The 72,089-nt window shown below is 37.6% G+C and overlaps 6 protein-coding genes across 6 annotated transcripts; 1 reads left to right on the plus strand and 5 right to left on the minus strand.

Moving 5' to 3' along the window:
- Window positions 1-31,460: 31,460 nt before the first annotated feature.
- Window positions 31,461-32,447, minus strand: LOC110702353 (protein FAR-RED ELONGATED HYPOCOTYL 3-like). Its single transcript, XM_021880059.1, has 2 exons — window positions 32,223-32,447; window positions 31,461-32,135 (listed from the first exon to the last, which is right to left on the minus strand). The coding sequence occupies exons 1-2, from the start codon at window positions 32,445-32,447 to the stop codon at window positions 31,461-31,463; spliced, it is 900 nt and encodes a 299-aa protein (XP_021735751.1).
- Window positions 32,448-37,556: 5,109 nt separating this feature from the next.
- LOC110702671 (DNA cross-link repair protein SNM1-like) lies at window positions 37,557-43,509 on the plus strand. The gene is made up of 9 exons (XM_021880424.1): window positions 37,557-38,784; window positions 39,929-40,109; window positions 40,242-40,481; window positions 40,552-40,696; window positions 42,130-42,264; window positions 42,373-42,439; window positions 42,528-42,605; window positions 42,694-42,746; window positions 42,839-43,509. Exons 1-9 carry the CDS (start codon window positions 38,178-38,180, stop codon window positions 42,935-42,937), a joined length of 1,605 nt encoding a protein of 534 aa, XP_021736116.1. The 5' UTR covers window positions 37,557-38,177; the 3' UTR covers window positions 42,938-43,509.
- Window positions 43,510-44,583: 1,074 nt separating this feature from the next.
- On the minus strand, window positions 44,584-50,791 carry LOC110702672. Its single transcript, XM_021880426.1, has 2 exons — window positions 49,493-50,791; window positions 44,584-44,998 (listed from the first exon to the last, which is right to left on the minus strand). The coding sequence occupies exon 1, from the start codon at window positions 50,417-50,419 to the stop codon at window positions 49,511-49,513; it is 909 nt and encodes a 302-aa protein (XP_021736118.1). The 5' UTR covers window positions 50,420-50,791; the 3' UTR covers window positions 44,584-44,998; window positions 49,493-49,510.
- A 343-nt stretch (window positions 50,792-51,134) lies between these two features.
- LOC110702354 (putative nuclease HARBI1) lies at window positions 51,135-52,481 on the minus strand. The gene has a single exon (XM_021880060.1). It carries the CDS (start codon window positions 52,479-52,481, stop codon window positions 51,135-51,137), a length of 1,347 nt encoding a protein of 448 aa, XP_021735752.1.
- Window positions 52,482-53,072: 591 nt separating this feature from the next.
- Window positions 53,073-55,451, minus strand: LOC110702673 (glutathione S-transferase T3-like). Its single transcript, XM_021880427.1, has 2 exons — window positions 54,918-55,451; window positions 53,073-54,229 (listed from the first exon to the last, which is right to left on the minus strand). The coding sequence occupies exon 2, from the start codon at window positions 54,218-54,220 to the stop codon at window positions 53,075-53,077; it is 1,146 nt and encodes a 381-aa protein (XP_021736119.1). The 5' UTR covers window positions 54,221-54,229; window positions 54,918-55,451; the 3' UTR covers window positions 53,073-53,074.
- Window positions 55,452-70,843: 15,392 nt separating this feature from the next.
- Window positions 70,844-71,653, minus strand: LOC110702397 (syntaxin-22-like). The gene is made up of 2 exons (XM_021880095.1): window positions 71,425-71,653; window positions 70,844-71,212 (listed from the first exon to the last, which is right to left on the minus strand). Exons 1-2 carry the CDS (start codon window positions 71,586-71,588, stop codon window positions 71,056-71,058), a joined length of 321 nt encoding a protein of 106 aa, XP_021735787.1. The 5' UTR covers window positions 71,589-71,653; the 3' UTR covers window positions 70,844-71,055.
- Window positions 71,654-72,089: the final 436 nt, after the last annotated feature.

Raw genomic sequence — 72,089 nt, forward strand, 5'->3', positions numbered from 1 at the left:
ATCATTTTATTGTTATCAAAATTTGCTTATGAAATTAGCTTGTCTCATTTTCTTTTGTAATTTTTCTAAAAACTCCAAAATTCCCTTTATCTCACGAACCCGAAGACAACATGAATGTGAGGCGCAAAATTTTCTGGTTTTGGGATGTGATGACTACTCCACGGAAGAAAATGGTTTTCGCAAAGCTGATAACTCCACTCCGCAGGTTGTACATCATGTGGGGGCCACAATCAATGAAGATAAGGCAAAGATGGTGGTAATGTACGTGTAGGGAATATTTCAAGCATTATCCCTAACTTAAACCCCACTGTGATCATACACTAAAGTACGGTGACGTCCAAAGGGAAAGAAGATAGAGAAAAAGAGTCCCCAACAAGTTTTAGGAACTTGTAAACCGTTCACGAGGTGAAGGTTACACCCCTTAACAATCCAGGAGATCGTTAACTCCAATAGGTCTGGAACCATGACTGGTAGTTCGGTGATGAGGTACAAACCCAACCTAAAAGAGATTGAACCTGCCCTAATAATAGGCCTCTACTTTATTCTGATCGTATTCATGTGTGCTTTCTGACTAACATGCAATCAATAGGTTTACCTTAAACCTGTTTATCTATGTTGGTTGAATATTAATGCACAAATAAATCTATTATTGGCGATCACTTGAATTATAATCATATTAACCCTATCAAGATTATTAATTATCTTATGAAGCGTGATTACAAATACCATTTCCCTTTAAACATGCATAAAAGACATGATCAAGCAATAACAATAAATATAATCAAGCAACATAATAACAACAAATAATAATAATCATAATCATCAAAATAATCATAATCATGATAAAGCATAATAATAATAACAAGATCTTAGGCATGATTTAACAAGATTAATAACAAACCCTCGCATGTCACTAAACAATAAAAATCAAATATTTAACCCTAACATGATACTAACATGAATATTAGGAAAGAAAATAGGAAGCATCACAGGAATCACAATTATTATATTTGATATTAAAAATTTTATTTGTTACCATAAATATGATACTAGGAACATCAAAACCCCCTAATATGACGCTAGGAAATACAATAGCAACCTAGACATGATTTCTATATCATAATATCACTAAATCAGTTAAAGCACTTACTTGGATGCCTCGTATCTCTTTCTAATAACAAAATAAACGTGTTAGTAACTTCAAGCAAAATATTAAAACAAACCATTAAATTAAATAATTGAAATAGAGATTTGGGACCAAACCCTCAGAAATATTAAACCTTTCACGTCTAGGGTGAAGACAACTTCGAACTATGCTAGGTGTGTCTAGTGCTAATGTATGAGGAATTGTGTTTGTAAAAGGGTTGATTTAGAAAGAGAGAGAGAATCAAGAAATTCATGATGAGAGTTGATGGGAAGAAAGAATTAGAAAGAATAAGAATTGATGATTGAAAACAGAATTTTAAGAGGCTATTTATAGAGAAAAACAGTCGGGTGGATAAAAAAAAGAATCAGAGTTTCAACGAGAATAAAACACGATTAGCGCCAGACGCTGGTTATTAGCGCCAGGCGCTGAAGGTTAGCACCAGGTGCCAAACCTTAGCGCCAAGCGCTAATGCTTGTCATCAGGCGCTAATAATCAGTTTCACGCGTTTTTGTTTTTATCATATATTTTGATACGGAATTTGAAATAAGGCATATAATATGTCGTTGGAAAGCTCTTGAAGTCTACTTTCACTCCCAATTAAAATCAGATTAAAATCATTTGTAGATAAAAAGATATGGCCGAAATAGTGAAAGGGTGTCAGTTTTGGATAGTGTTTTGTATTCCATTCATATCTTTTTCATTGTAGCTCGGATTTAATATTATAATATATAATTGGAAAGATAATTTCAAATCTTTCAAACCATATAAAATTGGATAAAGATTATGAGACACAAAAATATAATCTGAATATATTCCACTTCGTACAAAACAAGGATTCTAAAAAGGAGTAGTTTTATTCAATTTCAAATTCTTTGAAACATAATTATCAATCCTAACTCCATTAAGATTTAAAAGAACCTTATAGAGTATTCTAGAAGACTATAATCAATCCTAATAGCTTTAGAAATGATAATTAATAATAGGCCCTCCCCTAGATCATTGGGCCATACATAAAAACCAAATCGGGCCCAGTTTAGTATTTTGGCCATAACTTTCTCATTATTCATCGGAATTGGCCTTATAATATATCGTTGGAAAGGTCTTTTCAAGCCCTATTCAACTATACTATTATTGGACCCTTATCATTGACCAAACTAAACTGGAATGCACATTTTTCATAAATAAGGTAAGAAAATAAATATTTTCAAAAACAGAAAGAAGAGATATTTTAATAAAAACATCCTCATCACTAGACTTTTCACACTTTTTCTTTGTTCGATAATCAAATGACATGAAAGGTATTCATCACTGGGTTTGGTTTTAGGGAGACACAAATGGGTGTCTACAGAAGCCCCCACTTTGACTGAGTTTGGAGAAACGCAAGTTTCTAAAACAAAATTCAAAGTAGCTTTAGGGACGGAGAATGATTCAGAACGTTCTGCGATCCTAAATCACTCTTGTAACGCCAATACCTGCAAACTAGCATTAGTTAAACAGATAAAAGAGTTAAGAAACGCGTATCTTGCACCGTTGAGCACACGTCTCTAGAGGTAACCAATTTGTTGTGATGATCTTCCGCAAGCTAGAGAATACCGCCTGAAGACTGCTACGCCTGTAACTGCCTCCAATTTCCGCTGTGATAGTCTTTGAAAAGATCACTGCTTGTTGATCCTTAATACTGCTATGCCAGTACGTCGACGCTTTACTGCTTTTGAACCAGTATGTCGGTGCTTTTACTGTGATGACAATCCTCTTTTCTTTGGGAATAGTTTCCAACACAACTCTTGTATGATGTATGACAATCCGATTTAGAGAAAGTTGTCAATGCTTCGTAACAATCCATCCTTGGAAATGTTTCCACGATGAAGCGAGAATCCGTATCTCGGAAAATTTGCCAAAATCCAATTTTTGGGAAAAGTTGCCAATGCTTCGTAACAATATGTCATAAGAATTTTGCTACGATCGACAATCCACATCTTGGAATATAAATCTTGAAAGCAATCCACCTTGGAAATTTGCCAACGCTATGCGACAATCCTTTTAGGAAAATATTGCCACAATTGACAATCCGCGTCTTTGAACATTTGTAAAAAAAGAGTCGACCGACAATCCACTTCGGGAAAATTTGCCACTTATTGAAATGAATGACAATCCACGTTGAGGAACCTTTGTCTAAATTTATGATGAATAGAGACCTACGACAATCCTTTGGGAAATTTTGCCATAGGGAACTAGGTGTATGACAATCCGATCTCGGAAAACCTGCCAGCGATGACAATCCTATCTTGGAAAAAATTGCCAAACAGAGAAGGAGCACGACAATCCACGCTTGGAAACTTTTCCAGAGATGACAATCCAATCTTGGAAAAATTGTCGTTGAAGAAGATGCACGACAATCCATATTTGAAAATATTGTCAGTTGGGGATGACAATCCAATTTTTGGAAAAATTTTCGTTTAAGAAGAATGCGCGACAATCTATATTTGGAAATATTGTCGTTTAAGTGCTTGTTTTTAAACCGATATGTTGGTGCTTGTAATGAGCCAGTGTTTTAGGCGCTTAAGCTAAGTGAGACGATTTTTTCAGGTCAATCACTTACTAAGATTGTAATCGAGCCGTCTACTTATCATGTCAATTTGCTTATAGGGGCTAACTGGCGTACCAAGGAACCCAAAATTTTTGTATGAGATCGAAATAGCCATTCTGAGAGGCTTTGAGCTCTGTCGCTGCTGAAATATTTATGGCGTCAAGAATTGGCTCTGTCGCCAAATGCTGGGATCTAGAGCCAGGCACTGAACTCTATTGCCAGACGCTAGATGTTGTTGCCAGACGACAACCTTGTCGTCTGTTGCTAGAGTCGAGTCTTCCCTATTCTGCTTTTGCTGCCGCTGTTGCTTGGTTTTGCTCTGAACTTTGAGCTTGGTCGTTTCCTTTCAACCAAATCCGCTCAAATCTCTTGTAAATTAAAGCTCTTCATCTCTAATTTACTGACCCATGTAATTTTTCTCAAACTCCTCTCATCTTGGAAGAATCTCATTCGGTCATATTCGCGATTTTTTCGAAAAAAAGATTCGGGAGCGTCCTTGCTTGCTGGGATGTACCTGCATCTATATCTTTGACTGTAGGACTTTGCTTATCTTTCTTTAGGGTTGACCTAAGACTTAGCGTTGCATGACTCATTGACTTGATATGACTCAAGGTATAAACTTGACTTAATGATGACTCACTCGAGGTGAATGACACGTGTGACTCATGACCCGTGTATGCATTGTATTGTGATCGTGCGACTCAAAAATGCAAAAAAAAAGCAAAAAATTTCCGTCATTTTTGTGGAGGGTACCGACTTTCTCCCGAAAAAGAAAGACGCGAAAAAGAATCGAAGTTTTTGAAGGTGCATGTTGAATGAGCTTAATCCATTAATGTTGTCTCTCACAGTACAAGGATTGTAACATCTTAAACTATCCTTTGACTCGATAATGAAAGTATTTAGGTAACTTAGGTACGGAGGCTAAGCACTTCGTACTTTGTTATGCGATGATGGTTATGATTGATGAGTGTAGGCGTCGTTTGAAGTGCGCCTACGTTAAAAGCATGTGGTGAACATGCTTGGCACTCATAGGAAGTGGGAATTGACATTACGATTAGGGACAAATAAAGTAGGGATCCGCCAACAAGTTTTAAGGAACTTGTAAACCGTTCACGGATCATAAAAGACAACCACGATAAGGGACAACGAAGGCAACAACGATTGACCCTTGAAGGTTACACCCCATTCATAATCCATGAGATTACTAACTCCATATGGTTCGGAACCACGAAAGGAGGATCGGGGATGATGGTACGAAGTGAGTCATGGAGTCACATTCGCCCGTATTGACCTCTACTCGATTCTTATATTGAAAAGCATTCCTGTGATCTCAAAGGCATACAAACAATAATTCAATTCGCTCCAAACTATTATTTAACTAAATTGGTTTAAAATTAATGCACACATAATTCTAAAACTTGGTGATCACTTCAATTAATAATAAGATTAAAAGGATCCTAAACCGGTTGTCCAAATTATCTTATTAGGCGTGATTTTCAATTACATATTCCCTTTAAACATGCAATATTGTGATCAATAATAACAACAATAATAGAATCAACATTAATATTAAAACCAATTTAATCACAATCCCAACAACATAAAATTGTTAGAAAAATAATAATAATAATAATAAAAGAGCATGATCCTTACTTTGAATCTATTTGTTTGCAACTACAAAACAATAAACGAGTTAGTAACTTCAAGGAAATAATAAAACAATAACTAAATTAAATTAAATAAAATAAGGTTGATTTTGCGGCCAAACCCTCAAACGATTCTACCTTTCACGCCTTGGCTTAAGGACAGAACCTCGAGTGAAATATGGACTCCTTTGAGTGCTTGAAGAAGGAATTTTGAAGTGAAAAGGGTAGGCTAGTGTTTAAGTTAATAGCATAGAAGAGAGAAAATAAGAATCATAGAATTCTCGTTGCCCCGTACATCAGAAATGAGGGGGTATTTATAAAGAAAATGTGCTGAGGGAGCACACGGAACCCTAAAATGATAAAAACCCTAAAAAAGTATCCCGTGACACGGTCAGACTGTACCGTGACACGGTTAGACTGTACCGTCAGACGGTACAAGTTCCCGTGACACGGTCAGTTTTGGAGTGACGCGGGAAATTTTCAGAAAACGGGACGGAAAACGCGTTAAGGGTTTACGCGGAAAGGACACGGAACTTCCCGTGTCACGGCAGACCTCCCGTGTCACGGGAAGTCCCACCGTCAGACGGGAACAGTTCCCGTGACACGGTCAAGATGTACCGTGACACGGTCAGCTCCAGTCCATTTTTCCGTCTAAATTCATTTTTAACCCTAATTTCTTTCGGCTTTTAAAGTGCCGATTGATAATTTCGGGCTTTTTCCTGACTTTTATTATTCGGGCTAAAATAAGAAAATAATAAAATATTTGGGCCAAAAATAATAAATAATAAAATAAAAAGGTTTGGGCTTAAAATTAATTAACAAGTTTGGGCTAAAATTAAAACTATGCTTTTACCAAACATCAAGACTAATCCATAGACCTTTCAAAAATATGAATTTAATAAAATACGATTTTTTAAGCACTCTCGGGATTAAATACTAAACCCGACCAATAGTGGCGGTGAAAGGTTATTTATCATCGGATTTGGTTTTGGGGAGACATTTTTAGGTGTCTACAGAAGCCCCCACTTTGACTGAGTTTGTAGAAAAGTCAGTTTCGAAAACGATAGTCAAAGTAGTCGATAGGGACGGAGAATGATTTAAGACGTTCTGCGATCCTAAATCATTCTGTATACGCCGATATACCTGCAGAAAAATGTTAATTCCACAGATAAAAGAGTAAAAGGATAGAATACATATCTGGCACCAGTGTGTCGGTGACAAACGAGTTTGGCAGCTTCCTAAGCTTGAAGGAATCCACCGAGTGACATTTGTTGAAACGCTTTCCATGGTTGAGGAAAGCCGACTGAAGAGTTTGGCAGTTTTCTAAGCCTGAAAAAAGCTACCGGATAATACCTTCCATGCCTGAGGAAAGTCGACGAACGAATTTGGTGTCATTCTATGCTTGAAGAATTCCTCCGATAATGCCTTCCATACTTAAGGAAAGCCGACAAAGGAATTTCGTGGTTTTCTATACTTGAAGAAAAATCCACTGATGATGCCTTCCATGCCTGAGGAAAGCCGACTTGGCGGTTTTCTATACTTGAAGAAAAATCCACCGATAACGCTTTCTAAGCCTGAGGAAAGCCGACTTGGCGATTTTCTATACTTGAAGAAAAATCCACCGATAACGCTTTCCAAGCTTGAGGAAAGCCGACGATTGCTGAAAATTGATAAGTGTATGGTGGTTCGATTATCCCCGAACGTGGGTCGCAGATGATTCACAATTTTAAGCCGATTATCCGACCATATTAAATGTTTAAAATGCCGAAAAATAGGCTTTGACGCTTGCCAGGGGTAAAATGGTAATTTTAGCCCCCCCTTAAATATCAGTTGGGATTTTCTGCGTAACCGTAGCGAAAAATAATCGCTCAATAAACTCGGAAAGTCAGCCAAACTGGTCAAAAAGCTAAGAATATTCCCTGACCAGGCTCAGATTTGTCGCGCCACGTCAGAAGGTTCCCGTGACACGGTCAGGGATTCCCGTCTGACGGGACTAATATCCCGTGTCACGGGACACATATTTTTCTTTTTCTTTTTTTTTTTTTACTTTTTTTCTTTTCGCTGTTTGAATCAGTCAACATCGGTTACTTTTGCTCTTTTTTTTGTCCGTTTCTGCCTTTAAATCCGTGTGCACCATTTCACATTTCACATTTCTTCTTGCCTTCACACTTGCTTTCACCATTCACCACTTTAGCTTCTCTCTCCCCAAAAGCTACCGCGCCACGCCTGAGGTTAACCGCCGGCCGTTTGAAACTCGCCATGACACGGTAACAGCAACCGTAACACGGTTAGTCTTTTTTTTTTTTCCTTTTTGCTTTGCTGCGGTTGTTTGGCTACTCTTCTGCGCTGCTGCTGTTTCGTTGCTGCTTCTGTTTCTATTCCTGTACTGCCGCCCAGTTCACCGAAGCTCCGTCAGCCTTGAAGGTTTGCCGTGACACGGTTGCTCTTGACCGTGACACGGTTAGTCTTGCCCGTGTCGCGGCAGCTGCGCTGGTGACCGGAACATATTTTCGAGTTTTGGAGTTCGAATTTCACCAATTTTGTTGTAATTTCTCGATCTTCTCCTCATTTTCGACCTTTTACATACATCCATGTAAGTTTCCTTTGATTTTTGCTTTGAATTTGCTTCACATAAACAATTTCATGACAAACCCTGAAAAATCAATTTGGGGGTTTTTGATTTTGACGCTTTATGTTGAAATTCTTGCCATGATTTTACTTATATGCATACATGTGTGTTTGTGAGAAATTTGAGACAAAAATTGCATGATTTGATGGAGAATTGAGCAAATCACCATTTTTGGGTGCTACTTTGTGAAATAATGTTCATGTTTTGAAATGGTGAAAAAAATGGTGGTGAATCTTGTGAAATGATGTGTTGATTCATATTTTGCATATGTACTATATTGTCATGGAGAACATAGTATCATGCGGCTAGGAGAACTGTAGTATTAGTTTGTCGTGGAGAAACTAAATACCATAATTTTGCCAATTTTTAGCCTTGAGGTAAAAATTTAGCATATAATTCAATAAACAACTAAATAACTTAGGAAATGATGCTAAGTATTCAGATTGTTATAGTAAATGTGAGACTTGAATTAAATGTTTAGGAAATGATGCTAAACATTTAAATATGCAACTTGAATTAAATGTTTAGGAAATGATGCTAAACATTTAGATAAAATTTAGCATATAATTCAATAAACAACTAAATAGCTTAGGAAAGGATGCTAAGTATTTAGATATTTATTTTTTTTATTATAAATATGCACCTTAAAAAAATATTTAGGAAATGATGCTAAACATTTAGATTTTTATAATAGCATGCCTAGACGACGAGATTGCGACCTTTCTACCCGCGGCCGGCGTCGGGCTTTTCGGGAGGACACTCCCACTATCCTTGAGGGCGTGGACGACGACGCCTTGGAGTCCAAGCCTCGGACTTCTACGAGTAGGGGTAGGTGGGTTCCACCTCCGTGGACCCCAGACCAGTTGGTTTTCTGCCGTGAAAACCACATCTCTCACCGCGCACTCTCCGCCATAGTCGATGGCACACTTTGCCAGCATGGTTCCGGGGCCGGTGATTTGATCCCTTGACTTTACCAAGTCATTACGGGGGATCCTGCTACGAGCGCCCTATGGGAGTCGTCTGGCTTGGTTGATTTCTACGCGGCGGTTGTAGTATTTCTGGGATACTACCAACACGTTTCACTTTGCTTGGGGGGAGATGACGATGACCCCCCTGGACTTCAGCATGATCAGCGGGCTGCGCTTTACTGACCGGGCATTAGGCCAGATGTCTGATCTATCTTGGACATCGGCTGAGGTAGCTGATTTGTTGGGTCCGGTCGTTCAGCACATCAGGACCCAACCAGTGTCTCGAGGTGGTCCTAGGAGTGGACGATCGGAGTCGGCTTCAATTCTTGCTCGCGACTTCGATATGGAGGATACGACGGCCGAGCAGCGGGTGCGGATCTTCATCTTGATCCTGATATCTATGACCCTCTCTCCCGACAGGAGTTCACGCGTGCTCCTCTGCTACCTCCCTTCTTTGGCTAGGATTCCCGAGATAGGATCCTACAGCTGGGCCAGTCTTGGATACGTGGATCTTCTTCTATCTCTACGTCATGGCTGCCGTCAGCTGAATGACGAGTCCCCTATCACCGTTTACGGCCTGCGGAGAGTCGTAGAGGTGATGATCTTTTCCCTTCTTGTTTCATTTTGGCTTGTTCGATTCGTGTGCTGAATGTTATTTTTGTTACAGTTATGGTTCTACGAGTACTTCCCAGGCTTGGCTCCTCGCCGGCGTCGAGGAGTGGTCCATGACTTCCCCGTCGGAGCCAGCTGGCGTGACCGAGGAGAGTCACGGGAGGAGTCTGTTCCGGCGCTTCGTGGGCTACTACGCCGAGGCACCTCTTCCGTTGGCGTAAGGATTAGCTTTGTTGCGTTTTTTCCTTCTGATGTTGTTTCTGTCGTTTCACGCCTAACTTTTTATGGTTTCCAGGTTCCCATCGATGTCCAGTATCGTCCTTGGGCCGGGTTGACTGATCTACCCGAGGCCCTACCTCTTTCAGTGTATCGTTCCATTTTGGTTGGTACTGGGCGCTTCGTCTGGTACTTGGGGAAGCGAGTCGTCCGTCAGCATAGCGGCGATCGTTTCGTGGTGCCTTCATCCCCGTCAGAGTCGATGATGGACTCCCGCTTGATCAGAGGGTTGATCAACAGGGGAGAGCGCTACACTCTTCCGTGGCAGGAGCTCGTTCACATGGAGAGCGACTATGCGCGGGATCTGCTTCCCTCTCTGGCTCCTTCACCCCGTCTTCCCGAGGTATGATTTCTTTCGAGAATATTCTTTGCTAGTCTATGTTTTAAATAGTCGAATAACTTGATTATTCGATCATATTTTTAGACGACCATCCACCCTGTGGGGAGGATTCAGATTCCTCCTTAGTCTGTCCGCTACCCTAGGCCGATCGGTATCACGGAGGACCATATTGCTGACGCGCCGGAGGATTATAGTTAGGCGCAGGAGTCAGTGCCCGAGGTTTTTGAGCCGGTGAGTTTTATTCGACGCATTATCCACTCTTTTAATGCTGCTTATTACTAATTTTTCTTTGTTTTATCCTCAGCCTAACCGCCCGGAGGTGATGGGAATTATGAAGCTGGTGGACGCGCTGAAGTATTGCATCATCAAGCTTCGGCGTGGTGCGAGTTGTCGGAGCTCTAGCGACGTCCTTGAGGTATCACTTATTATTTTTTCATTTCTACCATTTGTTTTATTTTGCATCGTTGACACCTTTTGATTTTGTGTTTTTCAGGAGCGACGGAGGTCCCGCTCGCGCTCGAGGCCCAGAGGCTTGGACGAGGAGGAGCTTGGTCGTGGTAGACGATTTCCTGAGGCTCACCGGCGTTCTCAGCGAGAGCCGCAGACTACTCAGCCGTTCCAGGAGGCTCAGTGGCAGCAGGGTCAGTCTTCTCAGCGTCCGTCATTTTCACAGCCTCCAGTTCCTGAGTTTGGGTCTCCTTTGGATCCTAGTTCATTCTCGGCCCCATTATCCGGGATTCCTCCACCACTGTCGGGCTTGTTCTCGGTTCCAGTATCTTTGGTCCAGTCTACTCCATTCTCCGGCTGGACGGGTCCTGCTTTGAGCTTGGCTACTACTGGGCCTACGGGGACTAGTAGGGACGCTACTCCCCGTACTCGGATGGTCGAGGGACTCTTCGGTTTGCGGTTCCCATACACACAGGGAGGTCCACAGGCACAGGGTCAAGATGAGACTGATTCTGATTCTAGAGATTTTTGACCGAGGGTTTTTGTGCATACTGTGATGACACTTGACACATTTATGTATTACGACTCTTTGTACATTATTTACAGTTTATACGTGTGTTAGTGTGTGTTTGAGACTCTTTGTGTGTGATTGTGTACTTATTAATGACGCAACGAAGAACATAAGTGGAGTAATGGAGGGTACCGACCTTCCCCAAAAGAAAAGAAATAAATAAAATAAAAAAATAAAAAAAAATACTTAAAATAAAATTTCCCCAAAAGAAAAGAAAAGAAATAAAATGATGAGTAAATAAATATAAAAAATATTTTCATAAAAAACAAAACAAATATAAAGAAATAAAAAGGCGAGGATTTTATTAGAAATAAAACTCTCGGAAATAAAATTTTAAAATAAAGATAAGAAAATATTTTAAAAAAAATCCGGATAGATACGGAAAAGATGAAAAAAAAAGACGCGTAAAGTGCCGTGACACGACACTGTTCACCGTGTCACGGCAAGAACCTGCCGTGTCATGGCAAAGGTTCCCGTGACACGGTGGAATTTCCCGTGTCACGGGAAGTGTATTATTCAGCGGTTTGTTTCACGCGTGCGAAAAGATAAATTTTGGGCAGTTTCGAGCGCTTTTGCTATAAAATAAGACCAGATTATTCATGATGGGAATAATTACGAAACACAAAATTATTTAGAATTTCATATTTCAATAATCATGTCTCAGAATTTTGATAATACATTGCGCGACTGGTCTTATTCTTTGACCAATGCTGAAAAAAGAGAGTTAGAATTATTTCATGTCAGGGGTTTGCTAGCCCTGCGACACGTAGCTATTGAACATGATTTTCTTAGAGCAGCATTAGACTATTGGAGTCCAGAAACACACTGTTTCAAATTTGATTATGATGAAATCTGTCCTCTGCCGGAGGAATTTGGTGCAATCTTTGGATTTCCTACTAGAAATCTTATTGCCATGCCTACCTTACGTGAATATTATTACCAAGACTTTGAACGCCATCTGAATCTAACAGATCCAGATTTAAATAGAATTGTTTGTGGTAATGAAGTAGACTTAGAAAAACTTGCTAACTTATATTTTAATCGCCCTATCTCTAAGTCTTATCATGTATATCGTAGAAGGGCATATATTTTTTGCATGTTTAGCAAGCTACTATTTGCAAATGGTAGGGTAGGACATGCTTGTCTAGCGTCTGTACTTGAGCATGTGGAATCCGGAAGATCTCCTATGCCAACGTGCCTTGGAGAAACATTTCGTGGCCTTGACGAGGCAAAAGCTGACCGGAAAGCCATCAGGAAGGGCTCTCTGGTACTATTACAGGTAAAAATACGCTCCAAATAGCCCCCGTGACACAAAACAGTCCCCGTGTCACAGTTAGAGTCTACCGTGACACGGTCAAAACTGCCGTGTCACGGGAATCTGCAATTTTTTTTTTGACTAATTTTTTTTTTTTCCAGATATGGTTGATGGAGCGTTTGGAATTATTTGAAGCCCCTGACGATATTGAAAAATATGGCCCCAACGACTTAGTCCGTAGGAAGAAGAATTACTCTGCGAATATGTCGTATGAAGATTGAAAAAATTTCTTTGCAAAGAGGGAATTTTCCATTCGTTGGGTGGTGCCTTGGTGGAGGCTTACTAGGATGGTTGGCATGAATGAAACTCCATATTGTCGAGTTCCTAGTATCTCCAAATTGACCTTTTACTGTCCCTCTCGACTGATGCGGCAGTATGGACTTGAACAAGTAATTCCACGCTATAACGATAGTCCTCGTGAAGTATCGTTGCATGAAAGTAACGTTCAAAAGTACGAGGCTTATTGGATTGGAAGACCTTTGTGGACCGTTTCTGCAAGTGACCAAGCTCCTCCTCCCTTATCTAGTGCATACAAGGCATGGTCGAACCCTAGAAGCAGGAGGGAACGATTCGGATCACGCAAGTCTGATGTAAAGAGTCGTCTTGGAGATAAGAAAGCTCCTCTTAAAGATCGCCTAGGTCCGAGAACACAAGGAATTGAGTTTAAGACTCCTAAGATGCCAAGAAAGAAGACCTGTGTGAAAGGAAAGGATAAAGAAAAGATGGTGTATAGGGAGAAGCAACCGAAAAAGTTCAAGAAAGGTGAAAGGGGTGAAAGTTCGACTAAGGGTGTGACGGTTCGGGCTACAAAAGACACACTAATGGTGAAAGCCGACCTAATTGAGCAAGAGAAGGATGTTCCTAAAGAGAAGAGAGATTAGATCAATAGTGCTTTGCATTTTATTATTTATAATTTTTATTTAAAATAAGGCGTATGATGCCAATATTGTAGTCGCATTTATTTTAATAATAATAGCGCAATTATTTATTAAAATAAAAATTACAATGACTTTTATTGATTATCTGAGTCAAGGAGTCGGACGCAATGGAAGAACGAAAACAAAACTCGAACAGGAAATTCGCAACGAATGCGCCAATAAATAAAACGGGAAACTGAAAATCTGCCGTGTCACGGTCAGAGGGTCCCGTGACACGGTTCAAATTCCCGCGTCACGGAAATTTTTTTTTTTTTTTTTTGCCGTGACGCAATGTTGAACCGGGCACATACTAAATCAATAGAGGGAGGGTTTTTTTTTAAAGTGGTCGGGCCCCCTTGAGGGGTTGCCTACGTATACTAAAAAGGAATCAGGCCAAACGTAGCTCTATTGGGTCATGAACCCATGCAACTAGGCGTAGAATTTCTTGAGTTGATCCAAGTTGGTTAAATTATGGAAGCCGTTGCCGTCCATGTCTACCAATTGTGCCGCTCCGCCAGACAGGATGGCTTTAACAATGTACGGGCCTGACCAGTTCGGTCTGAATTTTCCTCTTGGATCTAACACATTTTTGCGAAGTGCCTTAAGCACTAGGTCACCCTCTTTGATATTCCTGGTCTTGACTTTTTTATTAAAATGTCGTGCCATACGCTGTTGGTAGGTTTGGATATGATGCAAAGCTGCCAAGCGTTTTTCATCAAGCAAGACCAGTTCGTTGTATCTTGCTCTAATCCAGTCGACTTCATCTAGTTGGCTTTCCAATGCGATTCGGAGAGAAGGTATCTCGAGCTCGATTGGTTGTACAACTTCGACGCCATAGACCAAGGAGAAGGGGGCAGCCCCTGTCGATGTACGAACAGAGGTTCGATAACCCCAAAGGGCGAAATGTAGCTTACTTGGCCAATCTTTATAATTTTTCGTCATCTTTTCGATGATGGTCTTCACGTTTTTGTTGGCCGATTCGACTGCTCCGTTCGTTTGTGGTCTGTAAGGTGATGATCGATGATGTTTGATATGATATTTCTGCAACAATTCCGTGCATTCGACTTGGAAATGTGTTCCATTGTCACTGATCATCTCATGTGGTACCCCATAGCGGCATATAATATTTTTCTCAATGAATTGAGCTACGTGTTTTGCCGTCAGCTTGGCATATGAGGCTGCCTCGACCCATTTGGTGAAGTAGTCTATTGCTACGAGAATGAATTCATGCCCTCCTTGTCCTGGTGGTGTGATTTTTCCAATGATGTCAATGCCCCAAGTGGAGAAAGGCCATGGCGAAGTATACGTGTAGAGAAGTGAAGGTGGAACATGCTGTAAGTTTGCGTAGATTTGACACTTCATACATTTCTTGACGTACTCGTGACAATCTCGCTCCATAGTAGTCCAATAGTAACCTTGTCGTTGAATCTTTTGGACTACCATCTTTGCATTCATGTGAGTTCCGCATATACCAGCATGAAGGTCTTCCATGGTTTTATGTGCTTTTTTCTTGGCTATACATAAGAGATTCCTTCCTGTTGCGGTTCTCTTGTGGAGTTCTCCCCTGATGAGCACATATTGTGAGGCCAGGAGCCTCAAAGCGCGGCGTGCCCTTTTATCAGTATTAGGAGGTTACTCTGCTTTTGTCACATAATCAAGGATGTTTCTATACCATGACTCTTCATCTTCCTCCTGTGGTTCTTGTTCATCATCAAGTGCATGAACATAAGCTGGTTCATATCGTCTCTCTATGGTCTGTGGAATTCTGATTGTGTCAGCTGGAATTCGCACCATTGATGCTAACTTAGCTAGTGCGTCGACGAACTGGTTTTCTTCTCTTGGCAAATACGTATATTCCACTTCATCTAGTTGCTCCGTGAGAGTTTCTAAATGAGCTTGATACGTAGCGAGACTTTCACTCCTCACTTTCCATCTCTTAGAGATTTAGTTAATGATTAGTGAAGAGTCACCGTAGATTCTGAGTTTCTTGATTCCCAAGGCGACATCTGTTTCTAATCCCAAAATGCATGCTTCATATTCTGCGGCATTATTGGTGACATCAAAGTCAAGCTTCATGGAAATTGGGATGTGTTCTTCATTGGGCGATACGAGCAAGACTCCTACGCCACATCCTTTTTGGTTTGAAGCTCCATCGAAGTAGAGCGTCCAACTATCGTCTTCGGTCATGAGTAAATCTTCATCAGGGAAATCGTACTCATCTTCTTCTTTTTCAGCTTCTTCTAGCGGAAAGTCTGCTAAGAAGTCAGAAACTGCAGAACCTTTGATGGCCTTTTGTGGCACAAATCTCAAGTCAAATTGAGCTAGAATTGACTATCCATCTTGATAATCTGCCGTTGAGTGTTGCTTTCTCGAACAGGTATTTGAGAGGATCCATTTTAGACACGGCATGGACTGTATGAGTGAGCATGTAATGTCTTAGTTTCTGTGCGGCCCATACAAGTGCGAGACACAACTTCTCGAGAGGCGTGTATCGCGTCTCATATCCTTGTAGTTTCTTGCTCAGGTAATAAATTGCATTTTCCTTGTTTTCGATCTCTTGTGCTAGCATTGCCCCCATCGTTTCTCTTGTGACCGTAAGGTAGAGTCGAAGAGGAAAGTCAGGTATTGCTGGCGCTAGCACGGGTGGGTTTGCCAAATACTCTTTGATTTTGTCGAAAGCCTTTTGGCAGTCATCATCATATGTGACTGGGACATTCTTCTTGAGCTTCTTGAATATAGGTTCACATATCGTTGTGAGCTTTGATATGAACCTACTTGTATACTGCAACCTTCCAATGAAGCCTCGAATCTCCTTCTCATTTTTGGGTGGAGGCATGGCCATGATCGCTTTTACTTTTGAAGGATCTATTTCAATCCCTCGGGAACTGATCACATATCCAAGTAATTTGCCTGACGTGACTTCGAATGCACATTTTGCTGGATTTAATCTCATGTTGTACTTACGGAGTCTTTCAAAAAACTTGCGAAGTGCGACGATATGGCCTGGGCGATCCTTAGACTTGACAATCATATCATCGACATAGACCTCCACCTCTATGTGCATCATATCATGTAACAATGCTGTAGCTGCTCTTTGGTAGGTGGCACCCGCGTTTTTCAACCCGAATGGCATTACCGTATATCAATATGTACCCCACTGTGTGATGAATGTGGTTTTCTCCATGTCTTCTTCGGCCATCAATACCTGATTATATCCGGCGTAACCATCCATGAATGACAGGAGTGCATGGTTTGCTGTATTATCGACCAGAATGCCAATGTGAGGTAGAGGGAACCCATCTTTTGGGCTTGCTTTATTGAGATCCCTGTAATCAACACACATTCTGACCCTTCCATCCTTCTTTGGAACTGGAACCACATTTTCTATCCATTCCGGATACTTGGATACTCTGATGAAACCTGCGGCCAATTGCTTCCTGATTTCTTCTTTGATTTTGAGATCCACATCTGGTTTCATTCGGCGCAGCTTTTGTTTGACAGGCTTCATACCTGGAATGAGTGGTATCATATGTTAAGCTATATCCCTGTCAATTCATGGCATATCTTGATATGATCGAGCAAATACATCAACAAATTCACTAAGCACTTTGCGTTCATCTTGACTTAGTGTTAATCTAATTTTTACTTCTTTAACAGTCTTATCATTGGAAATGTTAATTGTTTCTGTATTTTCAATAACTGCTGTTTTATTTTCATGTTCTTCCATTGCTTTTATTATTTCTTTGTCATTTTTATCATTAGCAAAGCAATATTGATCAGGGCTAGGGGGATGGCACGCATCGTAAGCAAAGGCATTCATTTCATTGAATTTATTGGCTAATACATCAAGAGAGGCAAGGTCGGCTGCGACCTCACCAGAATTATTAGGACTAGAAGGATAGGACTCAACAAGAGACTCAGGGTTGAACTCTATAGCAGAAAGAGGGTCAGCCTCAGACTCTAAGGACTCATCTACAGACTTAGACTCAGACTCGGACTCAGACCCGGACGATTCAGACTCATCAAACATAGGACCCTCGCCAGCGGTTATTTCCAACTTCTCTCCACTCGGCGTAGTGATCCTCAATGTCTTGCGCCATCCCCTTGAAATGTTGTCAGCTTGGACGATTAACTCGGAGGGGTCGAAATCCTTGTTTGCTATGACGGCTTGAACGAGCTCGGAGTTATCATTGCAGATCGGCTTGGATTCATTCTTCTCCATTCCAAAAAGAAGGTTGATTCACAGATCATCAGAGTTCAGGCTAGCTGACTTCTCGACTGTGGAGAGCTCTTCATCGATGAAGTCACAATCGAGGAATACCTCGAATCCCGGTTAACGGATCCCATTATGGACAAATGGTTCAGGGAATTCATAGCATGGGAAGTCTTCCCCTTCTTTGATGTACTGGCCATTGAGGGTGAACGGATATGGATCCATGGCCATTTCCGTCTTTGTGATTCGAGCGTTGTTGCGAGCTTTCATTTTCAATGCAGCTTGTTTGAGATCTTCTTTTGTTGGCTCGAATCCCAAGCCGAAAGTATCCTTCTTGAGCACACCAGGATGGCCCCAATATTTAGCCATTTTCTTCTTGAGCCCAAGGGTCATTCCAGGGAAGTGACCTTGCTTCTTCAGAATGGCGTTGATACTGGTATTTGAGTAGGGATCGAAGTCGAGATGGCACCTTTCCTCTTCTTCGATCACAAGAACATCATCTAGTGAAAACCCCCACAGATCTTCATCTTCCTCGTCGTGTTCAACATGGACGATAGGAGTATCAATAACTTGAATGCGCATAGGAGAAGCGTCGATTGTAATCAGGACCCCTCCAACTATGGCTTTCACTTTCTGGTGAAGCGATGACGGAATCACCTTTAGCTCATGAAGCCAAGGGCGTCCTAATAACAGATTGAAAGAGGCCTTAATGTCCACCACCTGAAATTTGGTGCGACGTTCAATGGCCCCAGTAGTTATATTCAGTACGATAGTACCCACGACTTGACGGCGGGTATTATCGTAAGCTCGAATCCCTTGAGTGGAGGGAATCAACTCTTCATTCTTTATACCCAACTTCCTTGCAGTACGGAGTGGGCACACATTGATTGCAGAGCCATTATCAACTAGGCTCATAGGAACATTCATCTGCCTACACACTACAGTGAGGTGTAAGGCCTTATTATGTTGGTCCCCTTCCGGGGGTAGATCCTTATCAGAAAAGGAGATCAGATTGCTAGTACTCGGCAGCTCAGTAGTGAGAAAGTTGACCAATCCTTGAGGAGTCATGTCATCATCAACTCCTATCTTCACCAGAGCATTCATTACAGCCTTTCGATGCTCGTGGGAAGTGGCCAAAAGTTTCCATACATTCATCTCCATCTTGGTCTTTTGCAGCTGTTTGACCACATCGCTATTCACCGGGTCGATGGGATCAACTATCGGGTTTGATTGTGGTGGAGGTGGGTTAGGTTGTTGCAACCGTCCACTTCTAGTGAGAACCTTGACCTCAAGGTCCCCCCAAACATCTTTACTGGTGCCGAGAGATGAACAGGCTATATCTTTGAGATAGACATCTTCATCATCACTATCCCAAATCCCATTCACTTCTTCAGTGCTTGAGATAAATACAACTTCCGGCAGAAGTTCATTCATGGGTTGAATGAGTTTTGACGGATCAAAGGAGACTTCATCTCCCATGATATCCAAAGCATCAGAAAAGAGGACCTGTTTGAATGTTAGGCTTCTTGCCCCCTGGAGGGACGGGAAGTTGGTTAGCATCTATCAGGTCTTGGATTGCGTCTTTCAGCCTCCAACACTTCTCAGTGTTATGACCCTTGCCTTGATGATACTTGCAATAAGCATTGGGGTCATAGTTGGCGGTCCTATTCTCAGGTCGAGGTTCTGGAAATGGTCCAATTGGCATAATCAGTCCCTGACCATGAAGACGGTCATAAGCAGCATCATAAGTCATTCCTAAAGGCGTATAAATCCTCCTTTGCCTTTGGAATCTTTGAGGAGGAGCATTAAGGGCCAGCACATCATTGATGATATTGTTGGTAGCATTATTGGGCTTAGAAGACGAAGAAGAAGGAGTGTCGTTCTTCTTGTTTTTCCAAGTACTGTTGTTATTGTTGCTACCAACAGATTTCATCAGTTCGTCTTCGATATTGATTCCAATATCGTATACATCATCAAAGGTACTTAGGGGTAGAAACTTCAGGTGTTGCTTGTACTTATGAGTCAGGTTGGCAATGAACAAGCGAACCATTTCCTTCTCCTTGGGAGGATCCACCAAGAGCGCAGCTGTTTCTCTCCACCTGCTTAGGTAAGTGGTGAAGCCTTCATTCTCTTTCTATTTGAGAATGGAGAGTTCACGTTCAGAAGTCTTGGTCTGGATGTTACACTTGTACCGATTCATAAAGCTTTCAGTAACATCCTCCCAGGTCGCGACATGCTTGGATTCCAAAGAATAGAACCACTGTTGACAAGCATGCTCTAAGGAAAGAGGAAACACCGTAGGGAAGAGTGTCACATCTACTCCCTTAAGAGCCATAGTTGCAGAAAAAGCCTTCAAATGGAAAAGCGGGTTATCAGTAGGCTTGAACTTGGGAATATCAGTAGTGGAAAACTTCTCAGGAGCTTCTCCCTTATGGACGAGGAGGTGATAGGCTGTTCCACATAAGTGAACTCTTCAGAAATCTTGCTCATCTGTTCCTTGATCTTATCCATTGCAGCAGTAGTGACACTGTTTTGCTTGTCTTGCTCTACAGTGCTGACTCTAGTAGTGAGTATCTGCATCATGTCAGACAATCTTTCGATTGTCTTGTTGAGGTTCTCGATGTCTTCCTTAGTGGCCATTGGTTGAAAGTAGACTGGAGACGGATCTTGTGGAGATGATTGAGGTGGTTTCCTTGTACGCCTCTTTGGTATAAGAGGTTGTTGAGGTATGGACTCAAACCGTAACAATCTACCCTTGCTTATTGCCCAAGTGTTGTGACACCGAAACAAACACACCTTTAATGACCCAAACTTGACCTTAACCTATCCGGATTAAAAAAGAAAAAAAAATTTATTGAAGCTCTACTTATTAAAAAAGAAAACATGGGAGGATACCATCCGACTTACTCCGAAAAAAAACGACACAAAAAAAAACGAAACTTCCCTAAAATACGGTCAAAAGTGGTGCATGACGAAAAAAAAGTGAGTGGACATAATATGTGAGTGATTAGGTGAGGTTATAGACACGTGTTTTGACCGTATAGCTAGACACGACTCAATACTGGACACAAAAATCGAGAAAAAGACTGACGGGACACTTTCCTGGGCAGCGTGTCACGGTGCAGACTGGCGTGACACAGTTAAGCCTACCGTCAGACGGTAGACTCTCCCGTGTCACGGCACTGTTCACCGTGACACGGCAGACAATGTCGTGACACGGTGCGCAGTTCCAAGTAGTTTTGTGATTTTTTTTCAGATTTTAATCGATTTTAAGTCCGCACTAATTACTATGTGAGAATAAAAACACTCGGTCATGGGTCAAACAAAAAGAGCAAACACATTAGGGTTAGCACCGAACAAACACATAGAATTTAGGCACGATGATGTAAAAAAAAAGTTCGAAACCTAAAGTCAAGATCTATGTTCAACTATTGGTCAAGCTTTGGGTGTCAAAAAGGTACCATGGTTAAGAGTTTGGACGCGTTAGCAAGGCAGCCTCCCTTGAGGGTGTATGCCAACGGGCGGCTCCGCGAGTTCGTGATGAAATCGAACTCGACTCCATGGTTTGGGTGGATTTAATGACTCGGATGAACCCTTATTGCCATGAGCGTTTTTGGGTTGATAGAGCTTAAATCCCCCAGGGCTAAGACGCATGTAGAACACATACTTTTTTCCAGAAAAATTGAAGGAAGTCGACTGTGAGAAAAGAAAATAGGCCACCAGACAGATTTTAGGACTGCCGTGACACGGCAGAAATTCCTGTGTCACGGTACAATATACCGTCAGACGGTACACTGTACCGTGACACGGCAGACTCTGCCATGACACGGCAGTCAGAAAATCTGACTGGTGCCCTATTTGCTTTTGCGCGCAACCGAGTTATCCAATTTTTCCTACAGGACAGACCTGAATGCGACGTTAAAACGTCTATGCAGATGCAAAAATGCCAAATTGATCACAGGAATATTTTTTTCAAGAATCTTTCAAGTCTCATCCACTCATCTTAATTAAATACCAATCATTCAAATCGATAAATAATTAAGAATCCTCCCCATTGGAGTCGCCAAATTGTAGGCGTCGTTCGAAGTGCGCCTGCTTTAAAAGCATGTGGTGAACATGCTTGGCACTCATAGGAAGTGGGAATTGACATTACGATTAGGGACAAATAAAGTAGGGAGCCGCCAACAAGTTTTAAGGAACTTGTAAACCGTTCACGGATCATAAAAGGCAACCACGATAAGGGACAACGAAGGCAACAACGATTGACCCTTGAAGGTTACACCCCATTCATAATCCATGAGATTACTAACTCCATATGGTTCGGAACCACGAAAGGAGGATCGGGGATGATGGTACGAAGTGAGTCATGGAGTCACATTCGCCCGTATTGACCTCTACTCGATTCTTATATTGAAAAGCATTCCTGTGATCTCAAAGGCATACAAACAATAATTCAATTCGCTCCAAACTATTATTTAACTAAATTGGATTAAAATTAATGCACACATAACTCTAAAACTTGGTGATCACTTAAATTAATAATAAGATTAAAAGGATCCTAAACCGGTTGTCCAAATTATCTTATTAGGCGTGATTTTCAATTACATATTCCCTTTAAACATGCAATATTGTGATCAATAATAACAACAATAATAGAATCAACATTAATATTAAAACCAATTTAATCACAATCCCAACGACATAAAATTGTTAGAAAAATAATAATAATAATAAAAGAGCATGATCCTTACTTTGAATCTGTTTGTTTGCAACTACAAAACAATAAACGAGTTAGTAACTTCAAGGAAATAATAAAACAATAACTAAATTAAATTAAATAAAATAAGGTTGATTTTGGGGCCAAACCCTCAAACGATTCTACCTTTCACGCCTTGGCTTAAGGACAGAACCTCGAGTGAAATATGGACTCCTTTGAGTGCTTGAAGAAGGAATTTTGAAGTGAAAAGGAAGGCTAATGTTTAGTTCAATAGCATAGAAGAGAGAAAATAAGAATCATAGAATTTTCGTTGCCCCGTACATCAGAAATGAGGGGGTATTTATAGGGAAAATGTGCTGAGGGAGCACACGGAACCCTAAAATGATAAAAACACTAAAAAAGTATCCCGTGACACGGTCAGACTGTACCGTGACACGGTTAGACTGTACCGTCAGACGGTACAAGTTCCCGTGACACGGTCAGTTTTGGAGTGACGCGGGAAATTTTCAGAAAACGGGACGGAAAACGCGTTAAGGGTTTACGCGGAAAGGACACGGAACTTCCCGTGTCACGGGAAGTCCCACCGTCAGACGGGAACAGTTCCCGTGACACGGTCAGCTCCAGTCCATTTTTTCGTCTAAATTCATTTTTAACCCTAATTTCTTTCGGCTTTTAAAGTGCCGATTGATAATTTCGGGCTTTTTCCTGACTTTTATTATTCGGGCTAAAATAAGAAAATAATAAAATATTTGGGCCAAAAATAATAAATAATAAAATAATAAAATAAAAAGGTTTGGGCTTAAAATTAATTAACAAGTTTGGGCTAAAATTAAAACTATGCTTTTACCAAACATCAAGACTAATCCATGGACCTTTCAAAAATATGAATTTAATAAAATACGATTTTTTAAGCACTCTCGGGATTAAATACTAAACCCGACCAATAGTGGCGGTGAAAGGTTATTTATTATCGGATTTGATTTTGGGGAGACATTTTTAGGTGTCTACAATGAGTGATTTTGACATGACAAGGCATGCTTCAGCGTTATGTTAAGATTTCATGACAAAGGGTTCCTAAGGGAAGTATATTTGGTCATGTATCTGTGTTGTGTGTGATAGTGACACTAAAGTTAGGCCGCAAGGGCTAAGTGTGTGGGAAAATATATTGAAAAGAGTCAAATGGTGGTGACTCTTAGGCTACGTAAGCTAATAATGTAGGGATCAAGCCCCCAAGTCTAGATCTAAGTAAATAGGGATGAGCATAGGAGATCCCTTGATATGATCATGGTGTGTGAATGTGAATATGAATGCATGTTTATTACAGCCGCACCTCGATGTGAGGTTGCCTACGTATCCGTTAGGAATCAGGCCGAACGTAGCTCTAGCCGAACCTCACACAAGTGTGTATACCTCAAAAAGGTCTTTTGGAGGGTTGTAACAATGTTAGGCTAAAGGTTATAGAATAAGGGGATAAAAGCTAAAAACCCTCGATAAGCCCCCAAGGCGTGCAACTTTGCTATTGAATATTTGTATTTTCATGCTTGAGGTTTTCTACTCTTTTTTAGCTCTTTCTTTTTCTTTAGAATTTATTTCATTTTTATAAGTGTTGGCAATCCCAATCATGCGGTCTATCACTCACTTGGCATTCATGTTTCTCAGGCACGGTACCGAGCACTCGATAAGAGACGCAATCTAAGACGTATTCATATCAAAGACGTGTTCATGTCAAAGACATTGGAACACTTGCCCTTTTGTACACTTTATTTATTTTTTATTGCTTATTTTTTGCTATTTTAATCTTTTGAAATTACTCAAGCTCTTTTTTTTCTTTTTTAAATTCATAAAGTACACACCATCCCATCTCAAGATTAGGTAGATATGGGTTAAAAAATGAAAGGCCTATCGTTAGACGAGGCTCAAAATGGTTTATGAAGAAAGGATTGTAAATTAGAAGGGTGAAAAGCAATATGATGTGGCTACAAGGGGTTCCTCAAATCATTGGTATACCTTGTGTTTAGTTCGACAATTTTTTTTTTAAATAATTTTTTTTAATGCAAAGCAACGCAATGATCATATGCAAGGAAATAAATGCTCATTTTATTAAAAGGGAAAAGAAAGAATCTACAAATTTAATCTAAGGGAAAAGAAAGGTGCCTATGCTAAACTTATTGGGGAAAGGATAAATAAAAAGAAATAGAAAAAGAGGTCATGAAATCTCGTCGTTCAAGCTAGCCTTTGTCTTGTGTCATTTGCTTCATCATCACCCAGTCTTCTCGTTAGCTAAAGGCAATGGGATCTTATTTGCTTATATGAGATCTTGAATGAGATTTTGAAACCTGTATCATTCATCAGTAGTATGACCGCGTCCTCGATGGTACTTGCAATAAGAGTTGGGACCATCTCGAAGATCGATTTTCTGGTGTTGGATCCTCGGTAGGGCCAATAAGTTTGATTAACTCTCGATCATAGAGACGATCGAAAGTTGCATCGTAGGTCATTCCAATAGGTGTGAACTCTCTCCTGGGTTTCCTTATAGATCCTTGATTTCCATGGCTAAGACACCATTATGGTCAAAGGTACTAACATTACTACTAGAGTGGGCGTTTTCGGAAGAAGAAGGATTGTCGTTCTTCTTTCCTTTCCAGCCATTGGGGTTACTATTGTTAGTAGCTTTTTGTTTTGCGAGGTCATCTTCGATTTCAATTCCGATGTCATAAACGGCTTTGAAAGTATCCAAATTATGTTGATATTTTAAATGCTTCGAATACTTATCTTGGAGTTTCTTGATAAACATCCTCACAGATTCTTTTTCGGAGGGCACCTCAATCATCTTAGCAGAAGTTTCCCTCCACTTATTGAAGAAAGAAGTAAAGCCTTCATTCTCTTTTTGTCTTAGCATTTCAAGTTGTCTATAATCTGTTTCGACTTGAATGTTACACTTGTATCTATCAATGAAAGCATTTACTATCGATTCCCAGGTAGAGGTTTTCTCTTAGTCAAGAGAAAAGAACCATTGTTGACAAACAGTTTCAAGTGATAAAGAAAACAAGGAATGAAAGACTTTTTTTTATCAATCCCCTTAATGTTCATTATAGTTTCAAAGGCTCTTAAGTGAAGATAAGGATTATCTGTTGCCTTGAATTTAGGGATGTCAGTAGTATTGAACTTATGCGGAAGAAGTTCCTTGTCCAGCGAGACACCTTGTGAACTAATGCCTTGGAATTTGTAGTCACTAGATAGCTTGCTCAAGCTCTCTTTCATGAGCTCCATTTGTTGTTGCTTCATAGGGTCATTGATTTTGAGGGTTAAAGCCATCAACGCCTCGGTCACATCAGTTAATTGGTTCCTGAGTTCGTTGACTTCTTCTTGAGTTGCCATTATCTTCTTAGCTTTCCTCTTTTGACGAATCGGTTTATCAAAAAGTAAGACTTGAACAAAGGTGTTGTCCTTGATTAATCGCCCTTCTCTCCTTGACCAAGTATTGTGGAAAGGGAAATTAGGGATATTCATTGTTAATTATTTGACTCAACTCTATTCAACATGCATATATGAAAGAAGGTAGGAAGAATGAAGGTTGTGATGTGAAGAAAAATGATGTAGATTGAGAGATATGAAGAAACTAGGAATAGAATGTACCCCCAACTCAAATGACGGAAAAAAAAAAAAAAAAAAAAAAAAAAAAAAAAAAAAACCGACTCATGCATGAACCTAAGACATGGTCATAGTGACATATACTCAAAGTGTGTGCTAAGACTAGTGAGTGTAGGTGACATGTTAAGACTCGTGTCATGACCATGTGGCTAGACTATGTGACTAGACTCGAACAAAGACTAAGTTAAGACCTCGCGTATATGCATTAAACTGGACAGGCTGTGGTATTTTAGTCATAACTTTTGATCTGTGACTCTAATTGGGATCAAACCAACGCCAAATTAAAGATAAAACTCGGGGCTACAGATCCATAGGTTGTAAGACTCGTAGTTCTTCCTAGAACTCCGGCTATGACCAAAATAAGTTGACGCTTGTGCAGTATACGGGAATAAAAATCCGGGTTGACTTAAAGGAACTATAACTCGATTTTAGACATATTTATTAGCTCAAATTAATGAATTAATTAAGCAAAGTCCTTTAGTCATTAATTAGTTTATTAAGTCTTATTTACAAACACAAGTCACACCAAACGGTTAGGAAATACACATAAAGTATGCACAAGTAGTCAAGTAGTCACAATATGATGCAATGAGTTTGCAACCTAACCATGGCTCTATTTCTCTAAAGTTCGGGATATGGGTTAGTCAAAGAGGGTCCATGGTTACTTGTCCGGATGCACCGTGCGGAAGCCTAACCGTGAAGGGTTGGCGCGAGTGGATGGGACACCGCGAGTTAAGAACTCGCTTCCATGGTTTGGTGAATTCAACATTCTCGGATGTACCCTTTGTTGCAAAGAGTATTCAATCAGGTAGATAGAGCATGAATTCCCAGAGGTTATGTCCATATGTAGAATACATATGGGTTTTAGAAAAGTGAGAAAAACTCAATCAGGAAGTAGGATCGAGCAAACAGTGCTAAAAACTGGTCGAAATTAGAACGCATATTTTTGGCTCGGTATTGGAAGAACTTGGCGCCAGCAAACCGAGGTCGGCGCCACAATTTGGCTTTAGCGCCTGACGACAGAAGTTGTCTCCTAGCGCTAAAGTCAAATAAGTGGCGCTAGACTTTGTTTCCTTACGCTAGTTCCTACATGCCTCAGCAGCTTTCTGTGCTCGATAAAATTTTCCAGTTTCGTGCAGCATTATTTCGATCCTAGTTGTGAAAGATATTCCTCAAATTTCCTACGTGTAAAAATCCTATGTTTTAACTCATTACGAATGGTCTTTCCAATGAGATCTTTTTTATGCATATGACAATAATGTTAATCAAAATTACGCACATGAAATACTTAGAACTTTTCGAGTCTCATCCACTCATTCTAAATCATTGCCGAAATAAATTTCAGGAACTAAAATAGAAATCCTCCCTAGTGGAGTCGCCAAAAACTGTAGGGAATATTTCAAGCATTACCCCTAACTTGAACCCCACTGTGATCATACATTAAAGTACGGTGGCGTCCAAAGGGAAAGAAGATAGAGCAAAAGAGTCGCCAACAAGTTTTAGGAACTTGTAAATCGTTCACGAGGTGAAGGTTACACCCCTTAACGATCCAGGAGATCGTTAACTCCAATAGATCTGGAACCATGACTGGTAGTTCGGGGATGAAGGTACAAATCCAACCTAAAAGAGATTGAACCTGTCCTAATAATAGGCCTCTACTTTATTCTGATCGTATTCATGTGCGCTTTCTGACTAACATACAATCAATAGGTTTACCTTAAACCTGTTTATCTATGTTGGTTGAATATTATTGCACAAATAAATCTATTATTGGTGATCACTTGAATTATAATTATATTAACCCTAACAAGATTATTAATTATCTTATTAAGCGTGATTACAAGTACCAATTCCCTTTAAACATGCATAAAAGGCATGATCAAGCAATAACAATAAATATAATCAAGCAACATAATAATAACAAATAATAATAATCATAATCATCATAATAATCATAATAATAATAATAATAATAATAATAATAATACTAATAATAATAATAATAATAATAATAATAATAATAGTAAGATCCTAGGCATGATACTAACAAGATTAATAACAAACCCTAGCATGTTTAAACAATAAAAATCAAATATTTAGCCCTAACATGATACTAACATGAATATTAGGAAAGAAAATAGGAAGCATCACAGGAATCACAATTATTATATTTGATATTAGAAATTTTAGTTGTTACCCTAAACATGATACTAGGAAGATCAAAACACCCTAATATGACGCTAGGAATCATAATAGCAACCTAGACATGATTTCTATATCATAATATCAATAAATCAATTAAAGCACTTACTTGGATGTCTCATATCTCTTTCTAATAACAAAATAAACGCGTTAGTAACTTCAAGGAAAATATTTAAACAATTAAATTAAATAATTGAAATAAAGATATGGGACCAAACCCTCATAAATATTAAACCTTTCACGTCTAGGGTGAAGACAACTTCGAACAATGCTAGGTGTGTCTAGTGCTAATGTATGAGGAATTGTGTTTGTAAAATGGTTGGTTTAGAAAGAGAGAGAGAATCAAGAAATTCATGATGAGAGTTGATGGGAAGAAAGAATTAGAAATAATAAGAATTGATGATTGAAAACAGAATTTTAAGAGGCTATTTATAGAGAAAATCAGTCGGATGGATAAAAAACAAATCAGAGTTTCAACGAAAATAAAACACGATTAGCGCCAGACACTGGTTATTAGCGCTAGGCGCTGAAGGTTAGCGCCAGGCGCCAAGCCTTAGCGCCAGGCGCTAATGCTTGTCGTCAGGCGCTAATAATCAGTTTCACGCATTTTTGTTTTTATCATATCTTTTGATCCAGAAGTCCAAATAAGGCATATAATATATCGTTGAAAAGCTCTTGAAGTCTAATTTCCAATCCAATTGGAATATATTAAAATATTTTGTAGATAAAAAGATATTGCCGAAATAGTGGAAGGGTGTCAGTTTTGGATAGAGTTTTGTATTCCATTCACATCTTTTTCGTAATAGCTCGGATTTAATATTATAATATATCATTGGAAAGATAATTTCAAATCTATCTAACCATATAAAATTTGGATAAATATTATGAGGCACGATAATAAAATCTGAAAATATTCCACTTCGTACAAAACAAGGATTCTAAAAAGGAGTAGTTTTATTCAATTTCAAACTCTTTGAAACATAATTATCAATTCTAACTCCATTAGGATTTAAAAGAACCTTCTAAAATATTCTAGAAGACTATACTCAATCCTAATAGTTTTAGGAATGATAATTAATAATAGGCCCTCCCCTACATCATTGGGCGGCATATAAAAAACAAATCGGGCCCAATTTAGTATTTTGGCCATAAATTCCTCATTATTCATCGGAATTGGGCTTATAATATATCGTTGGAAAGGTCTTTTCAAGCCCTATCCAACTATACTATTATTGGACCCTTATCATGGACCAAACTAAACTGGAATGCACGTTTTTTATAAATAAGGTAAGAAAAGAAATATTTTCAAAAACAGAAAGAAGAGATATTTTAATAAAAACATCCTCATCACTAGACTTTTCACACTTTCTCTTTGTTCGATAATCAAATGACATGAAAGGTATTCATCACTGGGTTTGGTTTTGGGGAGACACAAATGGGTGTCTACAGTACGAGATCGAGGTTCTTACCAGAATTCAAATAGTGGGACAAGCAAAGATCAAGAACAAATATGAGGTTTTTGCACTGCCAGTCTCAGTTGTGAGCAAGGACTTCTAAGGAAAATATACATGTTTTTTGTGTTAGTGGCTTCCTTTTGATGATGTGTCGTCATTCATGTATGATTTTGCTTAAGCCACTAGTTGTTAAGAATGTTTGATGCATCTTTTCCCTTTCGTTTACTTCATTATTTAAATATATATTATTTTGATGGACTTTTTACAAAATTGAAATATCCTCACGAAGGGCGTGATAGATTGGGCAAGGCATGTACTCAATGTAGTAAAATACAACCATGTCAAATTTCCTTTTGTGGCATTTGAGCCAAACCATGTAATATATTATTAAAATTAGTAATGGTTATTAAGTTGTTTATTAAACATGTTACAATTTAAGTTCAGATTGGATTTTACCTATTAGACAGGTTTGAATTCATCTTAAGATTGAATGTCACCTATAAAGATTGCATGTTAACTATGAAACATGTTAAATTCATGGTATTATTCAATTTTCAATACCAAAGTCCAATATTCAATACACAATGCAAAGGTTTGGTTATTGGTATTATTATTGAAAGCCAGTATCATTATCCGGTGGGCCATATGGTTAAATCTATTATATGGGCCTTTTGCTTAAATATATTATATGGCCATATGGTTAAATATGTTATATGGGCCTTTTGCTTAAAAATATTATATGGGTCAAATGGCTAAATCTATTATATGGGCCTTTTACTTAATAGATCATCTAAATGTACTTGTACTTGTCATCTTTTAATAGATCATCTAAATTGATACTACCATTAACAAAACTAGAACAATGTTGACATAACTAGAAGCCATAATAGATAACCCCTAATTGATAATTCCATTAACAAGACTAGTACAATGTAAACACAAGTTAAACATAGTACATTGATATTAGTGAGAACAAACGAAGTTCAGTTATAAGTATTCCTAATAATATCTGTAGTAAGGACTTAATTGGTGGCAACACTTCAGCAAAAGGGATATGTGTGGAGCGATTCCATTAGAACTCTATTGACTTGCTCGATGCTCCAGTTTCAATATTGGCACCATTTTGCTGCTACTCTAAAGTCAAAGGGATCGTTCTTGTTAGCAATATTAGACCGTAAGCATCTTCTTTTAGACTGCAACAGAGGAAGCCAATTATCTTAGTTAAGTAAAAAAAGTTTCGAGCAATTAAACAAAGGTTGCTATAAAGCTTACCATGGATGAACCATTGAATGAGGATGGGTAGAATGTGTCCAGTATGTACTGAGTGGAAGGTTGTACACACCATTTCAAGGGCATATCAGTAAGATGGTTGACAGTAAAAGTATACATAAAATTGAATTTTACACTTACGTCGTTACGTTATTGGCCGGGTACGTCCTTGTACCCTTTCTTCGCTAATGTTTTGTTGTGCCCACCCTTTGGCCTTCCCCTGTGCCTTTTAGGTTTAATTGGGTCTAAAATGGTACCTGTGGTAGCAACACAATGGTTAGTTTCAATGGTGTGCAATTGAGACACTGCCTTTGCTGGGTGTCCCTTGCGCTTCTGTGTTATTTTACTAGGATCATGAACTGGTGGGGGGTAGGCTGGGGAAAGGATTCAATCGCAGCAGACTTAGGAGGTCGTCCCCTGCGCTTCTTCACTTCACGGGGTTGTTCTAGATGGCCAACTGTGGTATTGTTCTTGTCAGTAGCAAAGGTTGTGCCTGCATCTAGATCTCTAAGTTTGTTTGCATCATCATTAGCTGAGATATCAACTGTTGGTTGTTCATTAACATCCAACAAGTACTGACCCCCCCCCCATCACCATCACCCTCCCCTACAGCGGGGTCATCGTAATACATAACTTCATCATTAACTAAATTATGTACAGAAGACATAGTCACAACTACATCTACTGACTTGGGTTGGGAAGGACCAGGCCCACTAGGGAAGGCAACAACTTCTGGAAGTGGATTGAGTTCATCTTTCTTCTGTTTAAGCTTCTGGACTTGAGCCTTCAATTTAGCAATACCCTGTAGAACAACCTGAATAGCTGCATCATCAGCTGTCGAAGCCACTTCAGAAAATGGCTCAAAAGCATTAAGCATCTTGTTACACCTCTTAATTGTCACCGAAAGTGAGGGGTCATGATAGGGTACTTTAACCCTCGTGTGCCTAGGCATAACGTCCTTGTGCCATTGAGTGAGGATATATTTCTCAGGGATCTCAAAAACCAGATTCTGATCAAGAATGCGCATACTGTGCTTACACATTATGCCAAATGTCTCAAACTTACGACAGTCACACTCTTCTTTCGTAATAGTGTCAAAGGTAACGCGATAAAACCTCCTCCTATCAGTTATTTCCTCATGACTATGCCCCAGTGGAACAATCCACACCCGATCCTCTAGCAAGTATTAAACAACGTTATCTGATAACCACTGTTCATCTAGGTAATGGAAATACATCAGCCTAGATAATTCAGTATGAACCTCTTGAAATTTTGTGTCAGTGTACAGCCTTTGAACCACCTTCTCCAACTTAAAACCACTCATCAACCTTCTAAGGTATTTTGAGCAGTTATCATCAACATCCACCTCGTCTTTCACGTGCTTCATCATAGCTCGGGTGTATTGCCTTGGGAACTCAAACAACTTGGTTTTTTGATTTACAAAGCCATCGAAAAAGCTGTTTGTACTCTCCACTCTCTGCGTCATTTTCATGCCCGCCCAAAAAAACTCCTTCATGAATGCAGGCACCCACATGTGCCTTTCTTCATATAAACCACACAACCATTCATTACTTTCAAGGTTGTACTGATTGATTGTAGCAGTCCAACTCCTTTCAAACTCATCAATCGTAAAACTCTCTTATACAACAGATTTAAGCTTGTTCTTAAACTCATTATACCTGTACCAAATGATGCCAGTAGGATTCAAACAAAAATATTTCAACAACTAAACAATAGACAATTATAACCTATAAATCACATCATAATTCAGACTCAGAATAAGCTGCCAGTAGGGTAAATTATCTGATTTCAAAGCAAAGGTTGGAAAAGTGATCAAATAAGAGATAGGGCACTTCCAAAGGTAATTTCCCTTTGCACCAAAAACAAAGGAAATTTCCCTAGCTTATCTATAAATTTGGACAGTATATGCCAAATACACCACCTATGTCTTGTATTAGGCATCAGTTCAGCCAATGGTTTACGCATCGCGACAGCTTGATCAGTTAGAAAACCTAAAGGTGCTTTGCCACCCATGCAAGTCAACCATTGCTGGAAAACCCAACGGAATGCTTCTGAATCCTCGTGAGAATCAAGTGCACATCCAAGCAATAGAGATTGTCCGTGGTGGTTCACCCTAACAAAATTAAGAAAGGGAAATTCATACTCGTTAGTAAGGTAGGTTGCGTCAAATTAGACTATATCACCAAAGCATTCGTACGCAGCCCGACTTCGGGCAACAGTCCATAAAACATCTATCAACCCGCCATCAGCATCAACCCTATTTGCATGGAAAAAATTCTGATTATCGACCATCATATACTCAAAATAAGCCATCATAGCAGCCGAGTCACCGCCTTGCATCTTAGATTTCCGCTTCTTATAAACTTCATGCTGAAAATCTTTCACAGTCATAGTCAAATTTTCTTCCATTTCAGTCCCAAGATAACTGTGAATTTTACCAACTAGAACACCCTCCTCATAATAATTCATTAACTTCTTCCTAACATTAGATGAGTAATTCTTCATTCTGTACTCCTTAACCAGTTTTGCTTTGCCTGGGCTTGTTAAGTGTTTATGTTTTAACTCTGCAGTCTTAATCTCCCTCACACCTTCCCCATTCACAATTGCATAAATCCTTGCCTCGCACTCACACTTCTTTGATTTTCTCTTACAACGGCTTAGCTCATCCTCTCCAATTACACCTCCAACAACCCCACTAGTTGCACAGACCTGCATTTTTTTAGCTCTCTTTTTAGCCTCCCTAACTGCCCTCATATCAAGTCTACCCCAACACTCACAATGCCATGTCATCGCCCTACGTTCCTTTTCCTTGGTGTATGAGCCTTGCACCCTGGTCCGCCCAAAACCTTTATTTTGGCGTATTCCTTGTAATAGGCTTCAACGTCCTGCCATGTTTTAAAAACCATTCCTTCCATGGAGGGTTCCACATAAGGATCAACAGTAACCTTATTACTCGAAACAATGGTGTGGACAGTCTCTACTGTCCTAACTGGCGTCATGTAACAAACATGACTGCCATCTACACAACCCCACCATCTAATCCCGGGGAAACAGAAGGAACCACCTCAACACACCCCCGATTAGGAGAGCACTCAACATCAAAAGCAGTGCTACAACTCATTCCAACTACTCAATCAAACTAATAGATCAAATATACACCAATACCCACAAATATTGTATCCAGTATCTGCTGAATACATCAAATAACAACATACATAAATCACGAAGTTTAATATATGATGTCCAAGTAGCAAAATAATCACACCACAAAAACAGTACCAATTACCAAACTAATCATGGATAATCTAAACAAGTATAATGGAATTAATATAGAATGAATGTGAAACGACAAACTATTGCACAGATAATCTAATCAAATTCATAAAAGCATACGTAGACAAATACTAATACTCCCAATGAGTAGAAACCAACAATGATGATATAAACCCCAATTGAGTTCAAACAATTAAGAAATTAATGTCATCTCAAACAAACCCTATACGACCAACGAATTTATAACAGTATATTGACAAATTTGTATTTTTCGATTTGTTCAGCTTCATCTCGATTTTTTTTAGTTGATTTTCTTTTCTAAATTTTACATTCTACTCTGCTAGATATTTACTCTTTGATAATCAATTTTGTTATTTTTCATTTTATTTTCAGTCTTTCTATCTCTTATATGAACTGTTGATTTAATTATTTTTTTGTTGGTCATTATGTGTATTTTGCAGGTGAAAATTCAATATTCAAACAATATATTTGATTGTAGCTATATCAATTTTGTTAGAAGAAAATTGTCATAATTTTTGAAGTTTGAGAGGATTAGATATGTAAAAATGATTATTCCTTTAACTTATTTAATTTGTATTTTATGAGGTTTTATAAAGGTTGGTTTCAATCTCTTCTAATCAGATCACTTCTTTAATTTAATTAGTGTTTTTCATGAGATTTTTTTGGATCATAATTTTGTTGGGTGTTCCAATTACCCTCCTATAAAATATTCATAATAAAGATACGACCTTTTTCTCCAAATCATTCATTTAATTATATTTATTATCATCATAAATATATAGAGTTTAGTATACTAAATTTATTAATTTTATAGGCTTTGATCTATTTTAGTTTTTATATAGCATAATCATATGTTTGTTGCCTTTGACTTGCTTATTCATACTTATTTAATTTATTTTTGAAATTTGGCTTTATGAATATAATATTTGGTCATCAATTAAATTCTTTACTTTTGTATTGTGTAATAACGAGCGCTTTTCATAGAAATATTACATTAGCAGTTAATTTTTCACTCATTTAATTATATGAAAACACTATTTCAATTAGCGGTTTTGTTTTAACTTTGGGAAAAAAAATAATTGCTAATGTAAACGGTACATCTAAAGCTGTCAATTGGGGTAAACGGGTCGGGTTTGGGTTTGGGTTAGGTAAGTGTAGGTCTAGTTAACTTGGGGTCGGGTCAAATCGGGTTAATGTCGTAACCTATGCGTGTCGGGTTCAGGTTGAGTCATGCTTGAGTCGGATCATGTTAGGTCATACATCTTATCGGGTTTTGGTCGGGTCTATAACAGGTCGGGTTATATTCGAGTCGGGTGAATAATAGGTCGAGTTTAATTCGAGTTTTCACGAGTTAAAATGAGTTAAGGTCATTCTCAAGTTCGAGTCGAGTTCGGTTGAAGTCAATAATTTGCGGGTTATAATCATGTTGGGTCATACTCGGGTTCGAGTCGAGTTCAGTTCAAGTAAAAAAATTGCAGGTGATAATCAAGTTGGGTCAATTCCAAGTCGGGTCATTCTCGGGTTCAAGTTAGGTTTGGTTCAAGTCAATAATTTGCAGGTTACAATCAGATCGGGTCATTTATAAGTCGGGTCATGTTTGGGTTCGTGTCACAAATATTATGTTAATCTTGGTTTCGGGTTGATTTCAGGTCGAGGCATATTGGTTCGGGTACATTTTTTGGTCGGTTTGTTAACAATTCATGTAATGATGTTTACGTTTAATCATTATCGATTTCTTCATTTATTGTAAGAGATATAATTTCAGAAAAGTTCAAATTCGAGCTAATTAGTTCAAATAAGTTTTGATAAGCTATACGTAATGAGTTCATAAAATTAAAATAAAAAATAAAAAAGCCAGTAACAACGTAACTATATAACTATATTTTGATCACTATTAATAAGGTGGTCTACATTGAATTTAATGTGATTTGAAATTAGGTTAGGAACTCACTTGATAATCACTTCTATAAAAATATTGGAGTACTACTACACCAATTTACATTTACAAATAATAATAATAATAATAATAATAATAATAATAATAATAATAATAATAATAATAATAAAAGGGCTTAATCATATAATAAGATTTTTTAGAGAGGAACGAAAACATAAAATAACTCTAACAATTTGATATTTGGGTTGTGTTGATCGATGATTTAGTAGGTTCTTTTTATTTTAATTACTTCATATGGTGTTATATTTTATTTTGTAGGTGAAGCAGACTATTTCAATCTCCTATCTTTACTAGTTTTGTTTTTGGATATAGCAATTATTATTTTAATTAACTTTCTGTTTATAATTTATTTATGCTATGTTTGGATAAGAAATTAGAAGGGAAATGGAAGGGAGGGAAATAGGAGGAAGGGGAAGGAAGGGAAAGTGGAGGAAATGATGAGCTCCATTTTCCCTCCAAATCTCTCTAATTTTGAAGGGATGGTCTTTATTAAAGGAGGAGGGAAAATGGATCCCTCCCTCCCCCTCCCCTTCCCTCCCCCAACATATTATCCAAATAAGAAACTTTGTCTCCCTCCCTTTCCCTTCCCTTCCTTTCCTTCCATTTTTGGTTATCCAAACATAGCCTTAGTGTTTTTTTAATATTACAATTGTTATACCAAAATCAATTTACATACCCAAGAGTAATTGCGCTATTGAAATATACACTTTTTTATATTCCATTATTAGTTATAACCCGCACATTAGCATGGGCACATACTAATTTAGTTAAGAATGGTAGAGTCAATTTTTACTTTTTTTACTATACTAGGGCAGTCAACGCGCGCGTTGCGCGCGGAATGGCTAGCCTTTAATTTGCAACTTAATTTTACTTGTCTTGTGTTTGCACTTCACATGGAGGAATAAAAGACCGTCAAATGAATATACTACCTCTGATTCAATTTACTCGCAACAAAGAAATATCTTATGTCTCACAAATAATACCCTTTGTTGCGAATAAATTGAACCGGAGGTAGTATTTTTATTGCTTAGGCATTGTTTGTTTGTAGTCGTGCTAAGTTGAATGTTATGTGTGAAATATCTCGTAAATATTGAAAAAAAATCTTTATTTTATTATTTGTATATGGTGATTCTTTTAATTGAAATACTATGTAGAGTCACTGTAGAATATAATTCTTAGGTTTTTCAATGATGATGCAGAAAATGAACAAATGTTAGAATTGTTGTTTGTTTATTTTCGCAGTGTTGATATTAACATTACTTAATTGTGGTGGTACAATACGAAATAGAGAAAGAATCATCAATGATGAAACCGAAACGACCAATTCATAATCCACCACAGAGGCTAACAATATTAAACAACCGCTATATATTAGTATTGTCAAATTTATTTTGGCCACAATTTGATTTGGAAATTTTGGAAAGGTGGTGAATAAAGATGTGGAATTTAGTACTTGAAAATGGCAATGACAGTGTGGAGAGAGAAAGTTAAAAGCTTTCAAGAGATGGAGTCATGGAGAGGAGGAGAGAAAGCTCAAATGTGTAAGGAAATGTAGACGGGTAAGAACAATTTGAAATTGGACTATTGGAGTACAAAATTATAAATAAGGGTACAAAGGTAAAACACATTTTGAATGGTAAATAGGGGTACAAAGGTAAAATAACAATTTGAAGAGTATAAAACTCCGTGCACTATTCATAAGAACAACTTTATACTTTTTATAAAGTAGGGATATTCCAAAATAAGTGGTATATAAAGAGGCCAACCGACCCAAAATTAACAAAGATTTCCCGCGACGATTAATCCTTTGAACTCAAAAAAAAACAATAACACCACTTCAAACTTCAAACCCAACTACCGCTGTAATAACAAGCCCACCCATTCATATCAATTCTCAAAGAAAACTGGGATTTTTGGGGTCACAATTCACAGATCAACATAATTATGCTTGAATCAGCCAACCAATTCGAAGAAAATGATGCATTATCTGATTCATATCTCTTTTACCAAGATCCCAATTCTGAATTTTATGAAGAACCCTCAATTTCTCTAGACGAAAATGGATTCCCGCAACCTCAATTCAACGAACAATTTGAAGAACAACAACCCCGCAAAGTTGATTGTGATTTACTCAATGAAAATTCAATTGGGTGTTCGAGTTCGAGTTCAAGTTCGGTTTCGAAAGACGGGAGCTTTGCTGCCGATTTCTATCGAAGTGGGTCTGATTGGTCTAGCTTGAAATTGCGAGTTGATTTGCCTTTGAAGTCAAAGAAATTGAAGCAAAAAAACCTTTTTCAAATGTGGGGGCTTAAACCAGAAAAGCATGAAAAGATGGAAAATGAGAAGAAAAACGATAAAAAGAATGAAACCCACATTGGTGCTCTTCCTGATATGAAAACTGATACACATTTAAGCCCTCCTTGTGTTCCTGCTGACCCTTTTCGTGCTGGAAATCGAGCTTTCGGAATCGATTCAAAGGCTTCTCAGAAAAGGAAATCATTCATGGTACAAGGAAATGCCAGGTCTTGCCCTTTCTATAAGAAGATTCCAGGTTATCAGCTCCCTTTTTTTCCTTTTTTTTTTAATTTTTTCGTTACTTTATATTAGTGTTTGAATTGTTTGATTGGATGCAATTGATAACTTCCAATTTTGAGCTCTATAATAGTAATATAAAGATAGCAATACTATTCATTTTCAGCTTGAGAATGTGTGGATAATTGTGATTATGCTGAAATTGCTAGAATTGGTCTAGAAGAATTTTGAATCAGTTATTGTCCTTTTGGGTTGTGATCTTGTCTAAATCATATTGGAATTTCTTATTCAAATGATAATGATAGTGTGTGGGTGTGGAAATGAGGGTCTGGTCATTCTTGTTTCGGGAATTGTGCTTGGGGTTCGAACCTTTATTGGAATGAAGCAACCAAGTGATAGGTGTTTTTGGTACTATAGATAGAGCAAATAGGTCCTGTCTTATTGTGAACTCGGGCTGTGTTTGGTTGCAAGGGAAAGTCAGTTTTCGAGTTTAACGAGTATATGTTCCCATTTTCCTTAATTGGTTTGTGAAGAACAAATAATTTTCGTGATCTGATATTAAATTTCCTGACTCCTAAGTGGAAAAGATTTTCCTTACTTGGAGAAGATGGTATATTAAAATACATCTTTAATTTTATAGGGTAACACTGCCAAACACAGCTTAGAACTTCCATCTTCTTGAGTTAGTTACAGTCAATTGGAGTGTAAATAAATTTTTAGGCAATAAGGAATTGGAATTTATAAAAAATTATCACATCTTTGCTAATGTTATTTATTGGTTTGGATGCAAATGATGAGAAGTACTCCTAGTCCTACCTGTTGTTTCATATTCAATAAAGGATGGAGTTGAAAAAACTCGGAGGATAAAAGGAACTAGTGATAGGATTTGAAAAAGAAAAAAGATGACTTGGATGAAGGTTAGAGAAACAAACAAAAGAACAAAATAAAGAATCCCATTAACATCCATAGCATACAGCTTAGGATTGAACTGAGTAGGGAAGAAGGTGTTGTCATTAACTTGCTTTGATGTGCTCAGATCTGTGGTTGTGTGAGTCAGGGTGTCACTAGCCTTGAACTCTTTCGAATAAATTACATTTTTTCTATCGATCATTCTCCAGTACGTCAATAGGCTATGTTTTAACAGGTTGTCCATCATCTTCCAGGTACTCCCTTTACTGTGGACGCATTTCGATATGGTGCTGTTAAAGGCTGCTCCTCTTATTTTCTAAGTCATTTTCATGCTGATCATTATGGTGGGTTAAGCAAGGCATGGTCACACGGCCCCATCTATTGCACCTCTATCACTGCTCGCCTGGTTAGAATGTGTCTCTATGTTAATCCATCGTAAGGACTCCTACCGTGACTCACTTATATACGAGTCTGTTAAGGTCTTGCCTTCATTTTGCTATACATACTCATATAATATGGATGTATCATTTATTGTGTATAGTATGTTTTGCATTGTTATGGGAACAGATACATATGCCCTTTGGAGTTGGATGTTGAACACCTAATAGATGGTGTCAAAGTGACACTGTTAGAAGCCAATCACTGCCCAGGTGCTGCCTTAATTTACTTCCGTCTTTCAGATGGACAGCGTTTTTTACACACAGGAGATTTCAGAGCTTGTAAACGCATGCAAACCTATCCCCTTCTTGTAAATAACAAAGTCAATGTAATTTACCTAGATACAACTTATTGCAACCCAAAATACAGGTAATATGTGTGCCCATTAGATTTTTTATATTCTGCAGTTTGCAATATCTTACATATATGAGCATTGCAGGTTTCCTTCAAAAGAAGAAGTGACGAGCTTTGTTGTAAGGACTACTAAGACCTGTCTCAAAAGGCAACCAAAGACCCTCATTGTAGTTGGGGCATATAGTATTGGGAAAGAGTGTGTATATATTGCCATTTCAGAGGCAATAAAGGTATTTCTTTGACCTTACTATTTGGTGATTCCATATACAGTCATTTTCCTTCATTTTGATGTAAGATGGATAGTTTTATTAGCTCTGAGTAGATATGAATAGGGATTATGACATTATCTCACGTTATAAAACATGGCTTCATTTTTGGTAAATAATGTAGTGATCATGATAGTTTGTAAAATACTTGTATTTGATAAAACATGTGTGCCACTACCTTTTATCTCCTTTTTCCTTAACATTCAATTGTGTTCTATCGTTTAGTCTTGTATCCGTGTTTTACTGAAGTAAAGTGTACACACACTACTCTTTACTTCTTAACCTGCTACTGCATGTAAAACAAAATGTCCCCCAACAGCTTTTTTCAACAGGAACTACCTTATAAGTTTCATGACTATGCAATAGAAACAGATTTGATGAATCCATAAATTTACAATAGAAATATGATGACAGTTCACCCCAAAAAAATCGGAATGGCTACTGTGACACTGCTGTAAATGCAGTATGTTTCAAGTGCATAGTGAACGTTAGAGAACAAAAAGTCCTTTTGCTACCGCTATGTTTATCTTGCTTGTTCTCCTGTCTTATTTTTCAGTTGAGTCGGTCCAATTTTTTTTGGAAAAAAAGAGTTCTAACACATTGTATTCAAGAGTCGCTAAAGTCTAAGGACTTCCAGTGATGTCTCAGAGTGTAAAAGCTGTAGGACTTGGACACTTTATTTGGAATAGCATTTTTTTCCTTTTGTTTTAGAGAATATATAAGGGCTGCATACACTAAATTGATGGGTGCAGTAGTCATTATCAATTATCATATAATGTAGATACTAAAACATGGCCTTCTTTAAGCATATAATGCGGATGCTAAAAAAATTTGATGATCATCATGGCCTTTAACTGAAGTAAATAATATAGCAGATTGCTTGGTAATCAGTTATATGGAATCAGAGGCAATATAGCATATAATGCAGTAAGAAAGTTGATTGCTATCATGATTACAAGAAATTACAATCTAAAGTGCGATGACTTACCCATTTGAGAATTAAGATAGCTTGTACAAAGTAGATGATGAAACATCTCTTATTGTCTTCATCTTGCTTCAATTATTATAATGCATATATAACAGATTCAATTTCCCTCTTAATAAATCCCTAAGACTATAAATGAATTATGTGATAGGCTTACAGAGGTGGGTTTTGTTTATGGGATTTTAACTGTGATGGAAAGAGTGTTTCTGATGACACCCTGTGAAGGATGAGTTTTAGCAATATTAGTGAAAGTAACTGTTTCAAAATTCTAGAACTTTGTATCTTTTATTCAATGGAGGCAGCTCATAGAATCCTACTTTAATTTATCCCGGATCAGCTCATATAACGGAGTAGTATTGTTAAGATGATTTCTATGTTGTAGTTTCCTGACTTTATTTCATGTTGACTTTAGGTCAAGATATATGCAAATGCGTCAAGGAGAAGAATTTTGCAGTCCTTTGACTGGCCTCACCTTTCCAAAAATCTCTGCACCAACGGGAAGGATACTCCTCTTCATGTTCTGCCTATTTCATCGTTAAAACATGAGGTGTTAATCTGAATGTGGACCTTCCATTAAAAACATTTTAAGGTTTATCTCTATGGAACTTACATTCATACTTCACAATGTCTTATTTCCTTTTGATTTATGGGCAAGACCCTTAAGAACTACTTGAAGACATACCAGGATCAGTTCAATGCAGTCGTGGCATTTCGGCCAACAGGTAGTCTTGCTGAATGCTGCAAACTGCTGTTCTCTATTTTTTCTTGAATCTATTAAAGTATTAATTGTACATGCTTACCGAGTTATAGGGTGGACATTCTCGGAGTCTGTCGGTAGTCAGTTGGATCTAATCAAACCCAATTCACGAGGAAACATCCAAATTTATGGTAATATAGAAAGAATTTCCAGCAATTAGTACTTCGACTATTTGAAAATTATATCTGCTTAATTTAGTTCTCTCCTTTTACTGTGCAGGAGTTCCCTACAGTGAGCACTCCAGTTTTACTGAACTGCAAGAATTTGTTCAGGTTTGATTCAAATCCTTGCTACTGTTGAAAAGTTATTTTGCAAATACGTTTGTTTACACTACTACTTAGACTTAGTTATTGCTGTATTTCAGTTTCTTAGGCCCAACAAAATAATTCCGACAGTGAACATTGGCAATCCTGCTAACCGGGAAAAACAGCAATCATACTTTCGACAGTGGCTAAATGGCTGAGCAGTAAAAAAGTAGGCCAATTTGTTCATGAATTGCGGAGCATTTTGTTGGAATAATAGGTCATGCTTGGTTGGGCTCATATTGATGACTGTTAGGGAATGGCTCCGATTAAGCCATGATGGTTTAAAGCTACCATCAGCGAGTTTTCTATAGTAGATTCTTGCTCTTGCCCATTATATATTTTTTGATTTATGGGACAAGTAACGAAAGGCAAACACTACAATGTTTCTCCCCCAACAAAAGAAAATTTAGCTTATTGGCAACACATGAATTCATAGCTGCTATTTCAAATGGTACTCAAAGGTTGTATCTCTATTAGTATATTGTGTATCAGCTCTATCTCAAAAGTTAGTTTTAAATGCTGTATATTGGTTTAGTACAAATTTCTTATGCTTTTTTAACTCGTTGAAGTAAGATGCTTGACTACTTTTGCAGTTTTACTTCATAGAAATTTGAAACAAGTTTTACATATCCTTTTGCCATAGGTTATGTTATTTGTGTCTCGAATGCTCCATGTTGATGCATGTTTGGTATTATGGTATTTGGAGCTTGAAGAAGAGAAGCTTAGTAAAAGGCTGACTTTAAATGATCATATCTCAAAATCTAGAAATAATATTGAATTGATTCTAATTGAAAGTGATAGCTTGTTTCAAGAGCTTCCCAACGAGTGGTCATAAGTTCATTTTTTTATAAGAAATTAGTAAATTATAATTTTATGAAAAGTTGTTCTTCTAAGCAAAAGTTTACCCAAGCCCATAGAAGGTTTGCCCAAACATATTGAACAAACCGTCTAGACACTCCTGGTAAATGTTAGCCCGAACTTAAGAGTGAGGTTAGCTCGAACCATTGGTAGTTTGCTCAAGGGTAGGTTAGCCTAAACCTACCTTGTTTTCAAGAACTAAAAATACACTTCGCATAGTCTTTTAAGAGTATGAGAGAGATCACAAGTTAGATATAAATCTAAAACCTAGCTTACTAAGAACACCAACCATCTTTCTCATTTCCTTGAGAATTTCTCCATTGTAGTTCTTCCTCCATTAAAAAGTAATACAAGCTTCAATCTCCCCAAAAGTGGATGGAGCTCATTATGAGTGAACATTTTGTAAGAAGAAGGTGGTAATGTACATAATGAGTATTTTGAGTGGATGGAGCTCATTTTGAAACTATGAAGTATTTTGCGTTCATTAGCTTTCCGTGTTGACCCAAAGGGACTTAATATAAACAATCATTTATTTTCTAAATCAAATAATAACCCCAATGATGGTTTGTTTGTGAGAGGTAGAAACTTTAAAAAGAGTTCTAATAGTAATGGTAATGGACTAATGGGGGAAGAACAAGGAGTCAAGAACAATATTTGGTCTAAGTTGAAAAGGCCAAACCCTAACCGTAACAAGATTTGCAATTATTGACGCATAAAGAGCCTCATTAAATTAGAGTGTTGGAAATGACAAAAGAAACAATCGGTGAATGGTGATGCTAAGAACACAAAGGCAAGGAACCTCAGCTATTGCCAATGTTAGCTTCATTGACACCGATAGTGATAATGGTGCATTGGTTGCCACTAGGGGGAAAATCAAGGGAAAGGATGAATGTCTTCTGGATTCAGATTACTCTATTCATAAGAGTTGGGAATAGAATTTTAAGACTTAGAGAAAAACATGCTTCAAATGTAATAGATTAGAGTAGGACATTAAAACTGGGCACTGATCAATTAGAATTTAATCCAAATGCCTAATTTAAGCTCCCCAATTCTATGATAGAAATTTCAACAAAATTTTGTTTTCCAAGCAGACTACACAGCTTTGCTGAAAATTGTACATATGCTATTATGCTCTAAGTTAGCATAAGAGAGGCAGATAACAATCCACTTTCAAAAGTACACAGCACCATTCTTTTCTTTTATATATTTCCATGGCCACCGGTTGAGGTGTTTCCCCTGCTGCTCAGCAAACAAAGAACTGTAGTAGATGTGCTTGCATCTAGGGGACTTCATATACACATTAATCAATCCCCCACAAATGATGATCTGTTAACTCAAACTTTTGCACAAAATATACCAACCTGAATAACATATAAAATTGTGAAAGAGTTGGACCTGACCAAGCAAAGATATGGCAAACTGCAAAATGCACAAGATCTGGTACATGGTGCCTACTGTATTTGTAGGCCTTGTGGCCTGTTTTCTACCTTATTGACACTAAATGTCATGCACATTGTCCCTTTCACCAGAAAATTAATATATATTCCAAGTATCTTGCAAGAATACATACAAATTTATAGCATAGCTAAGAATATTTAGTGTATAGATCTAGACATTAGAAGTATTCAATGACAGTAATATGGAATGGACTTGGCAAGAATAACAGTTTCAACTATTTAGGATCAACACAACACAAAACCACAAACAATATTAGACACATTCACAGAAAGCTTTGAATGATCAAATTTTTAGTAAATGTACCAGGCACTTCTAGAGATGGTGACCACAAATGGTATCATACTTAGTAGTGTAGATAAATTTTTTATGAGAATTAAAATCAATTAAAACTGATTATTACATAAGTGCAAATAAATTTACCACTCAAAATCATCAAAAAATTAGAGTTTGTAAACCAACACATTATGTACTTGCACAATCTTTCTATCAAGTTACACTATATAACTTTAGAAGACACCAAGAAGAGCTTTCTCCATATTAATCATATAATAGCTAATCACAAAACATGGGCGGATCCACGGGGGGTTCATTCAGATTTTCTGAAAAAAATTATAAGTTTTGATTTTTTTTTTTTTAAATGAAAAAAATAAGGTTAAAAGAAATTTCTGTGAAGTAAATAACCAAATATGCAAGTCTGGCACATTGGTAAGGGAATGACTAATAGAGTAGTGAAGCTCCTCTTAGATCATGGGTTCGAGACTAGCCACCCTTATTTTTTGTTTTGTTTTTCTTCCGTTGTTCTTCTTGAGTTTGTCCATAGTTGGGTCAATAATTTTAGTAGTATGTTGGTCATTTTGTTAAGTTAGAAGGTCAAATAAATTTAGAAGTTATTGAGTTTATTTAGTGGGTTTATCATGGCATTATACTTTCAGTTTTTTAACTTATTATTTGTTGTTTGTTAGCCTATATATATGGTTGTTGTATTTGGTGAATTAAGCATAAAAAAATATTATTGAGTTCCTTATCTTACTTGCTTCATACTTATCTACTATTATTATTGTTTTTATCCTTTAGTACGTATTAGTTTCAATAGTCCTCTTATTCCTCTACTCTTCTTAATTCTTAATCTTTATTTGTTTGTAAATTAGTGATAATTAGATTAATTACTCATTTGTTTAATTAGTTTTGATATATTGTTGAATACTTGAATTGTTGACGTACAAATTGAATTTAGAAACTTAGAATTTAAAATTTTTACATGGTCTTTCAATTGATAATTAGAAAAATTTTACATTGTCAAATTTGTGTTTATTAGGGACTTGGGATTTTTATTTTTCGTGTAATATTGATTTTTATGCAATAGAATTATAGATTCATCATGCAAAAGCCTACACATACAATTGTTGTATGTGGTCCCTACATACAACTCTAATTTGTCATGTTTTGATTGGCTAGAATAATGGGCCCAAGTTCCTTTATATTCAATTTATATTTGACTTCTAATTTTCTTCCTTTTTCTAATGATGTGTCAAAATTTAAATGGTGTTGTATGTAAGGACAACATACAATGGTTGTATGTGTATGAGCTCTCATTTATTTAATGTATTAGCACGCTTTCAAAGTATAAAACTCGAAGAATGCTTTTGTAGGTTTTCTTTTTTTTTTTTTTTTTTTTTGTAACTGTTTAATCCATCCATTTGTAATAAAAATTTGAACTTATATATTGAATATTTAATTAATATATGAGCATCGTTTGTTTTTTAAGATTCCGAACCACAGTTCGGAATTCCTGGATACGCCACTGTCACAAAATAAAACATATCTAAAGTTAGCAAAGCCAAGAATGCACCAAAGATGGTGACACATGTTTGACCTTTTATGAGGAAGAAGACAACAAGAAGTTAAAATTTCTGTATCACCTTTGTTCCAACGCAAACAGTCATAAACAACAGGAGCAAAAGTTGTAGTTTCATAGCCATTTTTTTTAATGAAGCATTTTGGTTTAACTATTTACACAATCAGCAGTATGTATACAAGTTGTTCTGCAACTTAAGCGCACAACATTTAGCTGCATTTACAACAATGTTAATGCAGTTTTCTCACTATGTCTAAAGGCAGCTAAAAGATGCCATGTAAGGAAATTCCTTGCACTACTCAAAAACAAAATCTTAGGAAAGGCCCACTACTATTGTAAAAAGGTAAAACATGTGACTGAACAGAAACATGGATCACATAACTTGATCATTCCAAAAACACACGAGGATATTACCATACTTCTACAACTAACAGTAGGGCTGAAATGGATTATGACAATTATTCAAAGGTGAAGACAGATAAAAATGATTTTGTTTGCTAATATACTTTGTATTTGACAAAGAGGTATTTACTATGAAAGGTCCATTTCAGGTTGGAGAAATCTCATTTCTCATTGTAATAATACTATGACAGTATAAGTGAAAGTAGTGATGATATACTACTATGCTTGGTGATATCTATCAACAAAGATAAATCAATATATACAAGGCATTGGAAAATTGCTCATCCCAAAACAAAGCCAAAAGATGAAGCAATCTCTAATAGGTAGAGCTGCTAGTAAAGACTACGAATATTGTATATTGACGGTCCAACTTCATGAAAAAGGCATGTGCTTCGTATGAATTAATTTCTGTTAAAAAAACCCAGAATAGTTCATGAAGTGAAACAATTTCATTTTTATCATGAAGTGAAAGACAATTACATTTTTAATTATGAAGTTATATATTGGGCCTACTTGGGGAATTCTTTAGTACTATTGCACTTAGAAAGGGAGGATGAAATAATTGGATTTGATAAAATCTATAAGCCTGTTTTATTACTTTGGGCAGATGATGCATGTCAGCATTTTTTACTTTTTATTTTAAAGGTGGTAGAGGTGGTTGCTGTTAGTGGTAAGGGCTAGCCAGCTAGGAGTGTAGAAGTAGATCCTCTAACTAAAACCTAATAGTTGCTTCTTCACACATTTGTAATTAGGAGTATCACAATAAATCGGATAGCCTATTATGCATTGAACACATCTGGCCCATTGGCCAATCAAATTGATATTAGGATTCACCATAAGATTAAGGATAAATTTTAATGATGGATCCATTGGGTAAATATTAAATTTTGGCTGCATATGGAAACACTAAGTTACAAGCATGATAGTACAACTAATGTTGACATTTTAAGATAATTTTTAAAACAAAGCCCCTACAAATAGACAAACATCATTCTGACATCTATCACATTATGAACAATTACCTTACATTGAACCAAAAGCAGTGACAAATGCCTACATTGAACCAAAAGCAGTGACAAATGCCTGCCTAAGTAAAACTTCATACCATCAAAATCATTATTTCAAGTGAATTTTCCAAGTCTACGTCTATTAACATTTTTGAAGCAACTCTAGTTGAATCAGATGGGAAAGTTATGCTGATCCCTGATAACGATGCTTTACAAGAATCTACAAGAAGCATAACCAAAGAAGAGCAAACCACAAAAAATGCACCCCCGTCAAACAGAGGCTATCAACATATCTTAGTTTTTATCTTATAATGTTTATCTCCACTTTCCTTCTTCAACTATAGGATGTGCTTGAGCCAAGCAACAGAAAGTCATCACCTACAGCCAACCATTTGAAAGTTACCCAATGGATAATGGATCCATCATTTGAATATATTCTTGGAGATTTTGGCTTTCAAGAAGCTTCGTTGTTTTTTCCTTTTTCAAAAACATAGTCTATAGTTTTAGTGTTTGCTTAATTTACTCAATGCCTGCAATTCCTAGGAGTCCAAGGGGCAATTATAGCTCATCATTCAAGAGTCTATTCTAACAGCGTCTCTTCTTACATCTTCGCTCCCTTCAAAAATACAGTTCATTCCAGCAAAAAGAACTGGTCAATGTGTTAAGCCACTCATAGTAGCATTGAATTGAGTTTATTATCAATCACATGTACTTGTACGAAACAGATCTAACTTATAAGTTCATCACTAACTCTATTTTAGCCTTCTAACAAAGAGCTCTTATTGCATTGACAGACATGGGAAATTGGGAATTAGGAAGTAGTTGCAATGTCATCAATATCCTAAAATCTATGACAATCAATCACGCTTCCAATAAACAACTTTTTGAAACCATATAATTCTGCTTATTTCTGGGAGTTGACTTAAATCTACCGATAACATCCCGTCATCAAATCAAATCAATCATAAAAACAACAGCCATTTAGCAAATCAAAAACAGATGCAAAACTTAACAACAAAGCCAATAAAAACATTAAACCAACAACAAAAAAGAAGAGAATATCCCAAAAGGCAAAATCACAAAAGCTTGAAAAACAAGACATCAAAAATCCTAAATAAAAGTTCATAAATTACCTTAAAAAAATACCCAAATTAAGCCTGAGTTCCAGTCAAAGTCTTCAATTGAACATGATTAGTATCAGCAGCAGTAGGCAAAACCTCATACGAGCCCCCAAATCTTCTAGAAACACCCAAAGCCTTAGAAACCACAGCATAAACCACAAACACCAAAACCACAACAACACCCACATGAATCAAAAACATAAAATCAAGAATCGCAACCGCACGAAGCTTAGATTCCTCAAGCTCACATTTGGTCGACCCTTCAACCCCACTAACAACATCAAGAAGACGATGACACCCTTCAGGAATAAACGCCTCCACATAGAGAGACAACCCAGTTTGCAGAGCCCACAAACCCTGCAAACACACCGACGCAGCGAGGCCAACGTCGAAGGCGGACACCCTGGGAAAGGCGGCAAGAGCGAGGGAGAGAATAGAGGAGATGAGAGAGATGGTGGAGGAGATGGAGTCGCAACGGGATTGAAGATCGGAGGTGAGAAGAGCGGAGCGAGAGGAGGAGACGGAGGAGGAGAGGAAGAACGAGGCGGAGGCGAGAGCGAAGAAGAGGTCGGAAGGGAGGAGAGAGAAAAGAGAGGTGGATTCGGAGAGGAGGAGAGAGAGGGAGAGGAGGAGGAAGAGGAAGGAGATGGAGGCGGATTGGAGGGAGGTGAAGAGGTGGACGGGGGAGTGGCCGTGGATGAGGGGGTCAGAGAGGGAGGAGGAGAGGAGGGAGTGGAGGAAGGAGAGGAGGAGAGAGGTGATGAGGAAGTAGAGAGGGAGGAGGCGGAGGTGGGAGGAGGAGAGAGGGAGTGGGTGGAATGGTTTGGAGGTGAAGGATTGTGGGGATTTCAGGAAGTTGCGGGTGGTGGAGATGAGGTGGTAGAGGCCTAGGGAGAGGAGGGTTGTGGAGGTTAAGATTTGGTAGATTATTGATGACATTTTTGGATCATAGGAGTGGTGATTGTCGGAATTTGAATTTGAAAGGCGTGATGGAGTTTTTTATTTTTTGGTTTTCAAAGTTTGGAATGGGGGGTTTGGCGTCACTGCGTGAGGAGTGATTTAGGGGGAGGGACCCAGAATGGTGATGACCGATGAGTAGAAGAAAGTATACTCGAGCAAAGTTAGACCACTCTCAATGGTGAGCAAAAAAAATGCTCACCCACTCTCTCTCTACCCACTTTCTCTCTCAAGAAATAAGTTTTGCTCATGGGCAAATTTTTTTCACATATTCTCTCCCAATGGTGAGCAAAAAAATTGCCCACCCACCACTCTCTCTCTCTTACTTTTTCAATACCCCACCATTACTTTCTCTCTCCTACACAACACTTCTTTACTTATTTATTTCATTTATATTTTAACAATGTTACTCCAAATAAATAAAAACTAGTTAAAATTTGTGTAACTTATTTTTTTTATTTTTGTCCTTTTTATCGTTAAAATTTGTCGTAAAATTAAGTACGTTATATAAAAAAAAATTTAAAAAAAGCTCAAAATTTCTTAAATGTTTTTATTTATTTTAAAAGCGGTACAATACTAGAAACCAATTACATTTGCAACGTCATGCGTAATTAAACTTAGGAAATAAAATAAACACAACAAGTAAAAGTAGCTACGCCATAGTACTTGGCTTTATTTAAGTCGTGCTAATTTCTCCCTAATTACGTGGCCCGTAGTGTTGCCAAATATGTTCGACTAAATCACGTTTCAGAGATAGATGAATTTCTCTGTCACGGAGGGAAGCTTTTCGCTGTAGAAATGCGTTGAAATCAAAGTTGGTAGGTCGGCCTACGTTGAATTCAAACGGTGGCGTTGTAGATGTTGATGCTGGTGTTGATTCTTGTTGATCTTTTTCGTAGAAGGCTCTTAGAACTTCGGCTCGAGTGTAGTTGTGGCGCTCATCTTCAACAATCATGTTGTGCATAATGATACATGTTTTCATTATGTCCCGCAGTATGTCCTCATCGTACGCCAGCGACGGTTTTCGTATTATTGCAAATCGAGCTTGCAACACACCGAAAGCTCTTTCAACGTCCTTTCGAGCGGCAGCCTGGTGGTCAGCGAACATTTTATCTTTGGCCAGTTGAGGGAATGTGATACCCTGAACAAAAGTTGCCCACTTCGGATAAATGCCGTCGGCTAAATAATAAGCCATGTTGTATTCATGGCCGTTAACCGTAAAATTTACCGGAGGAGCTCGACCATGCAGAACCTCATCGAACACTGGTGAACGGTACAACACATTAAGATCATTACAAGATCCGGGAATACCAAAGAAGGAATGCCATATCCATAAATCCTGATCCGCAACGGCTTCCAGTATTAGCGTTGCTTTCTTGTTCCTACCGGCGTACTGCGCTTTCCAAGCCGTTGGACAGTTCTTCCATTCCCAATGCATGCAATCAATGCTGCCTATCATGCCTGGAAAACCACGCAGTTCATTTTGATGCAGTATCCGGGCCAATTCATCAGTTGTAGGGTTTCGCATGTACTCGGTTCCGAACTGGTCAATGACCCCGGCACAAAAACGTTGTAGGGCAACTCGAGCGGTTGACTGACTGATTCGAACGTATTCATCAACAGCGTCTGCAGCCATGCCATAGGCTAACATTCGTATCGCGGCTGTACATTTTTGCAGAGGTGATATGCCTAACTTTTCAGTTGCATCCCTACGCTGCTGGAAGTAAACATCACCTTCAACGACCTTGTTCATTATACGTAAAAACAAAGGTCGTTGCATACGAAATCTTCTTCTAAATTGGGTGGTATTGTACACAGGATTATCGGAAAAATAATCATTGAACAGTCTGGCATGTCCCATTTCCCAATCTCTTCTGTTCGTACCCCCTCTACGTGATTTTGAAGTACGTTGAGATTGTGTTTGGGGCATGAGGAAAGATGTGGGTTGGTATGTGAAGAGTTCATCAACGAGTTGATCATATTCTTCATTATTGGAAGAAGATGAACTTGAACTTGAACTTGATGATGGTCTGGAATACATCATGTATTAATATTGTAATTTTCTTAATTGGTGTGGTTGTGGATATGTGCCATGCCTACTATATATAGCAAATAAATCAAATGAATATGTGGTTACAAATCTGAATGACCACACCAACTAAAGCATTCAAATTTTCAGCCACGGAATAGGTATACTATGCTAGTTGACAATGACAAATCTTGACAAAGTGAATTCAGAACAAAAGTGACTACACCATGTCGGTATGAATGACCTAGTTAAAGCATACTGACAAAGTTAATTCAGAAACATGTGACTACACAATGACAAAAATGTGACTACTGAATGATAAAGAGTTATTGCAATTTTGTTGCCATGAATGACCCAAAGTTAAAGTGAAATCAGAAAAAAAGTGACTACCCAATGACAACAATTGAATGCAACTATGTCGGTAACAATGACAACTGAAATCAACTTGTTAAACAACTTGTCATTCAATATTGGAAAATCAGAATACAAGTTTACATATGACAGTGAAATTAAACACACCACTAATACATGTTAAACATAAAAGACTACATTGCGCATAATTAAAAACTTAACTAATACAAGCGTACACCTACTACAACTAAACATGCTTATAAGCCCTGTAATTTACCCAGTAAGAAATTCTTGTACGACTCTTCTTCAGGAGTGAGTGGCGTAGGCGAATTCTTCATAGCTTGCACCATATCAAACCAGGTTTTCATCTTATGAATGTCAAGTTCCTCCCTTTTCCTCTGTTCCTTCTCCCTTTCAATTTTGATCCGCTCTTCCTTCAGAATGGCCTCCCTCTCGCGAATTGTTGCCAATTCCTTCATTCGTTCGCTAAGCTCAGACGAACCACTGTCCGAAGCTACTTCTTTCCCTTTACGCTTGGCCTTTGCTTTCTTCACACCTTCGGGTCGTTGTATTCCTCCAGATGAAAAACCATCCGTAGGGGTTTCATCCCCTCCATCATCTCTGGACCTCTTCCCACTTCCAGCACTACCTTGCTCCTCAACATCACGAACAGCTTTTCTTTCCTCCTTTGACAAGGACCATCTCAGCTTTGGCCTCCACTTTGGATCTCTATTAAGCATTTCAACAGCGTGAGGAAAAGCGAAATTACGACCTTGGGCGAGATGGAAAAGCTTCGACGCACTTTTTATACGGTCAGCTTCGTTGTAACCACTCCCTCCCTCCGGAAGTCTACCTGCTTCATCATAGCAAGATATCCACTGTAGTGTGTCTGCTGCCAACCTTCTCCAGTGCGACGTCAGACTCTTCATAGGTCTTGGTGGAAGTATATGCGGCTTCTCCGCATGAGCAAGTTGATATGCTGCGTGTACATCGCGCCAAAGGGAAGTTGCTTTCTGGCTCGTGCCTTTAATAGCATTCTCGCTGATCTCCAAGTACAACCCAATCAGAGTTTCATCTTCCGCAACTGACCAAATTCGAGTCGCTCGTGCAACAACCTGGTTGGATTTCAGTTCGGGAACTGGTGGAGGATATTGCGGCGTCTCTGGTACGTTGTCTTCTTCGCTCTCATCGAATTGTGTGTTGCTATCATGTTCAATTTCAGGTGTACATTCTTCATTAACATGGTTTCGTAGGGGAAACTGAGTAGGTGTCTGATACTGTGGAGGTGGTTGCAAAGACGTATTGCCCATTCTTTGCAAGAACAATTGAAACTCGGGATTAGTTAGGAAATCATCACTAAAACCAGAAAATTGTTGACGGAAATTTGGGTTGTTTGGATCCATTAAAAGATTCTGCATCACAAAACAAAAGATAAATATTTTTACTAAGATTTACTCAAAAAACAAATTAAAATGACAACAAATCCAAAAAAATATCAACAACTTTATTAACCAATTCACATATATACTAATTTAAAGTCATAACTAAATTTTAATATTAAAAAAACAAATTAACCAATAATTTCAAGACTTTATTAACTACAAATTTAGTAATGTATGGAGAAAACATCAACAACTTTCTTCAATTACATAATGCAATTACAGTACATGGCCTACAATATTTTTTTTTAAAAAAAACACACATATACTAATTTTAATACATAACTACATGTATATATTTAAAATAAAATTAACCAATAATTGCAACACTTTATTTACTACAAATTTACTAATGTAAGGAGAAATTATCAACAACTTTCTTCAATTACATAAAGCAATTACATAACATGGCATACAATATTTTTTTTTTTCCAAAAATCACATATATACTAATTTTAATACATAACTACATGTATATATTTTAAAAAAAAAAAATAACCAATAATCAACACTTTAACTACAAATTTAGTAATTTATGGAGAAAATATCAACAACTTTGTTTAATTACATAATGCAATATAATTACATGGCTTACAATATAATCACATATATACTAATTTAATTACATAACTGAATTTAAATATTTTAAAAAAAAATTTACCTCAATATGGATGTTTTGCAACAAATATATTCTTCTACAAATTTAAAATGCTTAAGAAAATAAAAAAGTGGAGGATTTTAGGTGATTACGAAATTATATCAAAACATATCAAAATGCATGTCTATTTATAGAGAATTTAATTTTATGACCGTTGGTAATTTTTTTTTTTTTTTTTAACAAATATATTTTTCGGAAAATCAGTTACAAATAATATTACCGTTGTAAACGGCTAGTATTTTCTCATTGGTCAATAACCTGCGCATGACACGTGGCTGCACCCCATTTGCCATCTGACTGACGCGCGTCAGATCAGATTTTAATTTTTTTTCAGCAACCCAACATCAAAACACAGCGTTTTGATGCACACCCTTCAGCCCACTTCAACGAAACACCGCGTTTTGACGAAGGGTCAGCGAAATTTTTTTAATGCTATCTGCACGTTGTGGGGCCCACAACCACCACTATTCATACCAAAATATGCTCATGCTGTGGGCATTTTAATAAATGCTCATGAGCATTTTTCTTGTAATTTCCATTTGCTCACCATTGTGATGATTGATCTAATTTTAATTCCATCAAAAATGCTCATGATCAAAATTTTTGCTCACCACTACCAGTGCTCTTAGAAACGTTGAAAACTTCGGAGTACCCCGTATTCCTCCCTAATTTTTATTTAAGCCCGGTTTGATCTGATGTAAAATATTTTCAATGAAAAATTAATTTTTATTAAAAATTAGTTTTTATGAAAAATATAATTTTTTGGTAAATTACAATTGCAAATTAATTTTCCATTATTTGGGTTGCATATAAGAAAGCAGTGACGTATTTATGAATTTAGAAGTGTGGGTTTGCTTGTCCATGCAAATTCTATGACTTAAATATCTTAGATTACATTTTTGTAAAAATTAAAGAAAGTTGATATCATTAAAGTATTTTTTTAGACAAATTGAATCTAACAAGATACCATTTGAGAATCACAAATTAAAAAACGATAGGAGTGTGAGTAAATATTGAAAATTACAAATGTTGCAATATTAAATTTGAATGTAGGTTACATAGTAATGAAAAATCGAACTTCTAACTAATAAGCCCAAGGTGCAAATTAGTGAGCCTGGCCAAAACCACCGAGCTCTGCTATTTTCCAACTTTCATTTAGGCACATCAATTATATCCGTTACATAGTATATATCTGTTTTTCATGTTTTAAAAAAAAAATACAAAAACAAAAACTAGGATTAAATGAAAACCCAAAAGATCGAGAAAACCCTAGCAAAAACTAGGATTAAAAGATACCTAATTAGGTTTTCCAGCTACTTAACCCATAAATAACGTCATTTGGCAGCCCGACGCCTAATTAACATATCGTTTTAATCCTGATTAACCCTATTCTCATTGAATTTTTACTTTCTCTATTTCTTTAAGGAAAAATTGATTCTAATAATCTCACCTTTAACCAGTTCGCCATTAATAATCCCACCTTTAAATTATTATCTAATAATCCCACCTTTGTAGGGAATCTTCTTTTATTGGTCCCTTGTTACCGGTAACCTGAACATTAGGTAAACTTTTTTTTTTTAATTTGAGTGACATGTGTCACTAAATAATTGGTCAAAAAATTGGTAAAAGAAAAAAAAAGAATACATTTTTTTTTTGAAAACCCAGCCAGCCTCCAACAAACACCCTAAGGTTCTAACCCAACCTCCAGCAGCCCCTCCTCCACCACCGAACCCCCATCCCCACCGCCGGAACACCCATTCCCACTCTTACCTAGAAAAAAACCGCCCCAATTCCAACCCTCACACCTTCGAAAAAACCATCGAACCCATTAATTTCAATGAATTCAAAAAAAAAAAATCAATGAATCAATTTCTTCAAGGGATGGCTTGAGGTTGAATTTGGGTAAGAGTTTCGGGGTTTTACGGTGGTATTCGGCGGTTAGATGGGGTTTTCGACGATTAGAAGGGGGGTTTTTGGCAGCTGGGTTGGGTTTTATGGTGGTGGCTGTGGTGGTCGAGGGTGGGATTCGGGTCAGGGGGTGATTTTGGGGGTTGCTATTGGTTGGCGGGGTGGTTTTCGGTTATGTGTGGTTCCGACCAGCCACTTGCGATGGTTATGGGTAGCAGCCAGTCTGTTTTTGGTGGTTCCAACCGGCCATTTGTGGGGGTTATGGGTGGGTTCACGGTGGGTCAGTGGGTGGGGGTGGCTGGTGGGTTTCGTTTTTTATTTTTTCAATTTTGTTTTTTTGTTTTTTTTTTTTAAGTTTAACTTTTCAGCTAATTAAAAAATGACACATGGCATCTTAACCTATGAAAACAGGTTACCAATAGGTAAGGACAAATAGAAGAGAATCCCCTATAAAGGTGGGATTATTAATGGCGAACCGGTTAAAGGTGGGATTATTAGAATCAATTTTTCCTTTCTTTAATTGCACCATTGGGATTGAGCACGTGATTTAATAAAAGGTGTATAAGATAGAGTATGTCAAAAGGCTACACATACAAAGCTAGTATGTGTAGGCCCACATACAAAGTTTGCTGGCAGCCTCTCATTGGGTTACTTAATGGGGCCCACTCCTACCCAAAAACCAAATTTCAGCAAAAAAATTCAGCCAAAATTTCAAAATTCACCCAAATTTTCAACCAGCATATTTTGAAATTGAAATTTATTTTTTTTCCTTTTTTTTGTTAATATTTTTCTTTTTTTTTTATTTGGCATTCCAGAAAAAAAAAAAGGAGGTTTTGTTCTTCTCTGTCGCCGCCATCTTCTTCAATTACTCCAAATTTTTTTTTTATAACTTCATCTTTTTCGCTCGGATGTGTAGCCAATTGATCCTGCTGTTCATCCTTCCATATTGAAAGGCCTTTTGTTGAATTTTTATGGAAGCTTTGATGGTGTTCACTCAGAATAATTAAAGCTTTTTTGGTGTATAATCAACGAAATTTACATTCCAATTAATAGTTGTGTCTAGTCTTGAACACTGATTTATGGTCATGTTATTAATTTACAGTGGATTTGTTAATTTATTGTCTAATTTGTGTGTTGTATCCATTAACAATCGACAAATTTTTCCTCCAATGTAAAAAGATAAATTGTGAAATTTTACATTGTTGGAAAAAATAACATATGATTCGTCAATAATGGATAAGATTATAATTGATCTTAGTCATTCAATATTCAAGTTTGAAGGATCATTCCGGTGATTAAAATGGCTAACATGTTGATTTGCAGGGAAGACGACGAAAAGGACAATTCAAGTCGAACGCCGTATTTTGAAAATTAATCAGAAACAAATAAATACTGGAAACTTAGTAATACAATTCCTATACCTTGACCACTTATAAATTGTTACTAAATTTTTTTTTAACAAGTACATAAGTGTAACTTATAACGAAAATAATAACTACATAAGCACCGCTTGGTTTCCAAAAAAAAAAAAAAATGAGTACCGCTTGGTAAGGGTGTAAGTGTAATTCACTTATCCCAAGTCTAATTTGTTCCATTTTGATCTAAATGGTCACACTCGTTAAGCTTGTGCCCTGAGTGAGTGGCGAGTTTCTTGAAACATTTTAGGGAACGCCGACAGCTGTCGAAATCGCTAAGAGGGGTGCTTGGGCACGTGTTCACTCCGTCTACCTTGAAATCCCGCCGACCGTCTAACTAAATGTGATCAAGCGTCAGCGTAACAACTTCGTTCGAAAATGAAGCTGTACCGTGGAAACTCCTATTTTTAGCCTAACACACATCGGTACGGCTTTATCGTTTAAGCATGGGATAGGAAAAAAATTCAAATTCGCCAGCTCGAGCGGTTATGAGTTCGAGAGGGACCAAGGAACGCGGACGCATTTTATGGTCATCGAGAAACACCTCCATGCGGTTTTCTTTTTTCCAATTAACGTCTGCGGTAGGATACTTGTGCCTTTGTATTGAGCCTATGAAAAGTTCGGGGCAACCCCCCCCCCCCCCAAGAGTGGGCCAACCCCGTGCGATTAATGCCCTAGCTGTCACAATGTCAACTTTATGTTAATACCAATTAAGGTTTACCGTTAATAAAAATTAGATTATAATACCAATAAAAGTCTTTTTTCACTAATACAATATGTTACTTCGGATTGAAATTAAACTGCTTATCAAAATTTATTTTAACCAAAATAAGGATGTATAGAGATTCGATCCCTACACAATTTATTGTATCAATCTGTGAATATTACGTTTGCATAAACTCAAATCTGTAATACCAAATCTTTAGCATCGGATTCAAGCCTATATATGATACGTATTCCACGCGGTTTTCTTTTACCCAATTAATGTCTGCGGCAGGTTACGTATTCCTTTGTATGTAGTCGATAACAAGTGTGGGGCAACCCCACCCTGTTCGATTTGTGCCCTAACCATCACGAGCCTTTAATCTGTGCACATGTGTTTACTTCCTGGTAATCTAGTGTAAGACGTTTCATTCGGAGACTTATATCAATTTTATCTGTCGGTGCTTGCTTAGCCTAAGCTTTGAGTAATCATCTCAATACTTGTCTCCTTTATGACAAATAATTTTTCTTTTTTCTTGAAATTGTGATAGTTATAGCGCGAATTGAACAAGGTAGGGTTGGCCCACTCTTATTATTGGCTGAGTGAAGAATATGTTTGAATTTCTCCTACATAGTACAGTGCAAGATCCCGTTAAAAGGTTTCACACCACCAGCCTCTCTCCGGCTGTGAGAAAATAAATTGGTGGGCACCGCTGTTTAATTTAATCACTAATACAATACTTGTCTCCTTTATGACAAATAATTTGTCTTTTTTCTTGAAAAGTTATAGCGCGAATTAAACAAGGTAGGGTTGCCCCACACTCATTATTGGCTGAGTGAAGAATATGTTTGAATTGCCCAAACATAGTAAACTACAAGATCCCGTTAACGCCCGTTTACAGGAATCACACCACCAGCCTCTCTCCAGCTGTGAGAAAATAAATTAGTGGGCACCGTTGTTTAATTTATTCACTATATAAAAAATTGTCCAATGAGACAGACGACACCATATCGCTTATTTGTATAATAGAGACCCTTTTGTATGTAGTATTATTTGCACGTAAATGTCTATGCCAATGTTAAATTTTGTATTTTTATATTGCACCTAAAAAATTTCAGTTACCGAACTACAAGTATTTTTACCAATCTATAATGATTAGTTTCCGATTAAACCTTATTTTTACCAAACTAAAATGATAATGTCCCGATCAAACATTATTTTTACCGATTCTTTTTTTTATTATTATTATTGAATCCATATATATATATAATAAATGGATCTCATTTTAAAGAACTTTTTTTACCAACAATTAATATGACGGAAGTAACTACATAAGTACCGCTTGGTAAGGGAAGTTTAATCGTTTCGTGCAGGTACCGGAAACCTTAGCGTGCCAGCGGTGTGCATACAGTCAGCTACACGTATTCCGTAGGGATGCTTTATTTTCCGTGCCCTTTAGTTGCGTGTAGTCCTAATCACTTATACAAGCGACGAAGCTGATTATCTTCCGTGCCATTTAGATGTGGTCACATTAATGGCTGCTTCGGGTTTAGAATCCCTTTTCCCGGAATTGGATTAAATTTTTCGTCCGCGACCAAGTTCAGTCGATTAATTTCACGACCGCCCCCGTTAACTGCCTTACGACAGTGAAATGGGTAGTTGAGTAACAGCATATGCTTTAGCGGTAACTACATAAGTGTCGCTTGGTAAGGGAAATGTAATCGTTTCATGTAGGGGAGACAATGACTTCAAAAAAGCAGTGTACCACGAAGTTCAAGCCCAGTCTAGAGGGTCGCCTCAGCTGGGCCCGAAGGTGTACGGAAGGCCGTGAAACAGCACATTCGCATATTTCCCACATACTATGGTAACGAGCGATGCAGGCTCGGCTGACAAACTAGTCTTCTCACATCCACCCCTGACTAAGTGGCGAGTTTCTTGAAACATTTTAGGAACACTGACAGCAATCGAAATCTATGAGAGGGGTGCTTAGGCACGTGTTCACTCCGTTTACCATTAAATCCCGCCGACCGCCTAGCTAAATGTGATCAAGCGCCAGCATAACAACTTCGTCCAAAAATGAAGCTGTACCGTGGAAACTCCACTTTATAGCCGAACACACATAGGTACGGCTTTATCGTTTGAGCATGGCATCAGGTGAAAAATTCAACTTCGCCATCTCGAGCGGTTACGAGTTCGAGAGGGACCAAGGAACATGAACACATTTTATGGTCATCGAAAAACACCTCCACGCGGTTTTCTTTTTTTTTCAATTAACGTCTGCGGTAGGATACGTGTGCCTTTGTATTGAGCCTATGACAAGTGCGGGGCAACCCCCCCCCCCCACCCCGTGCGATTAGTGCCCTAGCCGTTCATAATGGCAACTTTATGTTAATTCTAATTAAGGTTTATCGTTACTATAAATTAGATTATGTAACCAATAAAAGTTGTTTGTCACTAATACAATGTCTTACTTCGGATTGAAATTAAACTGCTTATCAAAATTTATTTTAACACAATTAAGGATGTATAGATACTCGATCCCTACATATTTTATTGTATCAATATTACAGTTGCAAAAACTCAAATCTGTAATACCAAATCTTTAGCATCGGATTCAAGCCTATGTATGATACGTATTCCACGTGGTTTTCTTTTTTCCAATCAATGTCTGCGGCGAGTTACGTATTCCTTTGTATTTAGTCGATGACAAGTGCGAGGCAATCCATCCTGTTCGATTTGTGCCCTAACCGTCACGATCATTTAATCTGTGCACATGTGTTTACTTCCTGGTAATCTAGTGTAAGACGTTTCATTCGGAGACTTATATCAATTTTATCTGTCGGTGCTTGCTTAGCCTAAGCTTTGAGTAATCATCTCAATACTTGTCTCCTTTATGACAAATAATTTTTCTTTTTTCTTGAAATTGTGATAGTTATAGCGCGAATTGAACAAGGTAGGGTTGGCCCACTCTTATTATTGGCTGAGTGAAGAATATGTTTGAATTTCTCCAACATAGTACAGTGCAAGATCCCGTTAAAAGGTTTCACACCACCAGCCTCTCTTCGGCTGTGAGAAAATAAATTGGTGGGCACCGCTGTTTAATTTATTCACTATATAAAAAATTGTCCAATGAGACAGACGACATCATATCGCTTATTTGTATAATAGTGTCCCTTTTGTAGTATTATTTGCACATAAATATCTATGCCAATGTAAAATTTTGTATTTTTATATTGCACCTAAAAAATTTCAGTTACTAAACTACAAGTATTTTTACCAATCTATAATGATTAGTTTCCGATTAAACCTTATTTTTACCAAACTAAAATTATAATGTCCCGATCAAACATTATTTTTACCGATGCTTTTTTTTTTTATATTTTATTATTATTGAATCCATATTTATATATAATAAATGGATCTCATTTTAAAGAACTCTTTTTACCAACGATTAATATGACGGAATTAACTACATAAGTACCGCTTGGTAAGGGAAGTTTAATCGTTTCGTGCAGGTGCCGGAAACCTTAGCATGCCAGCGGTGTGCATACAGTCCGCTGCAAGTACTCCGTAGGGATGCTTTATTTTCCGTGCCCTTTAGTTGGGTGTAGGCCTAATCACTTATACAAGCGACGAAGCTGATTATCTTCCGTGCCATTTAGATGTGGTCACATTAACGGTTGCTTCGGGTTTAGAATCCCTTTTCCCGACATTGGATTAAATTTTTTGTCCGCAACCAAGTTCAGTCGATTAATTTCACGACCGCCCCCGTTAACTGCCTTACGACAGTGAAATGGGTAGTTCAGTAACAACATATGCTTTAGCGGTAACTACATAAGTGTTGCTTGGTAAGGGAAATGTAATCGTTTCATGTAGGGGTGACAATGACTTCAAAAAAGCAGTGTACCACGAAATTCAAGCCCAGTCTAGAGGGTCGCCTCAGCTGGGCCCGAAGGTGTACGGAAGGCCGTGAAACAGCCCATTCGCATATTTCCCGCATACTACGGTAACGAGCGATGCAGGCCCGGCTGCCAAACTAGCCTTCTCATATCCACCCCTAACTGAGTGGTGAGTATCTTGAAACATTTTAGGGAACACCGACAACAATCGAAATCTATGAGAGGGGTGCTTAGGCACGTGTTCACTCCGTCTACCTTTAAATCCCGCCGACCGCCTAACTAAATGTGATCAAGCGCCAGCGTAACAACTTCGTCCGAAAATGAAGCTGTACCGTGGAAACTCCTCTTTACAGCCGAACACACATAGGTACGACGTTATCATTTGAGCATGGCATCGGGAGAAAAATTCAACTTCGCTAATTAAGGTTAATTCTAATTAAGGTTTATCGTTACTATAAATTAGATTATGTAACCAATAAAAGTTGTTTGTCACTAATACAATGTCTTACTTCGGATTGAAATTAAACTGCTTATCAAAATTTATTTTAACACAATTAAGAATGTATAGAGAATCGATCCCTACATATTTTATTGTATCAATATTATGGTTGCAAAAACTCAAATCTGTAATACCAAATCTTTAGCATCGGATTCAAACCTGTATATGATACGTATTCCACACGGTATTCTGTTTTCAATTCAATGTCTGTGGCGGGTTACGTTCTCCTCTGTATTTAGCCGATGAGAAGTGCGGGGCAACCCCACCCTGTTCAATTTGTACCCTAACCGTCACGAGCGTTTAATCTGTGTACCTATTTCCTGGTAATCTAGTGTAAGGCGATTCATTCGTAGACTTATATCAATTTTATCTGCCGGTGCTTGCATAGCCTAAGCTTTGAGTAATCGTCTCAATACTTGCCTTCTTTATGACAAATATTTTTTTTTTCTTGAAATTGTTATAGTTATAGCACGAATTGAATAAGGTAGGGTTTCCCCCACACTTATTATTGGATGAGTGAATTTATATGTTTGAATTTCTCAAACATAGTAAACTACAAGATCCCGTTAACGGGAATCACCCCACAAGCCTCTCTCCGGCAGTGAGAAAATAAATTGGTGGGTACCATTGTTTAATATATTCACTATATTTTAAATTTACAAGTAACAAAAAAATTGTACAATGAGACAGACAAAATCATGTCGCTTATTTGTATAATAGTGTACTTTTTGTTGTATTATTTGCACGTAAATGTCTATGCCAATGTTAACTTTTATTGGTTACATAATCTAATTTCTAGTTACTGGACTACAAGTATTTTTACCAATGTATAATGATTAGTTTCCGATTACAATTTATTTTTACCAAACTAAAATAATAATGTCCTGATTAAAAAATTTCTAGTTGCATAAACTCAAATCTGTAACACCAAATCTTTAGCATCGGATTCAAGCCTATATATGATACGTATTCCACGCGGTTTTCTTTTTTCCAATCAATGTCTGCGGCAGGTTACGTATTCCTTTGTATGTAGCCGATAACAAGTGTGGGGCAACCCCACCCTGTTCGATTTGTGCCCTAACCGTCACGAGCGTTTAATTTGTGTACATGTGTTTATTTCCTGGTAATCTAGTGTAAGGCGTTTCATTCGGAGACTTATATCAATTTTATCTGTCGGTGCTTGCTTAGCCTAAGCTTTGAGTAATCATCTCAATACTTGTCTCCTTTATGACAAATAATTTTTCTTTTTTCTTGAAATTGTGATAGTTATAGCGCGAATTGAACAAGGTAGGGTTGGCCCACACTTATTATTGGCTGAGTGAAGAATATGTTTGAATTTCTCCAACATAGTACAGTGCAAGATCCCGTTAACAGGAATCACACCACCAGCCTCTCTCCGGCTGTGAGAAAATAAATTGGTGGGCACCGCTGTTTAATTTATTCACTTTATTTTATATTTACAAGTAACAAAAAAAATGTTCAACGAGACATACGACATCATGTCGCTTATTTGTATAATAGTGTCCCTTTTGAAGTATTATTTGCACGTAAATGTCTATGCCAATGTTAAATTTTGTATTTTTATATTACACCTAAAAAATTTCCAGTTACTGGACTACAAGTATTTTTATCAATCTATAATGACTAGTTTCCGATTAAACCTTATTTTTACCAAACTAAACTGATAATGTCCCGATTAAACCTTATTTTTACCTATTTTCTTTTCCTTTTTTTTATTATTATTTTAATACATATATATATATATAATAACTGGATCTCATTTTAAAGAACTCTTTTTACCAACGATTTATATGACGGAAGTAACTACATAAGTACCGCTTGGTAAGGGAAATTTAATCGTTTTAGGCAGGTACCGAAAACGTTAGCGTGCCTAGCGGTGTGCATACAGTCCGCTGCTCGTATTCCGTAGGGATAGTTTATATTCCGCGCCCTTTAGTTGGGAGTAGGCCTAATCACTTAAACGAGCGACGAAGCTGATTATCTTCCGTGCCATTTAGATGTGGTCACAATAATAGAAGCTTCGATTTTCCCTTTCTCCGGAATTGGCTTAAAATTTTAGTCCGCGACCAAGTTCAATCGATTAATTTCACGAATTCCCCCGTTAAGTGCCGTACGAAAGTGAAATGGGTAGTTTGGTAACAACATATGCTTTAGCGGTAACATCATAAGTGCCGCTTGGTAAGGGATCGGACATGTAATCTTTTCATGCAGGAGCGACAATGAATTCAAAAAAGCAGTGTATTCCGAAGTTCTAACCCAGTCTAGAGGGTCGCCACAGCTGGGCCTGGAGGCGTAGGGAAGGCCGTGAAACACCACATCCACTGATTTCCGGCATACTATAGTAACGAGCGATGCAGGCCCGGCTGCCAAACTAGCCTTCTCATCACATCCACCCCTGAGTGAGTGTCGAGTTTCTTGGAACATTTAAGGAACGCCGACAACAGTCGAAATCGCTGAGAGGGGTGCTTGGGCACGTGTTCACTCCGTCTACCTTGAAATCCCGCCGACCGCCTAACTAAATGCGATCAAGACTCAGCGTAACAACTTCATTCGAAAATGAAGCTGTACCGTGGAAACTCCTATTTTTAGCCAAACACACATCGGTACGACTTTATCGTTTAAGAATGGCATCAGGAGAAAAATTCAACTTCGCCCAGCTCGAGCGGTTACGAGTTCCAGAGGGGCCAAGGAACGCAGACGCATTTTATGGTCATCGAGAAACACCTCAACGCGGTTTTCTTTTTTCCAATTAACGTCTGTGGTAGGATACGTGTGCCTTTGTATTGGGCCTATGATGAGTGCGGGGCAACCCCCCCCCCCCCACCCAACCCCCTACCCTGTGCGATTAGTGTCCTAGCCGTCACAATGTCAACTTTAAGTTAATACCAATTAAGGTTTACCGTTACTATAAATTATATTATGATACCAATAAAAGTCTTTTTTCACTAATACAATATCTTATTTTGGATTGAAATTAAACTGCTTATCAAAATTTATTTTTACAAAATTAAAGATGTATAGAGACTCGATCCCTACACAAGTATTGTATCAATCTGTCAATATTACGGTTGTATAAACTCAAATCTGTAATACCAAATCTTTAGCATCGGATTCAAACCTATAATATGACACGTATTCCACGCGGTATTCTGTTTTCCAATCAATGTATGCGGCAAGTTACATACTCTATTGTTTATCCGATTACAAATGCGGGGCAACCCCACCCTGTTCGATTTGTGGCCTAATCGTCACGAGCGTTTAATCTGTGCACATGTGTTTACTTCCTGGTAATCTAGTGTAAGGCGTTTCATTCGTACACGTATATCAATTTTATATGTAGATGCTTGCGTAGGATAAGCTTTGAGTAGTCGTACAAATAATTTTTCTTTTTTCTTGAAATTGTGATAGTTATAGCGCGAATTAAACAAAGTAGGGTTGCCCCACACTCATTATTGGCTGAGTGAATTTATATGTTTGAATTTCTCAAACATAGTAAACTACAAGATCCCGTTAACGGGAATCACACCACTAGCCTCTCTACAGCTTTGAGAAATAAATTGGTGGGCACCGTGGTTTAATTTATTCACTTTTTTAAAAAATTTACAAGTAACAAAAAAATTGTCCAATGAGATAGACAACATCATGTCGCTTATTTGTATAATAGTGCTTTCAATATTTCTCACGTTCGCAGAGCAGAAACCACTGTTGCTCAACTATTAGCAAGGTGGCGGGGTACTCGTCACAGTTCGGAAATTATTTGTGTTCACTCTATTCCGCAAGGTGTCTTAACCTTGGCGAATGGCAAGGATGTATTTAGAATAAAATGTCATGCTTCCCTCACATACCTCAAATTAAAATATTCGAGTACCTCGGACATGGGCAATTGTGATGGTGATGATACTACAAAATAAATATTTGTTACTAATGAATTATTAAACGTTCCACTGTTTTCAAGGATTACGGAATAATGCATACTAAAATTAGTTTTTCAAATACAAACTTGATAATCAAAATACATGAGGATTTCTTGATTTCATGAATACCAAATATAATTTCACAGAATGTTGGTGTGAACAATCCTTGAAACAATCCTAATTGTGAAGCTATGTACTAAAGAAATTACAACGATGATGCTTTCAAAAGAACTATGCAAAAGGTGTAGGCGCCGACTCACAATTTGATTATTCGCTCAATTGGACCAAATCTCCATGCCTTTCAATTCTTCCATTGTAGGGTAGGGATAAGGAGAAAGCTCTGAATGGACTACCATGGTGTTGGAGAACCACCTTCTGATGTTGAAGGAAATTACAGGGGACAAACAACCCAAAAGTATTCCCTTAACGCACTTGCCTTTCTGGATTAGAGTCTACAATTTGCTTTTTAATTGTGCATCGAAAGATATAAAATCCCTAACAACGGGATTAGGGGAATATCTTGAAATCGAAGACGATTTTTTGGGTTAAATCGTTTCCGAAAAGTTTGAATCATGATTGATGTTCGTAAACCTCTTAGACGACATCAATGGATTAAAGATAAACAGGGGAAGGAAGTGAAGGTGAAATTTAATTATGAAATATTGCCATATTTTTGTTTTGCTTGTGGTATAATTCACGAAATAACAAAATGTAACATGAATTGCAGATTTAGATATTGAAAAGAAAAAAAATTAAACGTGAAACAAGAGTATCCATCATTTAAATAAGGTGAAGCACATGAATAATTGTCGAGGTGATGATACTACAAAAGTCGGTGTGGTTACTAATAAATTATAAAACTTTACAAAGGAAGAGCTGCGCCAATTTAGGAGGGAAATCTCCCGCCTCCAACGCTTGAGGCCGCCCATTTTCCCTCCTCTTTTTCCCCTCTTTTACCTGTTTTCCCTCTCTTATTTCCCTCTCTTTTTTTTTTTCTTCACTTTTGACATGGCACACACCCATTGGTTTTGTATGTGGGCCTTCACATACAAGCTTTGTATGTGTAGCACCACTCTAGAGTATGTCAAATGTGTCCATGTGAAAAAAAAAACAAATGAAAGATAAAAAGGGTGGGGTAATAATGACGGTTAACGTAATATCACATGTGAACAAAGTTAGGTAAGGAATTTTATGTGTGAACACAACCAAAAAGTGAAAAAGGCATATCATATAGGGAAATGGTGCGATTAATATGCAACTTCCTAAAAAGGAAAATGCTACAATTAAGAAGAAAAAAATGAAGGAGTAATATAAAAAACCGTAGCCGCCCCCTCCCCCTGTAAGCACCCACCAGTCCACCACAAACCAAATCCCTCCTCCCCCGGTGAACACCACAAGCTCAACCCCCCTCCACTGCCAAATTAAAGACAATAAACACAAGGGAATAAGGTTTCGTGGCTGGAGAAGGGGAGGTGGTAGTGGGGATGGGTTGGTGGTTTGGTTAGATTTTTGATTTTTTTTTTTTTTTTTTTTTTTTTTTTTTTTTTGTAAGAATAAATCTTACCACAGGTAAGTATTTTTTTTTTTTTTTTTGAGAAATATTAATGAAAATAAGGTTATAAGTGGGATAAAATTCTTAAATATGGTCATTTTTATACGTAGTATTTTATTTTTAAGAGGGTCACCAGGGATGATTTCCCTTCTGGTAAAAAAACAAGACCTCACCCTTTGTGTTGATTGTGCGAAGAATGCAAACAATTTATTTACCTACAATATTTTTGACAAAACAAAATCTTTTTTCTATCTCTCCATTAATTTATGTTGTATTTGTAATTTTGTTATTAGCCCACTAGTTTACAATCCTCTTAAATAAACAACACTAATCTTCATCTTTTCAAATATGCAAACAAGAATAGTTCTAAATATTTGTGACCAGATTTCATTGTTCATTGGTGTGTACATAGAAAATAAGCTATTCCAATAAACATAATAAGCCATTTTTTGCATTTGTCAAAAAAAAAAAAAAAAGAAGCCATTTTTCTGCTTCCCATGGCCTTAAATCTCAAGGAGAAGAAATATTGGCCTGTTACAGAATTCACACTCCAGCAAATGCATCAACTTTCATATTGCGGTCTATAGGATAAAAATAAGCAAGACAATGATAGCTGCAATCACGACGAAGGCCAGTAACCACCAATACTGTTGAGTGCCACAAGAAAACAATAATGATAAGAATGTAAGTTACAATTAATATGCATATATATACTCTGACTTCAACATGCAATAAACGACTTATAGAATTAGACCATTGGCAAATACTTAGTAATTCCTTAGTGTAAGATGATAAGAAAAAGCCTAATACATTTTTAAGTAGATCTTTATTTAACTTCAAACAATCAGAAAAGTAGAAAACATTGTTTCTTACCAAAGGTGAACATGATCTTCCACTTTTAGATGCCTTACAAAGCTGTGGTATTGATTCGCTTGATCCAGCAGAGGAAACCTCAGCTTTAGAATGCGTACCATCTGCATTTGTATAAAGAGATCAAGCACAAAGAATGAAGCAAATACAATAGCATAAACTTAGAAATAGATTTGTGTTTTATAAGGTGGTTTGTGACAAATTTAGCTTACAACTAATTTTTCCCAGCTTTTTGGCCTCACATCTTTTCACTCACTTTTTTTCTCTCTACTTTGTACTAATATCAAAGTCCTATTCAACCCCATCTTGTGTAGCAATGGGACAAAAAGAGTAATGTCTAGTAAACTAAAGATACAAGTAAACTACATATATAATCTTACCGATTAATATATCCTGCTCTTGTAGAAGAGCAGCAAGCTCTTTATTGAATTCAAGAATTTCATCAAGTCGGCTTTGCATCTCTTTGATTTTTTCCTGCTCCCTCTCCTCAAGAGTTTCTTCAATAAATTCAGTCTTACCATCCAACCATATTGATCTGCATTACTCAAATATAGTCATATAGTACTGGCATACATTACACATATACAGGATCCATTAACATAATAATAATGAGAGTAATCATCCGTTTTTTGAGTAAAACAACAGTACATACACATTCGATGTCATAAGTTGTCAGAAATTACAGGCTGCTATGGTGTTCTACATCATCCTACATTGAGTCCTGAATGTAATATCGAGAAGCCCCACTAGGACTCTAACCTGATTTATTCCAAGTTTATTACCAAACATAGAGACGGAGCACTAACTAAGCTTTAGCAATGTCGGGCTTCAGCACATATATCAAGGAAATAAAGGAAGCCAACAAACAAATGATATATGACATTCTTTTGTATAATTGAGCTCTCATACCTCAGATGCAATGGATCCTGATCATCACTAAACTAACCAGAATATTGTGTAATAACAGTAATGACATACAGAAATAAGAGGTAAGAACAAATCATATATTCAAAGGCTTACCTCTTTTTCTCTAAAAAAGATTGGCTCTCGACATCCTGAGCTGCTTCTTCACGAGTTAAGCTGATACAGAGTCAGGAAAAGTTTAATTGTACTATTTACCTAACAGCGAATATGAAATGGAGGGAATAGAAAACAAATTGCTCGCAGCGTGCTCTATTACAGAAGATGCAGGAGTCCCTGATGGAATGTAAGAAGATTCGCGCTCCAAAGCACGCTTCTGAGCTTTCTGAAATTCTTTTAAACTAGCTTGAAAATCTCTTGCAAGCTTAGCATCTTCAATTTTTTTGCCTCTCTGAAAAAAGATAGCACAACATTGATTTTGAAACTATCTCTTCACTTGTTACACAATACCATAGCACATAGTATTACAAAATACCAATATACAGAGAAAAGCAAGGGATACAGGGACATTAGCAGCATGATCGGAATCACTCAATGTTTTGAGCTTGGCAGAAACATCTTTTACCAATGTCATTACATGCTGCCTTGTACGATGTCTGTAATAACCACAATAATGTAACAATAAGTATATAATTAAATAAACTGATAGAGTATATAAACCGATCCTAGACTTCAACCATAACGATTAAGCTTATGGTTAAAGCCCAAAATCAGTTTATATTCTTTATCATAAACCATTACAGAAAAGGGTGTTATGATTACAACAGCAATTATGAACGACTTATTAAACAAAAAGAGGTAAACATACAGCTTTTGGCGGAGATCAGGAGTATCTTCGGAGGTTCCAATGGCATTGACTAGGCGGTAGAAGGTGGTGATGACGGTGTTGGTCTGAAAAATACTGGCAGCGACGCCATGTGATAGATTTTCTGATGATGATCCTTGGTCATTTTGATCATCTTGGGAACTCATTTTAGTTTTGTTATTCTAGGACTATGACTTCTAGTTAGAAAATGTTACCGATTATTCGATTATAAGGTTAGTGTTAGAGATATCGGAAAATATATGTGTGTGATGTATGTCCTCGGGCAAAACCTTAAAGTCAACTGGCAGAAGTTAACTTATATATTTTCTGATATCTCTAACAGTTAGAAAGTCAACTGGCAGTTAATATATTTTCCTATATTCCAGTATTAGAGATATAACACGTATATTTTCCGATATCTCTAACAGTTAGAAAGTCAATTGGCAGAAGTTGTGACTTGAGAGTATTTTTTAGATAAAAGGAACCCAAACCAAAGAAACTATGCCTTTTAATCGTATTTGAATGACTTCGATAAACGCCGTCAACTAATTTTAATTTTAAATGTCCATGATTGATATTAAAAACTTAAACTAAGAACATCAATAATTGGATCATTAATTTTATTCCTCTATTTGCATCACTCAAGGCTCTATCCTATTTTCTTTTTT

Source organism: Chenopodium quinoa, unplaced genomic scaffold (genome assembly GCF_001683475.1).
Source record: "Chenopodium quinoa cultivar QQ74 unplaced genomic scaffold, ASM168347v1, whole genome shotgun sequence".
Lineage (NCBI taxonomy): Eukaryota > Viridiplantae > Streptophyta > Magnoliopsida > Caryophyllales > Amaranthaceae > Chenopodium > Chenopodium quinoa.

Excerpts from the sequence above, each read along its gene's own strand:
- LOC110702353 (XM_021880059.1), bottom strand. The coding sequence starts at position 32,447 with ATGACGCAGAGAGTGGAGAGTACAAACAGCTTTTTCGATGGCTTTGTA. Across the intron at positions 32,136-32,222 it reads CTGACACAAAATTTCAAGAG|GATCGGGTGTGGATTGTTCC; the intron begins GTTCATACTGAA and ends TACTTGCTAGAG.
- LOC110702671 (XM_021880424.1), top strand. The coding sequence starts at position 38,178 with ATGCTTGAATCAGCCAACCAATTCGAAGAAAATGATGCATTATCTGAT. Across the intron at positions 40,697-42,129 it reads CCATTTCAGAGGCAATAAAG|GTCAAGATATATGCAAATGC; the intron begins GTATTTCTTTGA and ends TGTTGACTTTAG. Across the intron at positions 42,747-42,838 it reads AACTGCAAGAATTTGTTCAG|TTTCTTAGGCCCAACAAAAT; the intron begins GTTTGATTCAAA and ends GCTGTATTTCAG.
- LOC110702672 (XM_021880426.1), bottom strand. The coding sequence starts at position 50,419 with ATGTCATCAATAATCTACCAAATCTTAACCTCCACAACCCTCCTCTCC.
- LOC110702354 (XM_021880060.1), bottom strand. The coding sequence starts at position 52,481 with ATGATGTATTCCAGACCATCATCAAGTTCAAGTTCAAGTTCATCTTCT.
- LOC110702673 (XM_021880427.1), bottom strand. The coding sequence starts at position 54,220 with ATGGATCCAAACAACCCAAATTTCCGTCAACAATTTTCTGGTTTTAGT.
- LOC110702397 (XM_021880095.1), bottom strand. The coding sequence starts at position 71,588 with ATGAGTTCCCAAGATGATCAAAATGACCAAGGATCATCATCAGAAAAT. Across the intron at positions 71,213-71,424 it reads CCTGATCTCCGCCAAAAGCT|ACATCGTACAAGGCAGCATG; the intron begins GTATGTTTACCT and ends TGGTTATTACAG.